The sequence below is a fragment of the Hordeum vulgare genome, chromosome 7H (assembly GCF_904849725.1).
Source record: "Hordeum vulgare subsp. vulgare chromosome 7H, MorexV3_pseudomolecules_assembly, whole genome shotgun sequence".
In the NCBI taxonomy this organism is placed as follows: Eukaryota; Viridiplantae; Streptophyta; class Magnoliopsida; order Poales; family Poaceae; genus Hordeum; species Hordeum vulgare.
In genome coordinates, this window is record NC_058524.1 from 406,933,598 (window position 1) to 407,005,686 (window position 72,089).

A 72,089-nucleotide genomic window follows, 5' to 3' on the forward strand; every position below is an offset into this window, starting at 1 on the left:
AGGGGGGTGCATGGATTGACTGATTTATAGTCGAGCAGTCTCTTGCTTACTATAATTTTCTTAACTGAAACAAACTAGAGAATATTAGGCGATAGGGTGCAGATCTGAAGGAGTGGGTGGGGTAAGCAACTCCTTTGCCATCGGCGAAGACACACTTCCACTCGCCAACTCACCATCGCCGCCTTTGCCATCGATGCCAAGTGAGTCAGGTAGGTAAACCCATCTTCCTGTTATTACCTTCCTCTTGTGTTCAGATAATCATTGTTTCTTTTTCAAGAGAGAAACAAACATGTTCTTAGGTTTGTTGGTGTTAGAGCATATATCTCCATATGTGGTTTTGGTAATTGATGACAATTCCTATGGACTAATGGTTGCCTTAAGTTATATTTATAGGATTTGTCCATAGGCACTTCTTGAAGTCCATCTGTTGGGTTCAAGGAGTTTATATGATGACCAAGGTGGTATTCAAGGTATTATCCAAAGAATGGTCATAGAGACACAAGGTTGATCAAGATCTCAGACAAAGAGTAAATCAAGATGATCGACACACAAAGCGTACAAGATGTACCGAGAGGGATCAAGTGATCCCATGGTATGGTAAGCATTGTCCATTACGTGTTTGTGTACTAACCCATGGTCTTCGTGAGAGTTCTATGTGGGGGTTAGGTGTGTTTCCATGGGCTTGCATCAAAGAGAAGATCTCATACAACCCATGAAGTATGACGTCAAGTTGTGATCGTCATCAAGATTGCGATGTGCAAGTTCAAGTGGATCAGCACGAAGATATCATCCTTGAAGCTTGTTGTCCATTGTGGTGGCAATGGACTTGTGAAGATATGCTCAAGAGTGGCTCACCCATAGTGAGTATGGGGGAGCAATCAACTAGTCTTCATCAAGCCAACGCAATCAAGAAAGGTGGTCCATCTTGAGGAAGCCAAGATCATCATCATCTAGCTCAAGAGGACGAGGTGCAAGGTATAGGTTTGCCCTTGATAGGTTTTCTGGTTAGGATAGATTGTTGTACTATCAAGGGGGGCTCTCAAGTGAGTAGCTTGATCGTATCGTTCGTTGAGAGCTCAAACCATCTGCATCCTTGCATCATACTTCTTGGTTCTTGTTTGGTGTTTCTCTTTGTGAGTTTTAGAGCTTATGGTCATCTTCGTGACAAGCTCGAGTTCATCGAAAACGGAGTCCATATGTATCTACTATGATGTCTTCGATGTTGGAGTTTTTGCTGGTTCTTCATTCATAGAGATCTCACATCTCTATATCATTGGCATTTTCATATCTGTTGGAGTTTTTGCCGGTTCTTCATTCATTCTCTGTTTGGATAGCTCTTGTCGTCCTGAATCCAACAAGCTTGGGTTTGCTCGATTCGGAGCTCGTATGCGAAAGTTATGGCTGTTTCAGTGGCGAGCGGTAGTACCGCTGGACCTAGCGGTAGTACCGCTGGACCTAGCGGTAGTACCGCTAGAGTTGGCGGTAGTACCGCTGGCCCTAACGGTAGTACCGCTAGCTGGCGGTAGTACCGCCCCTAGTCAGCGGTAGTACCGCTCCAGGAGCTTAGTACCACCTGCCTAGCGGTTGTTCGTGGACGGACCTTTTTGCGAAGACTTTCTTGGCGGTGGTAGTGCCTTTGCACTACCAGGGGCCCAGCGGTAGTACCGCTGGGGCCAGCGGTAGTACCACTGCAGCCAGCGGTAGTACCGCTAGCTGGCGGTAGTACCACTGCAGTCAACACGCAATATTACCACACGATGCACAACATGATGCGGAACTCTATCGGAACGGAGCAAACCGGAAACAAACATCAACACAAATAATCACCACACGATGCACAACATGATGCACAACCTAATATGATGCATGATCAGTTCAATGATGCAAGGGATGGCATGGCAATTCACCTCACACAAACACTAGACATTAAGTGAAGCACGATATGCAACGGGTTGCATATCGACAAAACTCCCGATTATTTAACACGCAATATTAAATGTTGTTAACATGGCAAGGGGTGGAGCGATGATCCTACGTGTCATCCTAGACGGTTAACACGAGGGGCTTAGAACGGATGCTACGGCACAAGAGACATGCAACACAAGATATCATATGCCATGAATGCTTTATGCATGCAAGTTACAACATCACGGCAAGAAGGGAAAGAAGCATATGTCGCCACGGCGAGCGAGAGGGAACCATGGCGGCAAATCGGAAACGATGCCACGGCAACGTTCCTATCCCGATAACTCATCGGGGTATCGTGCCAACGTTTAGGAAGCGTGCGGGAACGGTGAATAAAGATGGGGTGATCCCGGTTACCGGGTTCCCATGTGTCGAGGGCACGACAAAAGAGGAACAACGTGCAACGACAACATATGGCGCATACAAACGGTACAACTCATGCATCATAATACTCGGTTCACGACAATGTCTCATCGGTATACCTTTGAAGCGTGCGATTCGAAGCGGATCGGTTCGATGAAGGAGAACAACGGTCGTCGGGGAAGTCGTAGTCGTCGAGGTACTCGGATCTCGTCGACGGTAGTCGTTCGCTCGACGTCGTGGTACACGGTCTTCACATCGGTAGTCGAACACGTTCCGGTGGTCGTCGAGGACGTAGTTGTACACGACGATCTTATCGGCGACCCACGGCAAGCGGGGATGGTGCACGCGGCGACGACAAGCGGCAGCACGAGCAAAGGCGAGCGGAGGCCACGGCTACTAGCGGCAGCAACTAACAGCTAGCAACGGCATCTGACAGCAGCAACTCACAGCAACCGGCAACAGCGGCTACCAACTAGCGACAAGCAAGCAAACGGACAGCAACAATAATGGCAACATGGCACATTTGGCAGCTACAGCAAGGCAAAACGGCAAACGACAGCATCTATAGCAGCAAAACGCAGCAAGCACATCTAAGGGAGCAGAACAGCAAAACATCTGGCACCAGGCACAGCAAGCTAGCTCAGCAGGAGCAACACATTAGCAACAACATCTTCAGGCAACAGCAACACAACATCGGATAGGGCAAGTAGCTAGCAGCAACAGCATTACCACGGCAGGGAAACGGCGGCTGGATGGTGGTGAGCTCGCGAGGGAGAGGGGCGAGGCATGCTGGAGGCGAGGAATGGCCACGGCGGGGTGACGAGGACCGGACGAGGTCGGCACCGCGCAGGAGCTTGCGAGGCGGCGCAGTGCACGGAGCAGCCGGGAGACGGGAGGTCAGGGCGACGGGGACTGAAGAGGTTGGGCCCTAGAGGGCTGCTGGCGGCGGGGAGAGAACCGACGGGGGAGGAGGCCGCCGGGGAGACGCAGGGCACCGGGCGTCGGCGGCGGCGGCACCATGGGCAGGGGCTGGCGAGCACATAGGACAAGGGAGGGGCTGAGCGCGGCGGGGTGCATGGCGGGAGCAGGGCGAGCAGCGCAGCGGAGGGCTGCTCGGCGGCGCCAGAGCTGCGCGCGGGGGAAGCTGGAGGCGCGGGGATCGGGGCCCTGGAGGGGCGAACACGAGACGAGGGGGAGGCTGCGACAACACTCAGGAGGACGAGGGGATCGGCAGGCTCCCTAGGGTTGGGGGGAGCTGCTGGGCCTGGGCCGGCTCGGCTGGGCTCCCTCCCCCTATGTTTTTTTAAAAAAAAAACCTTTTTTTAACTTAGACAAGTTTTAACTAAAGAAGAGGCTTTTAACAAAGAAAAGGAAAAAAAATAAATAATAATAAAATAAAGAAAATGCCTTTGCTGGATTTGACTCCCGTCTTTTTTCTCGGTGTTATCAGATTTCTTTCACTCCCGGGTATATGAAGATGGTCATCTAGCCTTGCCTTCCCTATCCAACCAAAGATTCTCCTGAGTCCAACCTTGCCACCCAAGATCTCTTCTCAGGGTTTTGCCATCAAAACCCTACCTTCCGGATTGCCGGAAGGGAAACCCTAATCCTGTCAGTTTCAAAGGAACCCCAACCTCCTTTGATCTTTTGACTCCCAAACCTTTTCCCAGTGATCATCCCTTATCTTTAAACCCTAGATATGCAAAAATATTGCTAAGTCATTTGCAATATTTTTCATTTATAATTAATTCCTTTTTCTGCCAGTTGAAGGAATTAAATCCAGGAAAATATCTATCCATCTCCAAGGTTCATGAAAACTTGTAAAGATATTCTTTATGATCATATTGAGCTCCCATAAAATATTGGCCATTATTAAATGAAGGAAAATTGCTTTTTCCTATTTAATGCCAATATTGCATTTTGGGCACTTTCTAAAGGAACTACCATTTTGGTAGCCAGGAAAAATCCCAAATAATTTGTGGAGCTTCTCATATCCATATCTTCCCCATTTCCATCAAGATCCCAAGCTCTATAATTCAAAATTTGAGCACAACGTCAATTTGCAAATTCTGTCCAGTTGGACAATTTGCAAAGGAAGTGCTTGATTCCTTGATCTCCTTGGGCTGAAATTTTGCACGGTGATACAATATGATATAATGCAATTGTTCACCAAAAAAATCAGCTTAATTCCTCTATCAATCTTCTCCCAACAATTTTCCCAAGTTTCTTATCATTTGGAAGCTCTGTGAAGGAAGTATCATTTTGGCATTTTCAAATGAGGTGAAATTTTTACACTAGCTTCATATACTCAAATCATCGTCCTCCACCAAATTTAAGCCAGGTCCATGTAGCCATTTGACCCCAGCTTCTCCATATTTATTTCTGTCCACTTTGTCATGGTGTGAAGGAAATGTAGCTAGGATGGCTTATTTGTCCTGAAAATTTGCCAAGGCACTCATCATAGCAAACCATTGCCACACACCAAAAATTAGCTTATTCTATTTATCCAATGTTCCATAAACTATAACAAACAGGTTGCTGTCAAATCCTGTTTGTGCAAATTTCTCTCACCCCACAGTCTTCCAGTTGATTCTAGCCCCATATGCTATCTATTTGAGTAGTGAGGGAGCTGTTGGACACGATTGGACACGCAGGAGAGTGCCAGAGCTTGTAGTGCACCTGGTGACCACGACACGGCCATGCAGAAACAGCGCTCTCGGTGTTGTCCTCGCCGGGTACGTCACTCCGGCCAGCTCCGGCGTGTCTCGACATTTCTAGTGGATCCGCAGCATCCACGTGCCCCCTCTCCAACAGCTTCCCCCTCCTCCTTCTTCCTCCCCACGCCACGTCAGTCGCCGCTGCGGCACTGTCCCGTCCATGAGCATCATCGTCTTCCCCTCTGTGTTGTCTTCTTCCTCCCCGAGCCATCCCATCCTCCTGTGGAGCGTCAGGTCGGCACCGAGCGCGTCCAAGCCAGCTCACCGCGAGCTCCAGTGCGGTGATAAAGATGCCACGGCACCGTGCTGACCCACTCGTCATCGACCGACTATAAATAGCCACGACCCAGAGCCTCCCGAGCACCCACACCTCTCCCTCTCCCTCTCCCTTCGGATTTCCCCTGCATCCTTGCCCGATCGATTCCGTCACCGGATCCCTCTAATCGACCGGAGCCGCCGCCCTCATCCGTGGCATGAAGCCCCACCTCCGACCGTCCCCGTCAGCGCCCGAGACCTCCGCTAGACGCGGCGCTCGCCGACATGCCCATTGATGACCCACAAGTATAGGGGATCAATTGTAGTCCTTTCGATAAGTAAGAGTGTCGAACCCAACGAGGAGCAGAAGGATCTGACAAGTGGTTTTCAGCAAGGAAATATCCGCGAGCACTGAAATTATTGGTAACAAGTGATTGTGTGGTGAGATGATTCGTAGCAAGCAACAAGTAACAAAAGTAGCAACGGTGCAGCAAAGTGGCCCAATCCCTTTTGTAGCAAGGGACAAGCCTCGACAAAGTCTTATAGGAGGAAAAACGCTCCCGAGGACACACGGGAATTTCTGTCATGCTAGTTTTCATCATGTTCATATGATTCGCGTTCGTTACTTTGATAATTTGATATATGGGTGGACCAGCGCTTGGGTACTGCCCTTACTTGGACAAGCATCCCACTTATAATTAACCCCTCTCGCAAGCATCCGCAACTATGAAATAAGAATTAAGACAAAGTATAACCATAACATTAAACTAGTGGATCCAAATCAGCCCCTTACGAAGCAACGCATAAACTAGGGTTTAAGCTTCTGTCACTCTAGCAACCCATCATCTACTTACTACTTCCCAATGCCTCCCTCTAGGCCCAAATAATGGTGAAGTGTTATGTAGTCGACGTTCACATAACACCACTAGAGGAAAAACAACATACAACACATCAAAATTAGCATGACTTATCCCATGTCCTCAAGAACAAAAGTAACTACTCACAAATCATAATCATATTCATGACCAGAGAGGTAATGAGTAGCATCAAGGATCTGAACATAAACTCTTCAACCAAGTAATCCAACTAGCATCAACTACAAAGAGTAATCAACACTACTAGCAACCTTACAAGTACCAATCGGAGTCCAAGACGGAGATTGGTTACAAGTGATGAACTAGGGTTTGGAGATGAGATGGTGCTGATGAAGATGTTGATGGTGACGATTCCCCTCCGATGAGAGGAATGTTGGTGATGACGGTGGCGATGATTTGCCCCTCCGTGAGGGAAGTTTCCCCAGCAGGATCGTCGTGCCGGAGCTCTAGATTGGTTGTGCTCAAGTTCCGCCTCGTGGCGGCGGCGAATCCACGAAAAAGCTCCCCCTAATTTTTTTCCAGTTGAAACCCTTCATATAGCAGAAGGGGGGCAGTGGGCCAGCAGGCTGCCCACAAGCCCCCTTGGCGGGGCATGGGGGGGTGGCCGTGCCAAGCAGGCTAGTTGCCACCTGCTGGTGCCCCTCTGTCGCTTCTTCGGCCCAGTATTTTTTATAAATCCGGAAAAAAAATCCTCGTTTATTTTACGACGTTTGGAGTTGCGCGGAATATGTATCTCAAACTTGCTCCACTTTCAGGCCAGAATTCCAGCTGACGACATTCTCTCTCTTCATGTAAACCTTGCAAAATAAGAGAGAAAAGGCATAAGTATTGTACCGTGAAGTGAAATAACAGCCCAAGAAGCGATAAATATCAACATGAAAACATGATGCAAAATGAACGTATCACCCATCTGTCTGCTCGCCTGCCGGAGAAGGCCACCGGAGTGCCGAAATCACACCGGAGCCGAGCCTCCTGCTGCTGGCATCGGGGGAGAGGAGAGGAAGAAGAAGAGAAGGAGGGAGGAGAGAGAGGACAAGGCAGGCCCCGCAAGTCAGTGACCCAGCCGGCCCAGTGACGTGGATAAGTGGAAGCGTATTCTCAGGAATAAGCTTTCGCTTATGGAAAGCGTATTCTCCCCGCACGCGCGACCAGCTGCGCTGTCAGGGACCCGATGGTGAATATTTCTTTTATAGAAAGGTCCGTGGCAAACAACCGCTTATATCTTTTTGCTCGGGACTCCGATTGACGTGATTCCAACGCCCACGTCTTCGTCTCATCGAGCTCTTCATGTTGGTATCATTTTCATTATGTATTCACGTTTGAAAATGACCATGTTGCCCTTGCCCTCCAATCACCCCTCTCCGAGAGAGAACCGTTCTCGCATATCGTTCCGCGGGCTCTCCGCACCTCTTCCAGGAGTATTCTTCACCCCCAGGCAAGCCGACCATCTAATATATGCCCTCAAGCTTTGCTCTGTGATGTTCTTGCATGTTTAAATTAAATGCTTATGTCCGTATGCATAGTAGTGTGTTGTATGAGATGCTGACGAACCCTTGCTCGCATTTTCTTCAATGACGGCACCACGCCTGAGTCTGAGCTGCTTTCGGCCGTCCGGGGTGGATGCCGACTTTATATTTCTCTTGTCAGCAGCTAGCCCATGTTCTGAGCTGCTTTTCGACTATCGCGGGCAGCTGTTGAATTTCTTTCCGTGGCAGTGACCCTATGCTCTGAGTTGTTCTTTGGCCGTCTTAGGGAACTGCTACATTCTTCTTATCAACACCGCCTCATGCTCTAAGCTGCTTTCCAGCCGTCTTGAGCCGGGGTTGAGTTATTCCGGTAATGTCCCAGATCTGTGTTGTAAAGACTGTTCTGGTGGCTACTTGTTTATTTGTCGGATTTATGTTAGGGTTCCGAAGGTCTAATTTACAGCTAGAACTTGTAAAGTGATAACTTGTCATTTACATCCTGTCTTATTAATGACCCATGGTGATATGGAGATAGGTTGTTGTACCGTTGCTATTTCACACGTAGTTATGATCATGTTAAGTTATCGTTGATAAACAACCATGCTTGACAGATATGTTGTTAAAACTAAACCTAGTCGGTTGATCTAGAGTCACCTGTCCGGGCTTATCCGTGCAAACACATTTGCGAGTATGGGACGACTGTGACTTGGTGTGATCGCGTGCTCTTTCATCGGTACCTCCAAAGAGGGAGGGTTATGCACGCGTGATACCCTGATCAGGTAGGCGGTGATAACCCTGTGAGCCAGTTGAGTTGTTTTGTGCGCACGTCCCCGTTTGAGACAGTTTAGTTTGGCCACGATGGTGGCAGGTGTCATGAGGACACAGGGCCACCCACGGCAGGACTTCGGGGGAGGATGAATGCTAGTGGTACGATGAAAGAGTCATGGGTTAGACAAGTTTCGTTGGAGCAACACTGGTCCACCCGAATGGGATCACGAGGTCAGTGCTCCATGGTGTGGGTAAAGTGTGCAACCTCTGCAGAGTGTCAAATCTATTCGAATAGCCGCATCCACGGTATTGGACAGCCCGTCCAGACCTCAGTAGGTGGTCAACCGTATCAGTGATAATAATGATGGAAGAATTTGTCTTGTGCAGACATAAGATATGACATGTTAGCCATGGGATGGCTATGAGATGAGTGGTGAGATAACCACATGAATTGGATTGGATTTGGATCACATTCAGATTGATCTGAGAATATTCGGAGTATAATTTTTTTGCTTAATATGCTTTACTTTATCGTATTTACTTAGTAGTTATCTTGCCGGATAATCCTAATATATCATGGTATTTAATCGTGCTATATAGGTAAGCTATGGCATGATAATTAATATTGCTCTAATAACAAGTGCATGCGTGAATGTCGTAGATTGCATTGCTTAGTGTATATGTTAGTTTGGTTTGTTTGCGAGTACATTCAAAAGTACTCAGCGGCTTTTAACATGGCCAGGTTCACAATAGGATCCATCGTCCGTCATCAAGGAGCCAGAGCGTTCGCGGGCTAGGAGCGTAACCGAGTCAGATCCCTGTGGATTGGAGCCGCACCAAGACCATACTGCCTTAGATAGATCTTTTCCGCTGTCACCACCCTTGTAGTATACCATGTAAGACTATTATATCCATTAATAGAAATGCATGTGTTCATGATACTTGTTGTAAACGTGCATGCCTGAGTGATTTCCTGGGCTGGTATGCGCGGGACCGTCTGGTTACAGTGGTAATCAGGCGGGGCGGCACACACGTGATCTAGATGGAGCTGACATCTAAGGTTGTGGTCACCATGATGCAATGCACAATGCCTCAACGAGTGCTTTTAATCCTTGATTTCTCAGGATTGTATGTTGCAGTTTGCAAGAGGCTGGTAGCATGAGGGAGTTAAAAGGGAGATGAAACAAATGTCATTGGTGGATACTAAAGAAGAGAAGGAGAGGAGGGATCGAGATGGGAAACGTCGGTGTGGTAGTGGCAACACCATCTATGTGTTGTGTTAAATATTAATCAATGGTCTCATACATATGCACTCTGCCAAGTGGTTTAGCGTTGCAACGAAACACAAGAAAAAAGGTGACTTTGGTTGGTTGTGTACAAATGGAAACCGAAGCAATTAATGGTGTGACACATTTGCATGGAATTGCTGATTTGACAAGCTTGCTGAGTTGGATAGGTTGCATGTTAATAAAATAGAATAGTGGGAGTATAAGTCTTTTTTATAATTTTCATTAAAAAACCACATACACATGTATATAGACATACATTAGTGTGTAGATTTATTCATTTTGCTTCGTATGTAGTTCCCTAATAAAATCTTTTTAAAAACTTATATTTATGAACGGAGGAAGTATATAGGATTACAAGTACCAAAACCTTTTGCTCTTTCCACCAACTCTTTCATAATGCCACTATAGTTACCACCAACATCTTGTTGAATACGAGAGACCATCTATTTGCAATCATAGGCCATGCAAGTGCGAAAATTCGGATTTGAGGACGAGCACCTCGGTGCTCGGCATCCTGTCCACACACACCCGCTAGGGATCCGCGTCGTCATCGTATTGTTTTGGCCTGTCCCCCGTATAGGAGGCAGCTTTCCTTGTATTACGGGTTAGAGTGGAGGGATTCTGGTCCATGTTTTATCGTCATGCAGTAGACCGGTCGATGATACTTGGCACATTCATGGGTTATTCAGTCGACATCCATTGGATTGGCCCATGTTACGTCTTGTTCCAGACTGCGCCAGGAAGTTAGAATGCGCTAGAGTCACCTTACGAGTAGGCGTAAATTATAGGAAAAAATAACAATTAATTAGAGACTTGGTATGATTAGGTTCTGACGCGTGCGTATTTCATTTTTTAATTTTCCAGGTAATAAACGACACAAGGAGGGCATGGACTCACGTTTTTGGCTGTCAGTTTTCCCCGTCAATATTTATTTGTCACAAGTTAGCTATATAACGTTCTCTAAAAGTTTTGTAGTCCCTAACTGAACGTTATCACATAAAAACCCAGATTATATTTAACGCTAATACATGCCTGTCAGAGGACACCACGCCACCAGCAGTAGTACCATGGCACATTAACTTGTACCAGGGAGTACCATCGACGGGTAGTGGACCAGCAGTACACGGCGCGTGATGTTCCAATAGATGTCAGGGTTAGATTCCAACGCAAGCTTGCCGTCGTTAATTGTATAATCAATTGGAATTAATCAGCGATTAGTAGGATAAGATTATAATCCATGCGGTGTTTGGATTTTAATATGAAGTTGTTAATTTGGACATGGAGGGCCCATGAGCTCACTTTTTTTGTGAGCTTTTTCTCGTTAATTGTTCCTGGTGATACAACGTTCTCTAGTACCAGTATTATCTAACTGAGCTTAATCCCCTTAAACCAAGGTCACAGTTAACACTAACACAAGCCGGGGCGAGGCCAGCTAGCGCATGCAGTCCGAAACAAAAGGTCAAATAAACAGTGTTGGTACATGGCAGCGCTGCAAATACAGGGCCAATCACTGTACATGCATGTGAAAAGTAGAAACTTTGTGATAAATTCAGCAGCATGCTCAAGTCAAATCAGAAGTACTTCTTTATTGTTTCTTAGCCCTGGCGGCAGGGAGGGCATTTACCACATCTTCGTCCACCCCCCGCCTGATACATATCGCCTGCTTCGTTCCTCCTACCAGCTCCTCCACGCCCCTGAAGAACACGGACAAGGATGCGCGTGCGGGAGAGCTGCTCAGAGGCTAGCCGAGGGTCTCCCTGAAAGGTATGTTATCAGTTCCCCCAACACTTCGCCACCGTTCCATGCATCGACTGCGTAGATCTAAAATAGGTTTTTAATCGCATCCACGAGATTGATAGAGAAACGTCTGTATGTAAATATTAGGGAAAAACGAGCGTTGGATAATCTTTTTAGCATGGAAGAAGCACCAGTAGTTGTAAATCAAGAAACAATGAACGAAGCATCACCAGACTGTTTTGACAGTGACGGTGACGGTTCAGGAGGATCCCCCGGCCCTCCTGGAACCCCAGCAATAACATCTAGGTTGTCATTGCTGAAAATAGGCGTCGTGATTTCAAAGTTCTCGGATTTCAAGAAGGAGTTGGTCCGAGAAACTGGGTTTGATGGATTTGCTGCATATCAAGTCTTGGCAGAAGATAAATCTAAAGTACAGCGCTTACTTGATGGATAGAGTTGATGTGGAGAACAGTATCATCAATCTAGAAAGTCAGGGGATGCTAGAGCTCACAGACAACCAAGTACATTATGTGTTTGGCATCCCAATCGGTGAGCACACAATTCTTTCCGAAGGTGTGGAGCCATCAGATGCTTGCGTTGAATTTACACGGGTTGCAGCAGGCATTAGCGACAAAGGTACTCATAGTCTGAAGGCATCAGAGGAATACCTTAACCGCGACATCACAGTTGACTCCAGGAAGATAGATAAGGACTGTTTCAAATTTGCTTTTGTAATCTTTGTAGTTGGGCATGCCCTTGCGCCATCTGCCAAACACGACTACATCAAAATTGATTTCTGGTCAGCCTTAAACGATGTTACCAAAATCAAAGAATGGAATTGGTGTCGTTACCTGCTATCTCACCTATTCCAAGCTGTGAGGAAGTTCAAGTCAGATGTATTGAGGCGACCCCCAACCATACACATTGTTGGGTGCCATCTTTTCCTGCACGTACACGAAACCAATTTTTTTTCACAGCATGGCACACGCACAGGTAATTTATGTTGTTAACCCCACCAAACACATGTGCAGGTTCTTGTTCTAGATAGCCTAGATCTCAACGTCAACAGCAAACCGCAGGGCGTCTACCCAAGATTTGCACTTTTTGATTATGATTCCATGAAAAAGATGGTTGACGCCATATCTGTAAACATGGGAGGAGGAGAAATATCTTACCACCGTTCCTCGGTTAGTCCCAGAATCACATTCTCTATAATACCCAATCACACTATTTTTATCTGACGCTCCAAACTCTTTTGTTCAACGCACCAGGTTCGTAGGGAACAAAATGTCAGCAAGGAACTCGTGTGTGTCGACGATCCTGCAAACAATTTTTCTCGGCCTACACCGACACCGAAACGGGCACAGTTTACATCTGCTCCCGCCAAACGAGCAAGCTACATCAAGACTGGTCCACTAGAATTTGCTAATCATATACGCACAAAATACCCGACAATAGTAAGTCCATGCCCCTTTGATGCCCAACCGTAACTCTGTTTAGACGCCTAAAACGTCTCCCATATTTTTTTAATGAAATTACCATTTAATGCAGTCAGGAGAAAAGCTTGGTATGATTCTCAACGAACACAATGCACGAGGATTGGCTCATATTTCAGAAATGAGACAGTCGTTCCAGTCAACAATGTTCAACTTTGTAGACAAGTTAGTATCATGCATTGCTGACAATTGCACATGCTGCAAGGCGTTTGGTAGGAAAGAATGCAGGCTAAAAAACGAAGATGACATCGATGCGGAAAATGCACCAGCTCCTAACAATGAAGGAACTGTTTTTTTGACCCCGATATCCAATAAGATAAACACTAGACTAGAAGGCATTTTTGCTAACGAAGGTCCGTTTTGTTAACGCTTAATCGTTTGTTTTCCAAATTGTCATGCATTGCTATTTCATACACACACAGTCTATTATTTTGTGTGTCTAACTTTAATTGTTATGCGGCAGGTAGTTATTCTGGGAATAGTTCAAATGCCCGCAAGAGGAATTGTGTGATGGGCAGCAGCAATGCAACCGACTCACAAAAGAAGATATGTGTTTCACCAAATGAACCAATCCAAGTTCTAACGCCATCTGGCATCGATATTCTGAACAACTCATCTATATCTGCAAAGGACGGTGCACGCAATCAAGTTGTCGACATTGTATATTCATTTTTTGATGATCTAACTGCATGTATTGCCAGCTACTACGCCGAGCTAAGACCATCATCTAATTACGTCACTTTCGGAACTACAAACGATGTTGTGCCGAGTAAGATACGATTACCAAAATGTAAATTGGCATGTGATCCATGGTCAGTTGGATCAGTACCACTCCCCCCAAGCCAAACTGTTCTGAGAACTATCAAGGATTGGTTCCTAGCAACTTCACGATTAACACTAGAAAGGTAAGCCATATTCTTTTCTTGTATGGTAATCAACTCATCTTTTCGAAACAAACGTTTTCGTGATCAACTCACCTTTCTACCAAAATCTCATATTTTGCTAGTTCGCGGCATCCGCGCTAACTATTTATTACCAATGCATAGACAATGGATTGCCCACCCAAAGCCAAGGCTCATATGTATAGATGGCTTTGAACTGCATCAACAACTAGCCGGTATTGACGAACTCAGACACGAGGTGGGCGCTATCATCTTCACGCGATTCAGCCAAATGGACAAGTTCTACAACCAGGACACAGCAACAATGATATGGAGGAAATTCCTGGAGCCTGATTTCGCTGTAAGATCATTGCATACGTTGTCAACTCATATACAACGACAAAATACTTTTCTTTTCATTGTAAATGTTAAACACTACTATCATTGCAACAGACCGCGGTATTGTCTAACGCTGACCCATTGACCATCCAATCTATTCGGACAAGCTTCACGGACGGAGTGGCTGATTTGAACCCAGCATCAAGCAGGCTTGTAAGTTCTTTATTTTTTGATACATATCAACAACGGAATAAGATCATATTTTGATAAAATTGAATAATATTTCTCGCAGTGGCATATCCCAGCTATTCTACCTGATGGTTGGGCACTTTACTCATTTGACATGCTGAAAAGAAGGACGTAGTACTTGACCCTATAGTAGGACCTTTTGGCTTCAGCAATCGCCAAGTGAACAAGCACACATACGTCTCAGACAAACTTCATAGTGCCCTTTTTAGATGTTTGCAAATTATGTTTGAGAACTGGCATTGCAGCTGCGGAGAATGGACTAGGTCTTTTCCAGTCCCGATGATTGAGAATATGGAAAAGTATGTTTCTATAACCTTAACACCCTAAAGATTATTTTGTTTTAATATAGATTGAAGTTGAATTACAAACCTGCTTCATCGTATTTTGCCACAGATATAATTATGGTGCAGGGACTACATTCCTTGCATGGAATTTCGACGGGGAGAAGTTCCAAATCCCAGTGACGAAAGTTAGTACCTACCATTTTTAACATGGAAGCTAGCTCATGTTTTTGTATGTGTTCGTGTATTAACACTCAAACACTTTGATTTTGAAACTAGGACAATCTGGAGAGACACAAGAACTGGTTGCTTTATGAGGTGATGCGCACGGATGGTAACGAGTCAATGATCCCGTCAGACGCCATTGAAGCCATCAAGGGATCATTCCTAGCTCTATGAAGATCACCATGTCTCAATTCCTTTAACGAACACCAAATATTTGTGTTTTTTATATTTTTTCTCAAATAGACCAAGATGGCGAATGTTTTCATGCGTTCCTTCTTCCTGTATCACATTACTGCACATCACATAATCGAATGGAATCAAGATGGTATTTCCTCCATTTTTGTCCAGTGGTTTGGCACTTACCTTTTTTTTGCAAACAACCAACATACTCAGCAATTATCTTGATACAAATGACTACCAACCAAATCATAAACTAGCTGGATACAACTTGCCACCAACTAACTAAGCTAGTAGATGGGGGACAAACCGAAATGAAATTCCATAGGGGAACACATGTAAAAGTAGCTAAGTGGATTGGAAGCATACTAAAAACCTAACGTGTCGCCGTCAGGTACAAAAGCACAGCAAACACCAGAATGAGCAAAGCAATCCTCATTTGATTTGTACCATTGACAGCTCTCGCAGCTCGTTCAGCAGCCAGGGCACCTTCGTTCATTGCTTCAAGTCTGTCTCTCAGCTCACGAGTCTCATTGGCGATTTCCTCCTCACCGGTCCTTGCAGCACTATGTAGATGTTCGTTCATCCTCTCAAGCATCCATACCTTGTCCCTTAGATCAACTATTAGTTGCTTTAGGAACGGATCCTTTATAGGGTCATCGCGCCATGAAAAATAATCACACCCGCCTCGCTGATCAAAGGGGAAAGAGCAATGTGTTTGGTCTGAAATATAAAAACCAGAAAAGATTCGACAGAATAACGAAGAGCAAGTTTCTGCATTTGCTCACCTTGAAACGCATACAATTGAAGTACCTCCTCCCTGGATTATCATCGCTCCACGATATCCACATGGCTGCTTTTTCTTTGCAGTCACACACATCAGCTGGCTCGTAGTCTAGAGGCCCATGGCGGTACCTCACGGTAGACCTCATGGGGGCCCCAAACCCTCTACGCGAAGAAGATCGAGCTGCTGAGGACGAAGAGCCGGAAGACGCCATTTTGTGTGTACTCTAAGTTGTGGGACGAGGATGAGGCTGGCCAAGGAAAGCTGGGTCGTCTTTATAGACCCCCCATGTCCAATCCCAATACCAGCGGCTACTTGCCAATTCAAAACACGTAGAGACGTTACGCGAAAGCACCATGCAAGCATATTGAAAACGGCTAGGCACATACCAACGGCTAGCACACAAGCTGGTGTAGTGATTAGGATGTCTCGACAATAAGTAATATTACAGCAGAATAATATATGGTTCACAAAAGCACCATAGTCACTGATAGGTTCACAAAAGGATCGCCAACACGGCAAGCTTAACTATTACGCTACTTAACCAAGCCAACGCACATGCGCTTGACCGACACGGGATGGAACTCCTTCATCCGCATGTTAACCTAAATTTCTTCTGCCACCTGGACCATGAAGCCAGCGCGAGGAGCAGTGTTGCACTGGGCCGCCAAAGTTTCGTGCAACATCCTCTTCCTCCTAGACGCCAATCCAGCCTGCAGAACCAAACACAACACATTTGAGGGTTAGCAAAAGATCGCGCAAATGTAATTTTTTTATATGAATACTCATAACCATGTTTTGCAAATTACCCGAGGTATGTCCTCCTCTAGTCTAGTCCCATTGAAGTTGTCAGCGTAGTAAGCAATGTAACCAGGAGATTCACCACTGGAAAATAGAAACGAACAACCTGTTCAAAATATGGAAATAACTTAATCTTAAATCAAGTTTGTACAGTCGGATCTCTGTACCAGGGACACGCAAGATGCATGTTGATGTTGTACTTCACACCCCAATCTGGTATATGCATGGACCAGCCGTCATCTAGCATTTCCCCCCACGTACTTCATACCTTTAAGAATGTAGTCAATAGTTACGCCATGCTTATCTTTGTAATCCTCTTTTGCCATCCCTGTAAAGATGGGGTCAAGCACACTCAAGCGCTTGAGAAGCTTGTCAAACACATACAAACACCAATCCCTATCAAATGCTATTGGAACCATGATCTGCAAATATAACACAAATAAATTAGACATCACGTTTATCCAGTGAACTAACATGTGCATGGTACATACCATCCTGCAAAGCCTGAGTGCATAACCAAGGCTACTTGTTGCATCAAGCTCCTCAACATGGATGGAGCCTCTCTGTTCCACGTGTTCTCCATATGTAGCTGAAATACAATAAAAACACAAAAAAATGTTCACAAGCGCATCAAACCATAACAGACATGCAAATTAATCATGCGTAGTTCCCATTGTTTAACTTACAGGTACATCTGGTGAGAGGAGACCCCTGGAAACTGGCAATCCAACCCTATCAAACATCTTCTTCTCCCTCTCGTTGAACCCACGCACCCAAGCTTCCATGCCGTTGTGGAACATCGCACCACCCAGGCTGAACTGATACTTCAGCTTATGCCCATCCATCACCAAAATTGTTGGGGAAGAACTCTTGTACCAGGTGCTGCCCATAAAACAATGTAAATCATTAGCACAAGAGATACACCGACATAAAAGATCAACACATTTTTTGGCGGCTCATAGAGCTGACCTGCTTAGACTCTTCGCGCAAGAAAGGTAAATGAAGTCCTCGTAAAAGTTTTGGCAGACATGATCGGGGTACATGTCGGCGTGAGACAACTCAAGTTCAAACGGTGAGAAACCATATTCCTCTTCTTGTGCAAAGTACTCCTCAGCAGGGATAACAGCTGCGCGATCACGTGCACATGAATATCAGGATGCAACCCTAAACATCATTTGGAAGTGTAGAGATTGAATAAACTTTAGTACCGAGCGGCGAAGTTGTGTCAACGGATGCAATACATATCCTCTTATTACTTATCGGCGTGCAAGTTGCAATCGAACTAGTAGTTGGACTAACTAACCCCGAAGAGCTCTGCCCAACAATTTGATGCGGTAACGTGTCTAAGAAAATAATAGATTTTTTAGGTACGGTGCCGGAATTTTTTTTCCATGGATGTATGGCACATATATTGCAAAATAGTGAGACTTAATAATTCATACCCTCAGTCATGAGATAAAGAAATGAAGTGTCGATCATAGGCTCATGGTATGCATTTGGAGCGACGGCCTCCACGTTAGGCGCGGGTGGGAGAAGTTCATGCATGGTTTGCTGACGGGTGGGCCTTGGGACACCTGACACACATGCATCGAGTGGAGCAATCAGTACCAAAGTAAAACAACAGCAGGATTATACTGATCGAGCAAACCTGTAGCTATTCCTTTGCACTTCAGATCCACAACCATGCATTTGTCATGCGGTTCGCTACCCAGATTGGCCAGCAGCTCTCCTATATGAAATGTTGGAGGTCATTAAAAATTTGTCCTTACTCTCCCATGCATGGCAACAGTAAAACTACTCAGCAATGTTTGTTTGCGTACCTCCAGGCCGATCATGTGCAGCCGAATAACTCCCTTCCACAATACCTTGTTGCCCTTTAGTAGAAGCATCTGTTAATCCATGACTACAACTAGCACCTGGCTCACAACGAAATTGATGGTAATCAATGAGGAGATAGTTTTTATTATGATGTAACTCATGAGCATTAGGCGTATTACCTGCATCGGCAGAATGTTGAGCACAAACGTCTAGTTCCATCATTGACTTTGCTGCTTCTCTTGAAATTGCCGCCAAATCACGAGCAACTGCACCAAGAGCTATACTTAATTAGGTGCATAATTGCAGATGATCAACAACACAAATACTAGCATGCAAATGTAGCAAACGGTAGCATGCGTGTACACGAAACTAGCAAGGGATGCTATGCCAACCTGCAGATGTAGAAGCACTCGCCCCATGAGTAACATGAACTTTTGGAGCCGCGGACCTAGAATCTTGAAGAGGAACATGGACTTGGGAAGCCACAGCCAGAGAAGCTTGCTTCTTCACTTGCCCAATAAAGAAATCCAAAGCTTCCTCAGCATCCCGTTGCCTTTTTGCTGACGACGCGACTCTAGTTTCTACTGCGATTTTGTCCCTCATGTTGTCCACCACCTTCATCATCTCCACCTCACATCTCTTGTAATGGAACTCCATGGTAGCTTTGAAAGCTTCAAAAACCTAAAAAAAGACAATCAAACTTTTTTTAGTATGCATTTTACTAAATACGCGTTTCAAAGAGAAACATTTTTTCATGAAAATTAATCCATCGCCAAACCTTTGTTGGCAGCAATGGTAAGTTATCCATATCAACCGGGCCAGCTGCGCTGCGTGACCCACTAGCATGCCCCACCATCTGCGCGGCAACTGCTTGTGCACGCGCCGCCTGTGAGCATGACCCAGGTACACTAATCGCTGGTGATCGGGGAACATCGCCTAACTGAAAAACGAACAAGAGTAACAAATGAAATGCATGGACCACAAAACAAGAACGAGAGAAAAACGCAAACAAACCTTGAGCAGCAAAAAGGAACGAACCGGAAGGAATGGTGAAAACAGAAAGAACATTGAATTAAATGCAATGTATGAATAATTCTACCTCCAGGCCACATTCAACCCCTTGCGCGGTGGCATGCTTTCTGATGAGGTCCTTCAGTTTTGTGTCCGAGTAATGCCCAATTCTTGGCAACTGAAGAGTCTCTCTCCCATCCAGGCCATGTTCATGATAGTCCAGCCACATGATCTGCCACAAGCGATGCTATTGACAGAAGTTTACACCACAACAAAAAATATACAAGCATGACAAAACTAACCTGTGGCACTATAAGGCATCCCTCCAGTTTTACATTTGCAGCATCCATTGATAGGTCCTCTCTAAGTTTTCTTGCCGCCACCCTCAACCCCTCAACAACATAGTCACAGAAATCGAACTCTGCGATGTTATCGGGCTCAGCTACAATCGGCAGTAGCTCATTTGCTATCTTAGCTGTCGCACCTCTCGGAACAAGAAAGGTCAAACTAGCTAAAAGTGTTACAGCCGCCTTCATCGCAGACCGCTCATCACCCTGTATAGCATCTTTGCTAGCAGATTGTACTATTTTTTCACCTTATAAACTGGGATGTTGTTTGAACGAGGCATGTCAGTGCCAAGGATAGCATGAACCTTTGCTAGCAAAACCTCACGGTCAGCAAGGCGCTGCCCAGCTCGGATGTCTACTTTCCTACCACCCGGAGGTAGGCCAGTAGCTTTGGCAACCTCTCTAGCATTCAACTCTAGAAAAACACCATCCCCCATGTCCATCATCATGGTATCCGGAACTATCCTAGAAATCAAAGACATGGAGAAGATCCTATTTGTGTTTCCTAACACTCTAATCTTGCAAAGCTCTGACATTCCTACTTCAGCGAATACTTCTCGGACCAGAGGATTCCATTCACCTGCGATGGATTGCAAGGCCATGGAGGTGAAGCTAGTTTGCACAGTCCGAACACTCCTAGTCGTCGCCGATGCGACGGCTACTCCTTGCCTCAATGCCGCCGGCGAGCTCCCCTTTGGACGACCACGCGCCATGCTCGTCTCCGAATGGAATGTTGTTATCTGGAACAAGAGCATCGAAACAAGAAACACTATTAGATGGCAAGCCAGCTTCAATGAGATGCAGTTAACACGAGGAGATTAAGATCACCAACCTTCTCTTTCTTGTTGCTGTTCTTGGTGCAGACCCCCACCTGAACCTGCGGATATTCTTGTTGTTCTTGTGTGGATAAGCATGGGTCGGTCCAGGGCATGCTTTAAATAGAACTGGTGGCCAAGCAGGATGATGGCACATGGGTAGGTGAGACCGGTTATCCTAGTCATTCAATTTTTTTACTTCTTCAATGTATGATTACTCAATGCTTACCCCACCCGTCAATGCAAAGCACCCACCCATGCATGCATGAAAAACCATTTCTCGCATAAAAGAAGTAATTACGACGATGCCAAACCAATATCAGGAGGTTCATCTTAACAGTTAATCCTCTTCCCATTAAGTTCAGATGCACTACAAGTTACATCATTTTTTATCACACAGACGTGAACTTCGTAGATTCCATCACCATATTTATTTTTGCGCAAACTAGAGCTTGGCGCGCTTCGTTGGACGGCTCTCTGCGTCGTCTTCATCGGCTTTGTCATCCACAGCTCCAACGCATGACGCATTATCGCCATCACCCAGAACCAACTCTTCCGCACAGCACACCCCTGCAACCATCGGATCGAAGTCCCCTGTGCCCTCCTCGATGTACACATGCTCTTCACGAGCTGCAATCTGGCCCCACAACAGGATGGTTAGCAATAAGAAAACGATGAGCCTATATTTTTTTGAACCGCATATAAGTTTTAGTACAGAAGCTTATAGTTAACCCGTGTACCATCTCGGCTATCATCCACCGCACACCTTGCTATTGGACCTTGTCCTAGCACACTAGCCTTTAGATAATAGCAGCTTTTTTTAGTTAAACCCAGAAAATAAGCAGAAAATTTTCTTTCAAGGATGTAGTTTAAAAACCTCATCAATGGCGGTAGCTAGCGAAGAAGAATGGGAAGCTTCATGTGGGACCGGCAGTACATTACCACCACCATCAAGCTGCACGCCAAGAAAATTAAGTCTATTAAGATACACGTGGTATATTTTGTCTGCACTACTTACTAACTAGCAAAACTTTCCTATAACTCACTACGAGCGAGCTTGCCACCCAGGTCGAAGCAGACAAAATCGTCAAGCCAGACGGCATGGTGGTGTTGCTGCTGGGCGCCCTGAAATTCGTTTTGGCTGAGGTTTTCAGCCAACCCCGCCACCTCCTTAAATAGAAACAGAAAAAAATTTAGTCTCCCTCCGATTCTATAGTTTTGAATTTCAAATCCCAAACGCTCTCAAAGGTGAAAGTTTGAATCCTCGGTAACAACAACTAGAGAAGGTATTTTTATTCACAATCTGTACCTATACAGAGTACACCGGTGTGTCGCATGCACACCATAGCGTAGTACAGATGTAGTAAATGCATAGCCATTGCATGTACACGCCAACCCGCCCATGTGTTCTCCTCTGCTGTCTGTACACGCCGTAGTTGTAATTAATCAAGGGAAAAAGTCAAATGAGAAGGGGTTGCGGCAGCGGCAGCGGCGCAGGCCACGCCCGCGTGTTCTCCTCTGTGTCTGTGCTCTGTAATAATCGTTGCTTTCCAATCAATCACTCGGTATAGATCCCCGACCCGGCCTCGGTAGAAATCAAGCACGCTTGCCTGTCGCGCGCGCACAGGGGTCGATCTGGTGCATTAATAGGAGATCTTTTCACCAGTGTACCAAGTATCGCTTCGCACAGCGTGCCAACAGTGCCAAGCGCATGGGCTGCACTCCATGGCACACGTATGACCAGTCCACTCACCATTATCGCCATCAACCGGACCAATGTCTGTCTTGTAGCGCAAGCCTCGAACCATCCGACCCATCTACCAAGTGATCCCCTCCCAGAATGCATGCTGTCCACTAATCGGCACCCTGCCACACATCAGCATTTGTATATTTTTCTCCCACAAACCTTGTGCGAAAAATGTTACCCCTACAGGCACACATCAGGCAATGTTTTGTTTTGAAATCGATGCCAAATAAGATTAGTGTATGCTTCAATTCCAGGTCAACAATGCATGCTTTTTTCAACAACGATAAAAACATAGCATGAAACATGTACATATAGCAGTTTCCATAAAATATGAACTTCCTATTTTTCCAATATAAGTACACGCATTCAACGTTATAGGATTTATCGAGGACTCATGTCACAATAGAAGCATAAAAATTCTCAGAACCAATATAAGTACAAAATTCGCAATTACATAAATCATAGCAACGTTATGTTTGCCATCAAATATTCTGGCACACTGCCTTAACACGAAACCAACAGAAATTGTTTGTGCGCACCTGCCATAATTTCTTTTGAGAAAATGCGACGTGCCTAAAGGAAATTCGGCTCGAACGGATCAACAATTTTGCCTCAAGCAGTCTTTCGGTGACCAATCACTCCACATTTTCCACACTTCGGCAACCTCCTGGGGGCTTTGGATATATCACCTCGATCAGGGCAAGTTGTACTTTTGTGACCCTCACCCCGACATATGGTGCAAAATCTAGACCTCTTCAGCTTCTCTTCATATGGAGCCTTCTCTCTGCTTGAAGACGGCCTCCCCGCTGACCGTTTAGACTTTGCGGGAGCAATTCCTGAACAGTTTGATAGTTCCGGCACACGATCAACCATATTGTTGCTATCAACAGCTGTCTCGCGATCTTCAAGTCCCATACCATCCTTATCCTGACTTAGAGGCAGTAGGGTTTTATAAACTTCCTTCATCATCGCCGTGAAAACTTCAAAACATTTCACATTGCTGTCACCGAGCCGTACGCAATCCAAAGCTTGAATGTACATAGTATGATGCCTGTATGTATTGCTAGCAGGAGGCCCACTGTCTCTTTGGTACCGGACAAGTCGCTCAGGCAAGATATCTCGTGCATCCCTCGTCCATCGCTTCAATATATGCTTTGTTGGTATTCTCCTAAGCCGCAACTCAATCATGACCTGTCACAGTTCAAAACGATATTAGTTCCGAGCACAATCACGTCTTCTCATATAAACCGTAAACCTATCTAGTTCCACGTATGTCATGAAACTTACTATTAACGAATGGCAACATACCATGCCAGAGTGCTCAAATGACCCGCATTCACAGATAAAAAATGATTTGTCGTCGTTCACTTTAACTATGAACTCAACTTTGCTCCATCTCGCACGCGTTGCTGCATCAACATGTGTTAGCTTATAAATTGCCATAGGCTGGACTACATCAACTACATAGGCACCAGCCTTGTAGAGAGCTTCCCCAAACTGCTCAAACATAGCCCTCGTGTAAATTTTGCTTGCATGTCTCTCAATTGGCAGGTTAAATCTTAATGATACTCCACTCTGCATACATGTGATATATTTTGTTAGATCTCTTTTACCAAGGGGATAACTAAAGTTGATACCAAATGACCGACCACACTACGCGGTAACGCTAACTATCCAGTGAGGTGCGCTTCTCCTCGAAGCTTTCTTCAGAATCTCTGTCAAATTGTAGTTTTTCATATTGGCGTAGGAATAGATGCATAGGGCAGCCAGGCGGAACATACCCCTTCAGCATGTGATTTGCACTCTCACTCCATTGCGTGCTTGTCATTTTTGCATAGAACACTCCCCTAAAATACGGCTTCGCCCATTTGTGACGCACCTCGCAGATTTGTGTGAGGAATGGATGTTTCTTCAACGAGTACTTCTCCAGCATTGCAGCCCACCCACCTTCAAACTCTTCTTCGTTCACCATGTGATGGACCAACTTGTGAAACTCAGTCTTGAAATCACTATTCCTCCCCCACAATGCGCCCATTGATTCTTTCGCTTTCTTCAACACGTGCCACTTACACCACCTGTGCACTGTATTTGGCAGCTCTGCCTCAATCGCGAATTCCATTGAACGAGCCTGATCTGAAATAGCATCCATTGGCAAGATGTGAGATGTAAGCATTCAAAAAAGAGACATTTTAAAATGACGAGCTTGTGTTAAGATAGACAATCCAACACAAGACATACCAGTAAGTATCGTCTGTGGATGCTTCCCACCAACCATTCTAATGAACTCACGAAAGACCCATCTGAATGTATCCTCTTTCTCATCCCTAAGCATCGCTCCACCAAAAATTATACTCTGGAAATGGTTGTTCACACCAACAAACAATCCAAATGGCATATCGTATAAGTTTGTCCGATATGTTGTGTCAAACGTTATAGCATCTCCAAAACACATGAATTGGTCGATGCTATTACCATTCACCCACATAAGTGTCTTTATCCTGCTCTCCTCGTCAACCTGCACAGTATAATTGAACGCCGGGTCATTTGCCTTTATCTCAGAGAGAATGTCCATTGTTTTCCTGGCATCAGAATCACTATGCTCCTTATTAATCTTGCCACACAGTGTCTTTAACGCCCTCTTGGTGAATGGAACATTTTCGATACACCCAAAAAAACTTCCAACTATATTGAAGACCTTTCCAAGACTAACATTGTTTTGCCTTAGCTCTGTAACCAAATCTTTAGTGTAACGGTCAATGTGTCTGTGAGATTGCCAGTGCATTTTTTCGCCACACGTCATCGAGAGAGGGTGGTTGTGTGACGAGCGATGCTCACATATGTACCACCCATTGTCTTCCGACCTTAATAGCCTGATCATAGCATTGCACCCACACCTGGATGATCTAGTGTTATCTTTCACCGGCTTCCCCTCAAAAATCAGAAAATTATACAAACCAATAAATTCCGTGGTATCCAATGTAACGGAATAACTAGCAAGACGGCAAAACAAAGACTAACCACACAACCGCACACAATCTCTTGCATGCACCTTGACTGGTTAACATTGAGCCGACTTTTTGATAGCCTAATACCAAAACCAACCTCCCATGAATATAAATTATAGAAATTGTAAGCCTCGTCTATGGAGTCGAACGAGGTTCCAATAATAGGGTTGGCAACATTCCCATCGCGCTTGGTTATGTAAGCTCTCACTGATAATTCCAAAGCACTCTTCCTCGCTGCACTCATTTCCCTTTCGACGGGTGCCTTGCCAATCCTAACCCTTGTATATACAATTAAAGAAAAATGTCAGGCAGATAAAACAGACAAAGGAAACATTAGTCGATTTATTGTTATTAAGACCAGCCAAACACAAAAAATCTACATCCAAACAACAAACAACAAAAACACAGGCTACAACGTAGCATTCAACAAAGTCACATAGTTTGAAAAATTTGCAACTACCTTCTCATTTGATATCATCTATGTACGGCTAAATTACATTTACAAGTTCGAATAGGAAAAGCTATCCAATCAAATTTCAATTTTACAAGAGCATTCTATTAGATCAAAAAGCAGAACGGTAGAGCCATCAAACAAAACACACACGTCATATCGAATCCATCGAGCACCAGGCATCAAATTAAAACTACGAATTCAACCCCTCGACTATTGATGTGTTTTCCATAAAATCCTTACAATACCAGGCCACTCATCAAGTCACAACCACATCCGAATTAGTTACTTAAAGCCTTGCAGGCTCAAAATTAATTTGACGTCAAACTAAATCCATACTTCGAATCAAAAATTAGAAAGCTTTTAGTTTGTATATTCATAACCATTGTATATTCTTAAATATTTGACTAGAACTCCAGTGCGACAAAGCATATATGGGAAGTACTTAGAATATGCCACGAGCACACAAAAACTGAGACACAATCAATTGCCCAAAGCATTTCAGTTCGAAGCAAGTAAGAAATCGATTTTTTTGGAATCAAATGAAAAATGAGCGCCATCGAGGACAATACCTCCTAGTCCAGCCGCTGGTTGCTTCCGTGCATCTTGCACTGAATTCGACACTTGTTCCGTCATCCAGGAAGTCCTTCCCATGTATTTCTTCTCCAACAACTATGCTCATAGAAGCTTGAGACTCACCCGGATGAGCAGAACATACTGGACCGGAAGCATTGAGATCAAAGTTGCAGATCCAGGGAAAAACGCATGAGATCTGAGATTTTTTATTAGCCGCAGAGATTTCCCCATTGGGGGGAAAGCACGACGCAGCGGATCCGGCGACAAATGCTAGAGAAATACTCGAAGGATTTGTTACCTGGGCGCTCCATGACGCATCTCTCCCATCGACTGGTCCATTAGGGGAGCGGACGGAGCTGCGCCCCAGGTCGACGAAGAAGAGCTAGTGGGCAGAGCAAATGGGATCCCCTTAGGTTGACGATTAGGTAAGCGCTCCGTCTGCTGGGTACATACACGGTCACAAGTCATGTTTCAAGAGAGGACGTCATGCTCCGAAAACACTTCATGTAAATGAACCAATGTGTCAAACACTTGTACCAAGTAGCTACGCCTACACAATCTAGCTCCTAATGCTAGCCCGGCCTTCCAGGGGACAGCGACTAGACAATTCATGATCCACACGCATGGCTCAACGTATCAGATATAGAGCACCGATGTGCTCGGTCACACAAACTTCGCACTCATGCAAGTGTTGCATTCCAAGATCCTTTGCAAGATTGTCTCTTCCTTCTAACAGTGCACGCCAAATGCTTCTCGCTAGTTTTTTTCTTTTTCTTTTTGAGCGTAATGTCCTTCTCGCTATTTTTTTTTTGAGGGCATGTGCTTCTAGCTAGTTCAGCAGGCCCGTTGGTCCTTCTCTAAGCAAGCCCATTCGGCCCATTTGAGCATCGCAACCCTAACCAAGCGCCAGCCACAGGACACTGGCAGCTATAAATACCCAATCCCTCAGCAAAGAAACCCTAGGTTAAAGCGACGCCGCCGCCGCAAGCCGTCCGCCTCGCTCTTCTCCCGAGCCTGGTCCTCATCCACTCGCCTCTCCCCAACACAGATTTAGCAATCTAGAGTTAGCGCCTCCGTCCATCCCGTAGCTGCTCCGATGGCGATCAAGAGGACCAAGGCCGAGAAGAAGATCGCGTACGACCAGAAGCTCTGCCAGTTGCTCGAGGAGTACACCAAGGTGCTCATCGCCGTCGCCGACAATGTCGGCTCCAAGCAGCTCCAGGAGATCCGCAAGGGTCTCCGCGGTGACTCCATCGTGCTCATGGGCAAGAACACCCTGATCCGCCGCTGCATCAAGGTGCACTCGGAGAAGACTGGCAACAAGGACTTCCTCGAGCTCAGCAACCTCCTCGTCGTAAGCCCGCGGGACCCGTCCCCCCGTTTCTTCTTTTGATTCCGCCGCGAATTTTGTACTGAAATGTATTCTCCAATTTGTAGGGTAACGTTGGCCTCATCTTCACCAAGGGTGACCTCAAGGAAGTTCGCGAGGAGGTCGCCAAGTACAAGGTAAAAATTCAGACCGGATTTGCTATGTCCCCGATTTATTTAATTACTATGTGGTGGATTGCTGGTTTATAGTGCAGTTAATGGAGAGAGATATCCTATGTCTGTGATGAGTAGCATGCACCTCTAGAAATTTAGCCCACCTGACGTGTGATGTATGATTTATTATTCATGTATTTTGTGACACCCTTGCATAGGTTAGAATATTATCCTGATGAATCAGTATCTTACACAAATGCTATTTAAGTTACACAAATGTTAGTGAACCTGTGTGAATGCTTTTATTTGTGCAATCTAGCTGTTTCCTAGCAGCAAGTATATATGATAAAGTTCCATTTTTTTCTCTCAAATTGGCAAGTTTGGATAACGAATGTTATAAAACTGTATAGTTGTTTTGTTCTATCCTAAGGAGATGCTATCTGTTTTTCTAATGCCATCTGTTCACTTTTATGTGATAACTTTGTGCTAAAGTTTAGGACATCCAAGGTTAATTCTGGTCTTGTTTTCTTTTCACAGGTTGGCGCTCCTGCTCGTGTTGGGCTAGTTGCACCTGTTGATGTGGTGGTTCCCCCTGGCAACACTGGTCTGGATCCCTCCCAGACGTCCTTCTTCCAGGTTAGCAATTGCTGATAACACTTTCCACCGGATGCTTTTGTTTCAATAATATTTAATTTAAGTTTTTACCGTGTTGTCTTGTTTAGGTGCTTAACATTCCCACCAAGATTAACAAGGGTACTGTGGAAATTACCATCCCAGTGGAGCTGATCAAGAAGGGTGACAAGGTGGGCTCCTCTGAGTCTGCCCTGCTTGCCAAGCTTGGTATCCGCCCCTTCTCATATGGGCTGGTCATCTGCAATGTCTATGACAGTGGGTCAGTCTTCAGCCCCGAGGTTCTTGACCTCACTGAGGAAGATCTGATGGACAAGTTTGCTTCTGGTGTCTCCATGGTTGCCTCACTGTCCCTGGCGATCTCATACCCCACCATGGCTGCTGCACCGCACATGTTCCTCAATGCATACAAGAATGTTCTTGCGGTCGCTTTGGAGACAGACTACTCGTATGACCATGCTGATAAGATCAAGGAGTACCTCAAGGTAATTCTTGTTCTACAATGTTTTGTTCCCACTATAAAATCTTAATTTGAAACATGCACTAGAATTTGTCTTAAACAATGGCATGAGCTGTCTGTTTAGTTTAGAGTCATTTGTTAGAGCTACTCATCGGCATGTCATCTGTTTTGCTCACCTATTTTGGATCTTAACAAGTGATATGTGTGGGTTGTGTTAGCCTCTTCCTGTCCCCTTAGTGTAATCTTGCCTTGTTAGGTGTGCTTTTAGTATAGTAATCATGGTAATGGTATTATACCTGACATGCCATCTCACATCTGGCACATGTTCCTTAATAATCATGGTCAACTGGATCATTGTTAGCTAAGCTAGTCATGTTCGCATGGTTCTTCCTACTACAGCCCAATCTTGAATCATGCATTTCCATGTCAGTTTCTGACACATTATCTGTTATTCCGCTGTACAGGACCCGAGCAAGTTTGCCGTTGCTGCTCCTGCTGCTGCTGCCTCTGGTGGTGCCGCCGCTGCTGCCCCCAAGGAGGAGGAGAAGAAGGAAGAACCCGAGGAGGAATCAGATGGCGAGATGGGATTCAGTCTGTTTGACGACTAAGCTGTGTTCTGTCCTTCATAAAGCCGTGTCCAGTCGCCAGTTTTGTTTAGTGTTCAACACTAAAGTTTTTCAAGTCCTATTATTACCTCGAACAAGAATTAATTATGCTGTTTGTTAGTGTGTATTCGAATATGTTAATGTTATGTCATGCACTTAGTTACTTCTGGGTTGCTCTGCTTTTTGTGGATTCATGTTGTTAGAGCATCTCCAACAGACGTCCCAAGCTCGGGACGCGTGTGTGGGCAAAGCGGGGGCATGAGCTGTAGTTTTGGTACGTGTTGAGCGTGCCCGTGTCCAGTGTCCTCTTCACCACTCTGCCTTGCTTCGACACTGTTGCACCATCATGGGTCAGGCTGCAGGTGGGAGCGGGACTAGGTGGGCTATCCCACTTATATCATTTTAGTGGACTCCCACTGGATAGGAAATAAATTAATCGGGTTATCCCACATAACCCATTGAAACCCACTTTAGCCAACCAACCCCTTATAGATTTCTTTCGTGGACAGAGGGATCAGACGAGGCGCCGGTCTTGCGGTAGGCGTCCTTCGAGCAGGAGTGCGAGCTCGAGGTCAAAAGGCGTCCTTCTTCATGTCGTCGAGGAGCAGGAGTGCGAGCTCGAGGTCAAAAGGCGTCCTTCTTCATGTCGTCGAGCAGGAGTGCGGGCTCGAGGTTGAAGACGAGCGCCATGTAGAAGCCCTCCAGTGGCTCTGGCGCCGAACCTGGTGGCGGAGAGCCGGAGAGCTTCTTTGGCGGAGAGCCGGAGAGCTCCCAGAAGATGTCGACCTTCCGCCGTCAACGTCGAGGCTCTTGGAGCCCTTCTTCTTGGAGAAGAGCCAGGGCTTGATGTCCGCCTTGCAGAGGCTCAGACCGTCGACGGCGACGCTGAGGCCTTGCCCCATGAGGCTCTTGCTCGAGTGATGCTCATTCAGTATCTGTACCGCTGCAGCTTGTGAAAGCAAGGAGACCCAACTGAGGGTTCAATTTGTTACACTACCCAATTATCAAAATCAAGCCAAATCCCACTCTACCGCGGTACAAACACACGCCATCCATCCCGAGTCTGACAATCAATCTCACACGCACAGCCTGCTAGTTCTTCTCCACTTGCACACATCCAAGATACAACACAACAGGGGTGACAACAGAATGCGAAAACCAAGAATGAATTGCCTGGACACAGCAGCATATACCCCTGGATCCCCGACCAACCCACGGAACCGGACACCATCACGACGGATGCAAACCCACCCGTCCTCGGGGCGTCGTGGTACGCCGGCCGGCGGCCAGGAGAAGCCGTTGTTCTAGGTTGCATCAAAGTGCCACTTCACGCTTGATGGAGATGCAGGTTCAGCGGCACCCAGAGGCAGTCGGAGCTCTGCTCGCCTTTGCCCGCCTCGGTTCTGCCGCCATTGGAGCCACCGTCGTGCTCATCCTTCTTCGTGTTGAGGAAGCGGTCGTGGGTGCCCCTCGCCCGCCGCATCGCGTGCTGGTGCCGGGACTCGTGGAGGTAAGGCTGCGTGCTCGTCCTTCCGTCGCGCGTCGTCGTGCCGTTCCTTGGGGCGGCGGGGGACAAGGCCAAGAGGGCGCTGTCGTGGCCGGGGACAAGGCCAAGAGGGCGCTCTCGAGAAACCGCCGCCGGAAGCTCCCGCCTTCACCGCAGAAGCCGCCGGGAGGGGAGCAAGCTGGAGTGGGGAGAGCAGGACACATCAGAACCATGTCTTGTGTTAAGTGGGATATACTAGGATCCCATTTAACCCATTTAACGTTTGATGGGTTACCCATAATTTCCCACCAATCTGTAGTGGGATCAGGTGGGTTGAGGTGGGATGCCCGCGAGCAGTCCCACCTGCAGCCTGAATCATGGGTGTGGTGCCTCCGTCCTAGTACGAGTTGGCGATGTGGGAGCGGCCTTTCCCATTGCTTGTCATCGACGACGTGGCTTGTCTGGACATTGTTTACTATTGAGATGGATTAGGATGCTATGATGATGTGGTGCCAACGCCTTTTGGAAGACATTGTTCTACGTGCAAAGGAGGGTGGAATGATAGCTTCATTCGAAGGAGGCCGAGGAGTAGTTTAGCCGTCAGCTTTTCTACCGTTTTTATTATCTATGCTATGAAATATGTTGGTTGAAATATGCTATGACTATATTGGTTCAAATATGACTGTTCTTTCAGATGCATGTGTAGTTTTACGCGTCTGTTGTTAGAGCGCATGACGAAGCAACTGCCTTCATTGCGCATGATGAAGCAACCTGCCTCTTTTCGGCACTCATGGGTGGTTGCTGCGTTGGTAAGGGCTCGTTCCGAGTTTTTTTAGGATATCTACAAAGCTCTAGAGTTGGCTCACGTTGGTCAGTGGCTTTGTTAATCAGTTTAAGGATGTGCTAGAGTTGTTGTATTGTGTGCATTAGAGCATCTCTAGTAGTACCTTCAAACCTTTGTAAATAACTGTTTTTTTATAGTTTACAAGCGAAAAAACGCGTAGATTAGAACCCCTCAACCCTTAAATCCTCAAAAAAATTTGAGAATATAACCATGGGCAAACCGTTCCATCGTCGCGTGAAAGGGACTTTTCCCCGTGGCCGCCATTCCGACCGCTTCGAGCCGCCGCCGCGCCCCGCCCCCCGACCACCCGCCGCCTCCCGCAGCCAGAGGCAGGTCGGCCCCAGGCCTCCTCGAGCTCTCCTCGCCGCCGCGCCAGAGGCAAGGCGGGCCAGAGGCAGCCGCGCCAGAGACGAGGCGGGTCAGAGGCAGCCGCGCCGCCCCGAGCTCTCCTGTTTTTGTCCCTGTTTTTTGTTATAAGGGTTGGGTTTGAGGATTCTAGCATTTGCCCCTGTTTTTCAATCCTTAAAAGTGTTCAAAAAATATAAATTCTCAACCCTTAAAACTGGTTTGAGGGTTGAAGGTTTAAGGATACTACTAGAGATGCTCTTAGAGTTCAAGTCGTGGTTGCTTCTTACCGAGTTGTGGTGAAAGCTTTACCTGAATTCCCTAGACTTTACCCTCAGCCTTTTATATTTTTTTTAAGCTTGCCTTCTATAAACTTCTTATAAAACTGAGGCACACAATTGCATGTTCTCCAAACAAAAAACACTCACTTCGTCCTAAATTTTTTATCTTAGATTTGTTTAGATATTAACATATCTAGTCGCGTTTTAATATTTTGATACATCCATTTTTATACAAATCTAAGACAAATTTTTTAAAACAGAGGAAGTAGAATTTAACAGGTAAGGGTCAAACCTGGCTTATATAGAAAAGCGGAAGGTTTAAACTAATACTCGTCACAGAGCCAACATGAGAAACAAAATTAGAGTCCAACCAAATGAGAGCAGGTGACTGCCAACCGAAGTACCAATGCTTGTCCAAATAAGTGACTAATACCACATTTAAGCACGGTAGCACAAGATATAACGTTTTCAAGTCATATTGAGGAGCAAACGGGGTAGAATAGAACACTACTCTTAATATTCTGCAAATCAGTAGTACTCCCTCCGTTTTTAAATATAGATCTTTTTAAAATTTTTATTAGGGAACTACATATAAAATAAAATGAGTGAATTTAAATATGTCTATATATATCTGTATTTAGTTTCCTATTGAAACCTTCAAAAAAGTCTTATACTCTCTCCGTCCTAAAATTCTTGTCTTAAGTTTGTTTAGAGCATCTCCAACGGCAGCGCAAAAAATCCGCGCCCAATAACTTTTTTAGCGCGTCACTGTAGCAGTTTTGAAGCGCGGGACCGGAGCATCTCGAATAGACGCGCGCTAGTGCGGCGCCCAATCCAGTCCGATCCAGCGGTTCCATCTGCAGCCGCTCAGAGTTTGATGCGCGCACAAGCCGGCGCACCAAATATGCTGCGCGCGATAGCGTTTTTAAGCGCGCGCCCAGAAGTTTTTAGCGCGCGCAGCGTTTTGCAGCTTCTGCTGGAGCAGTCCGGCGCCCAAAAAACGAATCTTTTAACGCGCGGAGCAGTTTTTGGGCGCCTGTTGGAGATGCTCTTAGATAAGATCTCTACTCACTATCCTCATTGAGCCGCATAATAATCCCTCTTCAGGCTCACGACCTATGGCTACAACACTTTTAAGTTCAGGCTCTTCCCGACACATTTTTCTCAACTGCCTGTCCCTGCTTTGGTCTTGTGGGGTGTCGGCAAGAAGAACATCTTCTGGGCAAATAGCACGCAGACCCTCAACACTTACAATAGCAAGATTATAACACGAGTCATACGCTAGCAATGCCCCACTGACACGCTGCTTTGGTGGGAGAAACACCTCAATCTGCAACGATGAAGTCAGCTCAGTCAACCATTATATGTACCTTAAAAACCAAGATGAATGGGAAGAACCAACCTTCATTTTCTCATCAATTGCACTGGCATCATGAGTTCTAACCAAGCTGGCTGAAGTTAGAATGACCATGCGCGAAGGCACAACAACACTACCATAGTGTCGGCCTACCCTGCATTTTATAAGCAAGCATGTACACGCAAACAATCTCCTGCCACCTACACATCATAGCCTTGATCATTATCTGGTCAAGATCAAATACTGGGATGAAAAAAATAATGAGCATATAACTGTAAATTGACCATTGAGTGAAGCAAGTGGGACCACACTCCGGGATATAGATTTAATAATGTTTGAATCAAGTCTCCCCCAGGGATTTGGCCCCTCGCCGCAAAATGAGAGATTAAAAAAGTACCCTCTCCAAGCAAACAAGTAGCCAAAACAATCTTCAAATGTATGAAGTAATTCTCCATTCACTGGTAAAGGAACAAGTATAGAGGTCAGTACTACAACAGCTGCCTGAAAAATTGCACAAGGGAGAAGTCATCTATACCACAAGCACCGACATACATTCAAGCATAAGTGGTGGTGGCTTGGGATAGCCCATGGCGTGTAGCCACTTTAGCTTTCTCATAAATCCGAAGGAAACAAATACCATGTACATTAGTGCTCGGATTTTATGTATGATAGCATTCACATGATATTCTGAGCACAATGATGAAACTGTTACATATAGAACAACAGCTTGCATGATAATTCACACCTGAAGGGACTATCACCTTGGCACCTGCAGGAGGCGAATAGTCCTGGTAGCAAATTTCATTTGTTCCACTTGAGCTCCTTAAAATTTATGAGAGAGTGAAGGAATCAGCACACCCTCACCCTTATAAGTCGTGTTATATCTTAGGCCTAACCGGAGAGCAACATCGACTTATGACAGGCCTTGGACCCTCTCCCCCTAAAAGACTAGGCTGTTAGGAAGGGACACCCTCACCCTTATAAATCGTGTTATGTCTCCTCCCACAACCGACGTGGGACTAAACCCAACAATTTAAGAAGCAAAACAATGGAACTTGTGCAACAGAGTAATCTGACTAGCATCAATCATAATAAGCTATTTAAAATTAGAAAATAAAAGAGAAATACAAAAAATGATCAATAATCATGACTAGAGAAGGATGAGGAATTATATTGTAATAAAGCATGATTTATAGGTATGAAGTGGTCATGCCACACTCACCTACACCATACGGGCTAGTGTCATCTGTCTCTTCCTATCTAGAATCATCGCCTTCTTCCACATCCTCCTGCCCAGAATCATAGCCTCCTTGGAAGTCCTCCTGCCCAGAATCATCGCCTCCTTCCACATCTTCCTGCCAAGAATCATCGCCTCCATCCACATCTCTAGGACTGCAATAGAAGAGAGTAGAGTTGTTATGATAAATAGATGCATGCATTAGTACTATATAGTCCAAAAGAAATGGTCCAACGCTCATGGCAATGTATGAGCCAAATTGTACACAAGTATTACAAGGGTCAAGCTTATAAATATTAAACAAAAGACACAAGAGGATTGAACAGGCCTAAAATTCATACACATAGAGAGTTCCTTTGTCCAAATTTTATTCAAATGAAACAGTTTAATAACTCCTTGTCCGGAGAATATACTATCTTCAGTGCTTCACCATTGAAGACAGAACACTGAATTAGGATATGTGGCATGGTTACAAGTGTCCGCCAGGTAAGACATCAAAAACTAAACTGTTGTCAATCAACAGATTACTACGCAAGAATTCCTCAAGCTCGCAATGTCCGTATCCACAAATGGCTCGAGTTATATGAGGGGAGTAGGTCAGGAGAAGAGGTTTGCAAAAAATATACTCCCTCCGTCACGGTTTAGAAGGCACGCTTGAAAATCTGTGGGACCAAGGTAGTCATGGATTGGTTGTGAGATGTAGCAGGTGTAGATGATAATGCGCCTAATCAACTGAGAAAATACTAGTACTAATGCGTGAACAACAAATTGGGAGGGCGCATGCATGACTAGTACTAGTACTAATTAATAAAAGTAATTGCTTTCGTGCCTTAAACCTTGTCTATTTTGAAAACGCACGCAAGTTTAACTGTGCCTTCTAAACCGTGACGGAGGGAGTGTTAAGGAAAAATGAGGGTGGATATAGCTCATAAATACTGGAAGCATAGAGAAGACGTACGTTAGAGCAACTCCAATGGGACGACCCATTTCGTCCGTCGCCGTCCGTTTGGATCGGCCCGGATAAAAATGATGGCCCAACGCACCGACCCATTGCCAAGACGCGTCCGCTTTGCGTCCGCGCCGACCATTTCCGGCCAAATTTGGGACCGAAATGCGTCGACGCGGATGCGCGCGCCCCCTCGGTGTCCGCCCCCAACCACCGCGGTCAACATAATTTATGACGACCGCCATCCTCGGGCCCACGCGTCAGCGACCGCGGCCGACCTTTTTTAATCCGAGCGTGCGGTGGCTTCCGCCATTTGCTTCGAGAACCCTCCCCCGTCCCCATCTCGCCACCTCCTCGGCGACCAAGCGACCGAAACCCTAGCCCACCATGGTCGACGGCTTCCCAAACAATGGCAAGGCCCCGCTCTTCCCCCGTGCCATCTCCCAGCCGTCGTCTTCCCACCGGCCTCGCCAGCACGTGAGCGTCCCGGTGCACCAAGCGTGGTGGCAGTGGGAGCACCGCGTGCCACTCCCTTACCCCGACGTCACGCTGCCGCACGACTGGCATCTGGATCCGGAGAGGATTCCGGTGCCGGCCATGCCACGGTCAGCGCGGGTGCATGTGGAGGAGGTGACCAAGCGACGACGTCTGCTGATGGCGGAGCAGCAACGAGACACCACGTACACGGACGACTCCACCAACTGGGAGGTGTGGTTCACGGTGGAGCATGAGGAGCAGCGTCGCCGTGGCGTGCGCCAAGTGCAGCGAGGAGGCCCTCCGCCGCCCCCGCCTGTCGTCAGCGACGAGGACCAGGAGGCTGAGGCGGCCTACCAGGCGGCGCTCGCTGGTGTCCTCCGCGACAACGAGGAAGAAGCGCGGCGCATGGCCGAAGAGGAGGCGGCGTACCACCAGCAGCTCGTGGAGGCCATGGCACTGTCGGCCGCCGGCGACTGCGTCGTGTCACCTCCGCCGGAGCCAGAGCCCGAGCCTGTGGTGCCGCTGGAGGTCTACCAGTGGACCGACGTCGTCCTCGAGCTTGTCAGCGTGCCACCCATCTGGCTGGGCGCGACACCGCAGCAGGAGCAGGCCTACCTCGAGCACTGGATGTCGGTGCACCTGCGGGCGGAGCGCGCCGAAGGCCTGTGACTCATGGAGCTGGAGAAGGAGGAGGAGGAGGAGCAACGAGAGGCGGCGGAGGAGGAGCGTGCCCGTGCTGCTGTCGGGACCCCGATCCTAAGCCATAGGAATCCAGCCTCTAACACATCGCATCCCTTTGCGGTCTCACGCACGGTAACCCCACGACTGCAGCCTTACCTTAGCCGAGACCGTTTGCGTCTTTTGACTCACGTATGCAATTGTGTCGCTAGCATTCCAATGTCAAAGAACCCGGATCGACAAGTCTAGTCATAAACCAAAGTGGCAGTACCGCACAGGAACATGCATACATGACCCAACAAAGCAGGTGTCGGTCACCAGCGAATGTAGACGAATCGTAGCAAGCTACAAGGACTCCATTACATCGCGTGACATTTCCCCAAAGGGGACAGACACAACAGCTAAGAAGGACACATGCCGGTCAACCAAAGTGTCCGGAGCAGTAGCAAGCTACCATGGCTCGTTGGATCACAAAGGGGCATTTTCCTGTAAGGAGTGCTACTAAAGTTCACGGCTAGGTAATCGAACCCCATACATATCAAGTATGACACACATACGCATGGCATACCGATATGTATAGATACATCGATGGCATCACAATATAACCATAAACATACAAGCTTTATTTAAGAGGCTCGGAAGAGCCACACACATAATATTACACAGTAAGGGTCTCACGACCCATAATAGCAATCATTCAGTTACAAGCTAGCTGAAGTGTTTAAAACTGTCTGAGTACAGACAGGTGCAACTAGAAGGCACATGGCCTGACTATACTACAGACCCAAACTAGGGCCAGATCGTAGCTGGGACACCAGCTACTCGTCGTCGTCGATGTCTATGAAGAACCCTCCATTAGGGTCATTAGCAACCTCTGCAACATTTATTAAGCAAACATGAGTACGGAGGTACTCAACAAGACTTTAGGATAACTAACCACACTAGTACCTAGTCCAGGTTTATCGCCTATCTGAGAGTAACCCGTACGGAGTCCGGCCGAGGTTTCCGCCACGGCCTCAAACGATGTGCGCAGGGTTCCCAAGCCCACCATCCGGGTGCCACTTGGTACAGCGTGCCACTGCCTACCGCATCACAGCCCACCTCTCAGGTCAGCACCATGCACGGCCTCCAGCATGACTATAAACACGAGAAACTACTTGCAAATCCTGGACCGAGTAGTAAGCGATTAATAAGTCGAGAGGGTCAATTAAGTATCCCAACGTGTGGTAGTATCTAGTCTTGGATTACATACACGGAACTCAGTTCCTAAGGACGGTTCCAATGAAACAACCCGCCATGTACTCCTACACAGCCTTTCACCGGTACCTTTACCAAATCAGGTTCAACACACAACCTTTGCTTACCGAACACATTCTCACAATTCTGTTCATCTCCCAGATGACAGACCATACACAACTCTAAGCATAGCATGCATAGCAGGATAAGGCACATCATGGCTCAAGCAACTACCAGGTATGCTAGGTTGCAAGGTTCAGCTATTTACTGTGACAAGGATAGGTCATGCAAAGGAAGTGAGTTCAACTAACGTGGCAAAAGCATTTGAAGCATTTGATCCTAATGCAATAAGTAAGTGCAAGAGCAAGAACATGGGATTTATCGGGATGATCAAAATGGTTGCTTGCCTTGTTGCTCAGAGGAGTGACAATATCCGTCGGACGGATATTCGGTGGAATCCGGGGGAGCGGAGCCTACCGAAAGGAATGACAACAACCAATATCAAACATATACAATCAAGATGATGCATGAGCATGGCATGAGAATGCAAGATGGTAAATTATTATAGCTAACATGTATTAGGTTTGAAGTTGATTTGAATCAAGTTCAAATACCACTTCAAACGATGTATTCTCGGATACCATTTTAATTGATTCGACGTGATGCTCAGATCGACTTGATGTTAACATGCATGGGATGACATGTTAGGTTGCTGGTTTGTAGTTAGTGTTGGGGAACGTCGCATGGGAAACAAAAATTTTCCTACGCGCACGAAGACCTATCATGGTGATGTCCATCTACGAGAGGGGATGAGTGATCTATGTACCCTTGTAGATCGTACAGCAGAAGCGATTAGAGATTGCGGTTGATGTAGTGGAACGTCCTCACGTCCCTCGATCCGCCCCGCGAACAATCCCGCGATCAGTCCCACGATCTAGTACCGAACGGACGGCACCTCCGTGTTCAACACACGTACAGCTCGACGATGATCTCGGCCTTCTTGATCCAGCAAGAGAGACGGAGAGGTAGAAGAGTTCTCCGGCAGCGTGACGGCGCTCCGGAGGTTGGTGATGATCTTGTCTCAGCAGGGCTCCGCCCGAGTTCCGCAGAAACGCGATCTAGAGGAAAAACTATGGAGGTATGTGGTCGGGCAGCCGTGAGAAAGTCGTCTCAAATCTGCCCTAAAAGCCCCATATATATAGGAGGAGGGAGGGGGACCTTGCCTTGGGGTCCAAGGGATCCCCAAGGGGTCGGCCGAGCCAGGGGGGAGGACTCTCCCCCCCCAAACCGAGTCCTACTTGGTTTGGTGGGAGGGAGTCCTTCCCCCTTCCCACTTCTTCCTTTTTTTTTTCCTTTCCTTTGATTTTTTCTCTCTTGGCGCATAAGGGATTGGTGGGCTGTCCCACCAGCCCACTAAGGGCTGGTGTGACCCCCCCAAATGCCTATGGGCTTCCCCGGAGTGGGTTGCCCCCCTCCGGTGAACTCCCGGAACCCATTCGTCATTCCCGGTACATTCCCGGTAACTCCGAAAACCTTCCGGTAATCAAATGAGGTCATCCTATATATCAATCTTCGTTTCCGGACCATTCTGGAAACCCTCGTGACGTCCGTGATCTCATCCGGGACTCCGAACAACATTCGGTAACCAACCATATAACTCAAATACGCATAAAACAACGTCGAGCCTTAAGTGTGCAGACCCTGCGGGTTCGAGAACTATGTAGACATGACCCGAGAGACTCCTCGGCCAATATCCAATAGCGGGACCTGGATGCCCATATTGGATCCTACATATTCTACGATGATCTTATCATTTGAACCTCAGTGCCAAGGATTCGTATAATCCCGTATGTCATTCCCTTTGTCCTTCGGTATGTTACTCGCCCGAGATTCGATCGTCAGTATCCCTATACCTATTTCAATCTCGTTTACCGGCAAGTCTCTTTACTCGTTCCGTAATACAAGATCCCGCAACTTACACTAAGTTACATTGCTTGCAAGGCTTGTGTGTGATGTTGTATTACCGAGTGGGCCCCGAGATACCTCCCCGTCATACGGAGTGACAAATCCCAGTCTTGATCCACACTAACTCAACTAACACCTTCGGAGATACCTGTAGAGCATCTTTATAGTCACCCAGTTACGTTGCGACGTTTGATACACACAAAGCATTCCTCCGGTGTCAGTGAGTTATATGATCTCATGGTCATAGGAATAAATACTTGACACGCAGAAAACAGTAGCAACAAAATGACACGATCAACATGCTACGTCTATTAGTTTGGGTCTAGTCCATCACATGATTCTCCTAATGATGTGATCCCGTTATCAAGCGACAACACTTGCCTATGGCCAGGAAACCTTGACCATCTTTGATCAACGAGCTAGTCAACTAGAGGCTTACTAGGGACAGTGTTTTGTCTATGTATCCACACAAGTATTGTGTTTCCAATCAATACAATTATAGCATGGGCAATAAACGATTATCATGAACTAAGAAATATAATAATAACTAATTTATTATTGCCTCTAGGGCATATTTCCAACAGTCTCCCACTTGCACTAGAGTCAATAATCTAGTTCACATCACCATGTGATTCCAACGAATCCAACACCCATATAGTTATGGGGTCTGATCACGTCTTGCTCGTGAGAGAGGTTTTAGTCAACGGTTCTGAAACTTTCAGATCCGTGCTTTCTTTACAAATCTTTATGTCATCTTATAGATGCTGCTAATACGTGCTATTCGGAAATGCTCCAAATATCTACTCTACTATATGAATCCGTTTCACTACTCATAGTTATTCGGATTAGTGTCAAAGCTTGCATCGATGTAACCCTTTACGACGAACTCTTTAACCACCTCCATAATCGAGAAAAATTCCTTAGTCCATTTGTTACTAAGGATAAATTTTGACCGCTGCTAGTGATTCAATCATGGATCACTCTCTGTACCTCTCAACAGACTTTGAGTCAAGGCACACATCAGGTGCGGTACACAGCATGGCATACTTTAGATTCTACGCCTAAGGCATAGAAGACGACCTTTGTCTATTCTCTTTATTCTGCCGTGGTCGGGTTTTGAGTCTTACTCAAATTCACACCTTACAACGCAACCAAGAACTCCTTCTTTGCTGACCTATTTTGAACTCCTTTCAAAAACTTGTCAAGGCATGCATCTTGTTGAAACTTCCGTTAAGCGCTTTTCGATCTATCTCCATAGATCTTTGATGCTCAACATTCAAGTAGCGTAATCCAGGTACTCTTTTGAAAACTTCTTTCAAAACAACCTTGTATGCTTTACAGAAATTCTACATTACTTCTGATCCACAATATGTCAACCACATATACCTATCAGAAATTCTATAGTGCTCCCACTCACTTCTTTGGAAATACAAGTTTCTCATAAACCTTGTACACACCCAAAATCTTTGATCATCTCATCAAAGTGTATATTCCAACTCCGAGATGCTTGCACCAGTCCATTGAAGGATCACTGGAGCTTGCATACTTGCTAGTATCTTTAGGATCGACAAAACCTTCTCGTTGTATCACATACAATGTTTGCTCAAGGAAACCGTCGAGAAAACAATGTTTTGACATCCTACGTGCAATATTTCATAAATAATGCATCAACAACTAACATAATTCTAACAGACCTTTAGCATCGCTATGAGTGAGAAAGTCTCATCATAGTCAACTGTTTGATCTTGTCGAAAAACATCTTTGCGACAAGTCGAGATTTTCTTAATAGTGACTTATCACCATCATCGTCTGTCTTCTTTTAAAGATCCATCTTTACTCAATAGTCTTATGACCATCAAGTAGTTCTTTCAAAGTCTGCACTTTGTTTTCATACATGGATCCTCTCTCGGATTTCATGGCTTCCAGCCATTTGTCAGAATCTGGGCCCACCATCGCTTTCGCCATAACTCGTAGGTTCACTGTTGCTCAACAACATGACCTCCAAGACAGGGTTACCGTACTACTCTGCAGCAGTACGCGACCTTGTCGACCTACGAGGTTTGTAGTAACTTGATTCGAAGCTCAATGATCACCATCATCAGCTTCCACTTCAATTGGTGTAGGCGCCACAGGAACAACTTCCTATGCCCTGCTACACACTGGTTGAAGTGATGGTTCAATAACCTCATCAAGTTCTACTACCCTCCCACTCAATTCTTTCGACAGAAACCTTTCCTCGAGAAAGGATCCGTTTCTAGAAACAAACACTTTGCTTTCGGATCTGAGATAGGAGATGTACCCAACTGTTTTGGATATCCTATGAAGATGCATTTATCCGCTTTGGGTTCGAGCTTATCAGACTGAAACTTTTTCACATAAGTGTCGAAGCCCCAAACTTTCAAGAAACGACAGTTTAGATTTCTCTAAACCTCAGTCTATACTGTGTCATCTCAACGGAAATACGCGGTGCCCTATTTAAAGTGAATGCGGTTGTCTCTAATGCATAACCCATAAACGATAGTGGTATTTCGACAAGAGACATCACAGCATGCACCATACTAAATAGTGCGTGGCTATGACGTTCAGACACATCATCACACTATGATGTTCCAGGTGGCATGAACTCTGAAACAATTTCCACATTGTCTTAACTGTGTACCAAAAACTTGTAACTCAGATATTCATTTCTATGATCATATCGTAGACAGTTTATCCTCTTGTTACGACGAACTTCACTCTGAAACAGAATTGAACTTTTCAATATTTCAGACTTGTGATTCATTAAGTAAATACTCTAGTATCTACTCAAATCGTCAGTGAAGTAAGAACATAATGATATCCACTGCGTGCCTCAGCACTCATTGGACTGCATACATCAAAATGTATCACTTCCAACAAGTTACTATCTTATTTCATCTCAATGAAAACAAGGCCTTGCTCATGTGGTATGATTTGCATGTCACTAGTGATTCGAAATCAGGTGAGTACAAAGATCCATCAGCATGGAGCCTCTTCATGCAATTTATACTAACATGACTCAAGCGGCAGTGCCACAAGTAAGTGGTACTATCATTATTAACTCGTATCTTTTGGCACCAATGTGTAACACTACAATCGAGATTCAATAAACCATTGAAGGTGATTATTCAAGCAAATAGAGTAACCTTTATTTTCTTTGAATGAATAATCGTATTGCAATAAACACGATCCAATCACGTTCACGCTTAACGCAAACACCAAATAACAATTATTTAGGTTCAACACCAATCCCGATGGTAGAGGGAGCGTGCGACGTTTGATTATATCAACCTTGGAAACACTTCCAACACGTATCGTCACCTCGCCTTTAGCTAGTCTCCGTTTATGCCGTAGCTTTCATTTCGCGTTACTAATCACTTAGCAACCGAACCGGTATCCAATACCCTCGTGCTACTAGGAGTACTAGTAAAGTACACATCAACATTATGTATATCACATATATACTTCTCTCGACTTTTGCCAGCCTTCTTATCCACCAAGTATCTAGAGTTGCTCCGCCTCAGTGACTGTTCCCCTTATTACAGAAGCACTTAGTCTCGGGTTTGGGTTTAATCTTGGGTCTCTTCATTAGTGCAGCAACTGTTTTGCCGTTTCACGAAGTATCCCTTCTAGCCCTTGTCTTTCTTGAAACTTAGTGGTTTTACTAACCATCAACTATTGATGCTCCTTCTTGATTTCTACTTTCGCAGTGTCAAACATCGCGAATCACTCAAAAGATCATAGTATCTATCCTTGATATGTTATAGTTCATCACGAAGCTCTCATAGCTTGGTGGCAGTGACTTTGGAGAACCATCACTATCTCATCTGGAAGATAAACTCCCACTTGATTCAAGCGATTGTCGTACTCAGACAATCTGAGCACACGCTCAACGATTGAGCTTTTCTCCTTTACTTTGTGGACAAAGAATCTTGTTTGGAGGTCTCGTACCTCTTAACAAGGGCACAAGCATGAGATCACAATTTCATTTCTTCGGAACATCACTTATGTTCCGTGACGTTTTACAACGTTTTCGGCGCCTTGCTTCTAAGCCATCAAGTATCTTGCACTGAACTATCGTGTAGTCATCAGTAACGTGTATGTCGGATGTTCATAGCATCCACAGACGACGCTCGAGGTGCAGCACACCGAGTGGTGCATTAAGGACATAAGCCTTCTGCGTAGCAACGAGGACAATCCTCGGTTTTACAGACTCAGTCTGCAAATGTTGCTACTATCAATTTTCAACTAAATTTTCTCTAGGAACATATAAAAACAGTAGAGCTATAGCGCAAGCTACATCGTAATTCGCAAAGACCATTAGACTATATTCATGACAATTAGTTCAATTAATCATATTACTTAAGAACTCCCACTCAAAAAAGTACATCTCTCTAGTCATTTGAGTGGTACATGATCCAAATCCGCTATCTCAAGTCCGATCATCACGTGAGTCGAGAATAGTTTCAGTGGTAAGCATCCCTATGCTAATCATATCAACTATACGATTCATGCTCGACCTTTCGGTCTCATGTGTTCCGAGGCCATGTCTGCACATGCTAGGCTCGTCAAGCTTAACCCGAGTGTTCCGCGTGTGCAACTGTTTTGCACCCGTTGTATGTGAACGTTGAGTCTATCACACCCGATCATCACGTGGTGTCTCGAAACGAAGAACTGTCGCAACGGTGCACAGTCGGGGAGAACACAATTTCGTCTGGAAATTTCAGTGAGAGATCACCTCATAATGCTACCGTCGTTCTAAGCAAAATAAGGTGCATAAAAGGATTAACATCACATGCAATTCATAAGTGACATGATATGGCCATCATCACGTGCTTCTTGATCTCCATCACCAAAGCACCGGCACGATCTTCTTGTCACCGGCGCCACACCATGATCATCCATCAACGTGTTGCCATCGGGGTTGTCGTGCTACTTATGCTATTACTACCAAAGCTACATCCTAGCAAAATAGTAAACGCATCTGCAAGCACATATGTTAGTATAAAGACAACCCTATGGCTCCTGCCGGTTGCCGTACCATCGACGTGCAAGTCGATATTTCTATTACAACATGATCATCTCATACATCCAATATATCACATCACATCATTGGCCATATCACATCACAATCATACCCTGCAAAAACAAGTTAGACGTCCTCTAATTTTGTTGTTGCATGTTTTACGTGGTGACCAAGGGTATCTAGTAGGATCGCATCTTACTTACGCAAACACCACAACGGAGATATATGAGTTGCTATTTAACCTCATCCAAGGACCTCCTCGGTCAAATCCGATTCAACTAAAGTTGGAGAAACCGTCACTTGCCAGTCATCTTTGAGCAAAGGGGGTTACTCGTAACGATGAAACCAGTCTCTCGTAAGCGTACGAGTAATGTCGGTCCAAGCCGCTTCAATCCAACAATACCGCGGAATCAAGAAAAGACTAAGGAGGGCAGCAAAACGCACACCGCCCACAAAACCTTTTGTGTTCTACTCGAGAAGACATCTACGCATGAACCTAGCTCATGATGCCACTGTTGGGGAACGTCGCATGGGAAACAAAAATTTTCCTACGCGCACGAAGACCTATCATGGTGATGTCCATCTACGAGAGGGGATGAGTGATCTACGTACCCTTGTAGATCGTACAGCAGAAGCGATTAGAGATCGCGGTTGATGTAGTGGAACGTCCTCACGTCCCTCGATCCGCCCCGCGAACAATCCCGCGATCAGTCCCACGATCTAGTACCGAACGGACGACACCTCCGCGTTCAGCACACGTACAGCTCGACGATGATCTCGGCCTTCTTGATCCAGCAAGAGAGACGGAGAGGTAGAAGAGTTCTCCGGCAGCGTGACGGCGCTCCGGAGGTTGGTGATGATCTTGTCTCAGCAGGGCTCCGCCCGAGTTCCGCAGAAACGCGATCTAGAGGAAAAACTATGGAGGTATGTGGTCGGGCAGCCGTGAGAAAGTCGTCTCAAATCTGCCCTAAAAGCCCCATATATATAGGAGGAGGGAGGGGGACCTTGCCTTGGGGTCCAAGGGATCCCCAAGGGGTCGGCCGAGCCAGGGGGGAGGACTCTCCCCCCCCCAAACCGAGTCCTACTTGGTTTGGTGGGAGGGAGTCCTTCCCCCTTCCCACTTCTTCCTTTTTTTTTCCTTTCCTTTGATTTTTTCTCTCTTGGCGCATAGGGGATTGGTGGGCTGTCCCACCAGCCCACTAAGGGCTGGTGTGACCCCCCCAAATGCCTATGGGCTTCCCCGGAGTGGGTTGCCCCCTCCGGTGAACTCCCGGAACCCATTCGTCATTCCCGGTACATTCCCGGTAACTCCGAAAACCTTCTGGTAATCAAATGAGGTCATCCTATATATCAATCTTCGTTTCCGGACCATTCTGGAAACCCTCGTGACGTCCGTGATCTCATCCGGGACTCCGAACAACATTCGGTAACCAACCATATAACTCAAATACGCATAAAACAACGTCGAGCCTTAAGTGTGCAGACCCTGCGGGTTCGAGAACTATGTAGACATGACCCGAGAGACTCCTCGGCCAATATCCAATAGCGGGACCTGGATGCCCATATTGGATCCTACATATTCTACGAAGATCTTATCGTTTGAACCTCAGTGCCAAGGATTCGTATAATCCCGTATGTCATTCCCTTTGTCCTTCGGTATGTTACTCGCCCGAGATTCGATCGTCAGTATCCGTATACCTATTTCAATCTCGTTTACCGGCAAGTCCCTTTACTCGTTCCGTAATACAAGATCCCACAACTTACACTAAGTTACATTGCTTGCAAGGCTTGTGTGTGATGTTGTATTACCGAGTGGGCCCCGAGATACCTCCCCGTCATACGGAGTGACAAATCCCAGTCTTGATCCATACTAACTCAACTAACACCTTCGGAGATACCTGTAGAGCATCTTTATAGTCACCCAGTTACGTTGCGACGTTTGATACACACAAAGCATTCCTCCGGTGTCAGTGAGTTATATGATCTCATGGTCATAGGAATAAATACTTGACACGCAGAAAACAGTAGCAACAAAATGACACGATCAACATGCTACGTCTATTAGTTTGGGTCTAGTCCATCACATGATTCTCCTAATGATGTGATCCCGTTATCAAGCGACAACACTTGCCTATGGCCAGGAAACCTTGACCATCTTTGATCAACGAGCTAGTCAACTAGAGGCTTACTAGGGACAGTGTTTTGTCTATGTATCCACACAAGTATTGTGTTTCCAATCAATACAATTATAGCATGGGCAATAAACGATTATCATGAACTAAGAAATATAATAATAACTAATTTATTATTGCCTCTAGGGCATATTTCCAACAGTTAGGACAGTGTTTGATCATGTCCTTTATAGTGAAATTTAAATATTTTCCAAATTCCATCTACAAAGTAGTTATAAGAATTAACTTATTCATTAATCTACATGTTTGGGTTCTCTAACATTTTAAAACATGTTTTAAAATGACATATTCATATTCCTTGAATTTTTCTGATACTTTTTCATATATAAATTATTTTCATTGGAGTTACAAATTAATTTCTATGAATTTTAGAAGTTTTAAATATTTCTGGAATTATTTTTATACTGGAAAACCCCTTTATTGCGTCAGCCGGACATCAGCAGGTCAACTGACCTGTTCAGGTCAAACCTGACACGGGGGCCCCACTGGTCAGCGTCTCAGGGGCTAATCCCGCACTGACCAGCCCCTAAGTGGGTTTGACTTGGCCTTGGGCCCACTGTGAGTGAGTGTTTAGGCTTTAAACTTCTGGGTTAGGCTGGCCACGTCGGCCCCCACCGGAATATGGCCGGCGGCGACCACGGGCGCGACGGAGGGCTCGCCGGAGAGAGCTAAACGGCGCTACGGCCGTCAGTTTTCGCGCAGAATAGCGCTACGGGCAGCTGGTGAAACGCTGCATCTAAAGGGAGTGGAGCTGGACCCGGTGGTCACTGGAATCCACGCCGGTGATGAGGTCAGCGGCGGTTGCGGCTCGGGCATTGACGGGAGTGCCGATGCAGGGGACTAGCGAGCTGGGAGAGAGGCCCTACGCCATCTACAGAGCTCGAGGAGCTCATTCCTGAGCTCGGCCTCGCGAGCTGAGTACCACCACGACGGCAATGACATGGCCGGCGACGAGGTCTTTCGGGCTCCGGCGGCTAACGTGGTTAACGGAGGGGAAAAACCTCGGGAAGAGGGGGAACAGGAAGAGGAGCTCACTGCGGATCTTGTGAGGCTGCCGGCAGGGTCGGGGAGGACCGGGAGACGACGGATCGACGGCGACCGGAGCTTCGGGGGGAGAGAGATCCGAGAGGGGGAAAGGGGATCGAGCTTAGGGGAGAGGATAGAGCCGCGGGGAGGAGGATAAGAAGGCGCAGGCTTCGTGCTGGCGCTCCTGGAGGCCTCCAGCAGTGGGCAGGCAGGCAGGAGGTGGCCGGGCTCGGCCGCCGTGCTCATCTTCTCCCCTGCCTACTGGCAGAAGGAGGAAGATGATCGGGGAGCCCCTGGTGGGCTGGGCCGGCGACAAGTAAGGTTTTTCCTCTTTCTTTCTTTCTCTTTTCTTTTCTGTTTTGTTTTCTGTTTTGACAACTATTTGTTTGCTATTTATTTCAGCTCCCATAATAGTTTGTAAAAACTATTTTGAACACACCAAAATATTAGTTGGAATGTATCCAATCATTCCTAAAGTTTTCAACATTTTTGAAAATTTAAAGTTTGTGATTTCAAATTTTAAACTTGGAACGAGTAGCTTTTTGCATTTATTTAAAATACCAAGAGTATAAAATAAATAGTTTCCTTTATTGCTTATTTGTTTCCAAGAATTATCAGAAAAGTTGAACTTTTCTTGAGGCCATTTTGGGTTCATTGATTTTAACTAGTTTGAATTTTCCTTTATTTTGAGAAGTGGCTAGGGTTTTAGAATTTTCCTTCACCACTTGCTTTGTTCTTGTTGAAAATTTTCTAGATGCAATGCAAAGAAAACATGAGCACAAAGCTAACTTGATTAAGGTGTCAGGGATGTGACAACTCACCCCCACTCAAAAGAATCTCGTCCCGATATTTAGAAGTCGTCGGGAATAACGCAGGATACTCAAGTCGGAGACGATCCTCTCTTTCCCAAGTTGCCTCGTTTTCAGAATGATTTGACCATTGAACTTTATGAAACTTGAGGTTTCGACGTCGAGTGGTACGCTCAGCTTGATCAAGAATACGCACGGGGTATTCTCGGTATGAAAGGTTATATTGGAGATCAAGCGTTTCGTGGTCCACTTCACGGATAGGATCCGAAAAGCAACGCGTGAGTTGCGAGACGTGGAAGACATCATGAACCTTGGAAAGATGCGGAGGAAGTTCCAACTGGTAGGCAACTTCTCCTCGTTTGGCAAGAATGCGAAAAGGACCAATGTAACGAGGAGGCAACTTGCCCTTGATACCGAATCGATGGGTACCCTTCAAAGGTGTAACCCGAAGGTAAGCCTTCTCGTCAACTTCAAAGGTCACAGCCTTATGATGACGATCATATTGGCTCTTTTGACGAGACTAGGCTGTTTTCAACTTTTCACGAATAATGCGAACCTGCTCTTCTGCATCCTGGATCATATCCGGGCCAAAGAGTTGCCTCTCTCCGGTTTCTGACCAATTAAGAGGTGTTCGACATCTTCGTCCATAGAGAACTTCAAAAGGAGCTTTGCCCAAGCTTGATTGATAACTATTGTTATAAGCGAATTCGGCGAATGGAAGGTACTTCTCCCAATTCATACCGAATGATATAACACAAGTTCGGAGCATATCTTCTAGAATTTGATTCACTCTTTCTACTTGACCACTTGATTGGGGATGGAAAGCAGTGCTAAAAGACAAGTGAGTCCCCATGGCATTCTGAAAACTTTCCCAGAAGCGAGAAGTAAAGATACTCCCACGGTCCGAGTTAATCTACAGGGGAACACCATGAAGAGACACTATTCGAGAGATATATAACTCTGCTAGCTGGCTAGCTGTTATACTCTCACGAACGGGAAGAAAATGAGCCACTTTGGAAAGACGGTCAATGACCACAAAGATAGCATTATTTTCTTTCTTGGTCTTGGGAAATACGGTAATGAAATCCATACTAACTTTATCCCATTTCCATTCAGGAACAGCTAGAGGTTGAAGGGTGCCAGCGACCTTTGATGTTCTGCCTTAACTCGACGACAAACGTCGCAGTTAGCAACGAACTCAGCAATTTCTCTCTTCATCCTAGTCCACCAGAACCTCTGGCGTAGGTCCTGATACATCTTAGTACTACCGGGATGAATGGTGAGAGGAGAATCATGAGCCTCCTTAAGGATCAATTGCCGCAGACGTTTGCTCTTAGGAACCACTAAACGGTTCTGAAAGAACACAACACCTTTCTCATTGATGGAGAAATCCCTAGCGTTACCGCTAGTAATATTCTCCTTGATCCGGTATATACCCTTATCATAAGCCTGCACGGCTATGATTTGATCCCTAAGAGTAGGCTTCGCCACCAGGGTAGAAAGAAATCCATGAGGAACAATATGAAGATTCAACTTCCGAAAGTCCTCATAGAGATGTGGTTGACCTTGTTGTAGCATCAAACTGTTACAATAAGATTTACGACTTAGTGCATCGGCCATAACATTGGCCTTCCTCGGGGTGTAAGTTATCCCTAAGTCGTAATCCGAGATCAACTCAACCCACCGTCTTTGCCTGAGATTCAAATCCGGCTGGGTGAAGATATATTTCAGACTTTGGTGATCAGTGAATATTTCGCAACGATTACCCAAAAGGTAATGTTGCCAGGTTTTTAGTGCATGGACCACAGCTTCAAGCTCAAGGTCATGTGTGGGATAATTATCCTCATGTGGACGCAACTGTCGAGATGCGTATGCGATCACATGACGATCTTGCATGAGAATGCAACCTAATCCTTGTCGCAAGGCGTCGCAATAGATAACAAAGTCCTTAGAAAAATCTGGTGGTAGCAACACAGGTGCGGAAGTCAGGCGTCTTTTCAGTTCCTGAAAAATATGCTCACACTGTGGTGTCCACTCGAACTTTTTATCCTTCTTGAGGAGTTCAGTTAGAGGCTTTGCAACCTTGGAGAAATTCTCGACAAAGCGGCGACAATAGCTCGCTAGACCAAGAAAACTCCTAACTTGCTTAACCGATTCAGGTTGAGTCCAATCAAGGACAACTTGAACTCTCTCGGGATTGACAGCAATACCCTTACCAGAGATTACGTGACCTAGATAGGTCACTTCTGGTAACCAAAATTCACATTTTGAGAACTTGGCATAAAGGCGATGCTCTCGAAGTTTCATCAATACCAGCCTTAGATGCTCGGCATGTTCTTGTTTGTTCTTCTATTAGATGAGAATATCATCAAGGTATACCACGACGAATTTATCCAAATACTCCATGAAGATTGAATTCATCAAACGAGAGAAGGTGGCTGGGGCACTCGTTAAACCGAAGGACATGACGGTGTACTCGTATTGGCCATATCGAGTAACAAAAGCCGTTTTTGGAATGTCCCCGTTCTTGATCTTGATTTGATAGTATCCCAACCTCAAATCCATTTTGGAGGAGACCGAGGACCCAGCGAGCTGATCGTACAGGTCGTTGATCCTGGGGAGCGGATACTTGTTCTTTATGGTGACCAGATTAACTGGTCGGTAATCTACAACCATCCGATCCGTTCCGTCTTTCTTCTTGACGAAGAGGACGGGGCAAGCCCAAGGAGAAGAGCTAGGACGAATGAAACCTTTATTCAAGGCCTCATCTAGTTGCTTCTTAAGTTCGGCTAGCTCCAGGGGTGCCATCTTATATGGTCTTCTGGCTATTGGGACAGTTCCCGGAATAAGATCTATCACAAACTCTACATCTCTGTCAGGTGGAATTCCTGGCAGTTCCTCTGGAAAGACATCCGGAAAGTCACGGACTACCGGAATGTCTTCAAGTTCCGGAAGAGGGTTGGCATTTGGCAACTCGAGTAGAGACATTTACTATCTCACCCGAGGGATGGGTAAGCTGGACATTTCTAGAATGAGTATCAATCTTGGCATAGTGAGCTGACATCTAGTCCATACCCAAGATGATATTAATATCCGAAGATTTCAAGGCTATCAATGAGGCTAGAAAAACTAGCCTGTCTACTAGAATTTCATTGTCATAGGTTATCCTAGAGGTTTGCCATTTACTACCAGGAGTTTGGACAACCAATGGAATTGGCATATCACAAAAAAACATGTTATGCAACTGTGCATAACTTTCTGAAATGAAGGAATGAGAAGACCCAGTGTCAAAGAGAACAGACGCTGGGTGATGATTAACAAGAAGCGTACCCAGTATGACGTCGGGATCCTCTGCAGCTTCTTCTGCTGACACATAGTTCACACGGCCACGTGCAGGAGTTGGCTTCACATAGTAAGCTTTGCCCGACTTGCCTTGCCCGACGGACTTTCCGGGTTGCTTGGCACCCACATTTTGAGGACACTCACGGGAATAGTGCCCTGGTTCTCCACACTTGTAGCATATCACTTGGTTGGCACGTGGTGCAGCATTGCTAGCTGGACCACCATAGGTTTTTGCTAGAGGGTTAGTTTGATTCGTCTGAGGCGCCACGTAGGATGGCCTCGGAGTGTATCTTGGCGGCAGAGAACTGTTCGGAACCCACAGCCTGCGTTTTGGGAACGCGGAACCAGAAGACGAGCCAAAGTCATGGGAGTGCTTTCTTGTGGCTTCAAAGTCAGTATGACCAGTCTCGGCACTGATCGCCTTGTTGACCAGGGCTTGAAAGCTTGCACACTCGTGGAGGCGCAGATCACGACGAAGCTCAGTGCTCAGACCCTTACGGAATCTTGCTTGCTTCTTGGCGTCAGTAGACACCTCCTCTGTTGCATAGCGGGCGAGGTTACCGAACTCGCGGCTATAGGCATCCACGGTCAACTTGCCCTGAGTGAAGGCACATAACTCCTCTCTCTTTCTGTCCATCAGGCCCTCTGGAATATGGTGCAGACGAAAGGCTGCACTGAAGTCTGCCCATGTGGCTGCTGGTTCAGCGGGACGCATAGCTTGAAAGTTCTCCCACCACAGATTGGCGGGTCCTTCCAGGAAATACGCCGCAAAGGTCACCTTGTCGGCCTCAGAAACATTCGCAGAGCGAATCTTGCGTGAGATGCTGCACAGCCAGTCATCAGCGTCGAGGGGATCGACGGAATGATGAAACTTTGGAGGATTCAGCTTCACAAAGTCGTTGAGGGACACTGCAGCATTCCTAGGCTGACGAGTCGTATTCTGCTCAATACGCTCTAAGAGTCGGTTGGTCTCCCTTTTGTTTCTCTCTCCCTCTAGCATAACTTCCGCCAGAGAGGGCGGGTGAGGCAGGTCTTCCTGCGACGCTTGACTACCGTCGCCTTGCTCATGAGCAGGGGCACGGTTCAACCTGGTGAACACCATCCTGACAAACAAACTCACAGCTTAGACCAATATCATATCAATACTAGCTATGGATTAAGAATGTACTGAACACACGGAATGCGGAAATGAATATCCGAACAGCATGGTAACAAGCAACTGCTATATATACACCATGGTTCATACACACCCTTACATAGTTCAGTACAACCTTAACCGAAGAGCAAACTACTGAAATTATGAAACTACTCCTCAGAGGCTTACAAGCTTCCTATACATTATTTATCTAGGCCTCCGGAATTCATTTCACATCACATGCATACTTCACAAGTCACGCAGGACTGTGAACGTACGGCTACTACCATACTATCCTTCCGCTCACAGCTCAGGCATCCACATAGAACATCTCATAGAGATTACCTCCATGACCTGGAAGCTCAACCTGCGGATCAGGAAACACTCTAGCCTGAGATCCCTGGGATCCATAAGGACACGGATGTGGCCTTGGTCCCCTGACTGGTGGTAAGAGGGGTCCCTGAAGAGGTGTGACTCCTCCTATAGCTGGCCAGTCAACGTGGGCCGGAAGATGGGTCCTAACAGGGTTCAGCATCTCCATCTCTCCATACCCTGTCTGGACTACCGGTGCCAGCTGCGTCAAAGCTGTCCACAGACGGGCACGGGTAGCGTAAAGCTCCATGCGGAGAGCACGAGCATCCCTGTCTCTGTTCTCTAGCATCTCAACAGTGGACTGCAGTAGTGGATCCTCCATAGAAGAATCAAAATAGACTCCGCTGAGGTATCCCTCTTCACCAGGTTGAGAGGCCGGAACATAGCAGAACTCTGAATTCTGCAGCAGTGCATGTCTCGCTCTCATAATGGCCAGCATTGAATAGGCAGCATCTTGTACTGCCATGTCAACAGTGACTCCCAACCCATAGGACCAATGGATTGGCTCCTCAGCTCCAGGGTAGTCTGGAAATGCCCTAACAGCACAGATATACTAGCTCTGGTTGAAGTCTCGGTACTATTCCTCCACTGTGTACTCAGGGTACCAGCGGTAACCGCACACCGACATCACCCTGACCAGCATGGCCGTATGACCCGGTACATCAATGCACCTGGTCAGACGTACCACCTGGCGAGAAGGACGGCCAGGCATCTGTAAATAGAGAGTAATGCAAAAGCATCACAGCTCCGAATGAAAAATTGGGCAGCATAACGACTGTAAATGCTCAAAAACAAATTTTGAGACAACCCAAAAATGGAATAGCTAACCACTCAACTATCAAGTTCAACTCTCTGATCATCAAACTTACTTCCTTGTTCCTAGGAATTAAAGAAACCCAAATATCTCTTGACCCGTAGTCCTATAATCTACCGATCAGAAACACGAGCCTAGAATAAGATGAGTAACCTAGTCCTTAATTCCCGCAGATAAGACGAGGATGACCAGAATAGAATAACTTGAGAAGAGAACAAGAGTCTTACGTTCCCTTCCACAAACAATTCCCTTATATATAACTAAAGCAATTCTAGACTCAACTTCGACCAGTTTGGCTTAGTAGTCCTACAGTTAGTCAGGCTCTGAAACCAATGTTGTCGGGACCCCGATACTAAGCCATAGGAATCCAGCCTGTAACACATCGCATCCCTTTGCGGTCTCACGCACGGTTAACCCCACGGCTGCAGCCTTACCTTAGCCGGGACCGTTTGCGTCTTTTGACTCACGTATGCAATTGTGTCGCTAGCATTCCAATGTCAAAGAACCCGGATCGACAAGTCTAGTCATAAACCAAAGTGGCAGTACTGCACAGGAACATGCATACATGACCCAACAAAGCAGGTGTCGGTCACCAACGAATGTAGATGAGTCGTAGCAAGCTACAAGGACTCCATTACATCGCGTGACATTTCCCCAAAGGGGACAGACACAACAGCTAAGAAGGACACATGCCGGTCAACCAAAGTGTCCGGAGCAGTAGCAAGCTACCATGGCTCGTTGGATCACAAAGGGGCATTTCCCTGTAAGGAGTGCTACTAAAGTTCACGGCTAGGTAATCGAACCCCATACATATCAAGTATGACACACATACGCATGGCATACCGATATGTATAGATACATCGATGGCATCACAACATAACCATAAACATACAAGCTTTATTTAAGAGGCTCGGAAGAGCCACACACATAATATTACACAGTAAGGGTCCCACGACCCATAATAGCAGTCATTCAGTTACAAGCCAACGGAAGTGTTTAAAACTGTCTGAGTACAGACAGGTGCAACTAGAAGGCACATGGCCTGACTATACTACAGACCCAACCTAGGGTCATTAGCAACCTCTGCAACATTTATTAAGCAAACATGAGTACGGAGGTACTCAACAAGACTTTAGGATAACTAACTACTCATGCAATGTATCAATAAGGTATGGTGGGGTTTCATGCGGAAAGCCAGCATTTGACTTGTGGCTAGACAACTTGCATTTTTAAATAATTTTGACAACTTGATTTCTTGCACACGAGTCCACTAACACCACAACAATACACCATCGTGGAATCATTCCGTCTCCATACGGAAATGCCGTCCGCGACACTCACGCTTATCTTGACAATTTTATGAGTAGCCATCTAAGTTATCTATGAACAACATATGTCTCCAAGTAGTCCATATCCGCGGACGCGGCTATTCGAATAGATCATAACCCTGTAGGGGTGTACTTCGTCACACACGCTCTCGCCACTTATGGCCATGTGCACGTCATGCACTTCGGCTACCTTCAAGCGGAAGCCCAGCGAGGGAGTCGGCCACGACCGTTAACCACACTAGTACCGAGTCCAGGTTTATCGCCTATCTGAGCGTAACCCGTACGGAAGTCCGGCGAGGTTTCCGCCACGGCCTCAAACGATGTGCGTAGGGTTCCCAAGCCCACCATGCGGGTGCCACTTGGTACACCGTGCCACTGCCTACCGCATCACAGCACACCTCTCATGTCAGCACCATGCACGGCCTCCAGCATGACTATAAACACCAGAAACTACTTGCAACTCCTGGACCGAGTACTAAGCGATTAATAAGTCAAGAGGGTCAATTAAGTATCCCAACATGTGGTAGTATCTAGTCTTGGATTACATACACGGAACTCAGTTCCTAAGGACGGTTCCAATGAAACAACCAGCCATGTACTCCTACATAGCCTTTCACCGGTACCTTTACCAAATCAGGTTCAACACACAACCTTTGCTTACCGAACACATTCTCACAATTCTGTTCATCTCCCAGATGACAGACCATACACAACTCTAAGCATAGCATGCATAGCAGGATAAGGCACATCATGGCTCAAGCAACTACCAGGTATGCTAGGTTGCAAGGTTCAGCTATTTACTGTGACAAGGATAGGTCATGCAAAGGAAGTGGGTTCAACTAACGTGGCAAAAGCATTTGAAGCATTTGATCCTAATGCAATAAGTAAGTGTAGGATCAAGAAAATGGGATTTATCGGGATGATCAAAATGGTTGCTTGCCTTGTTGCTCAGAGGAGTGACAATATCCGTCAGACGGATATTCGGTGGAATCCGGGGGAGCGGAGCCTACCGAAAGGAATGACAACAACCAATATCAAACATATGCAATCAAGATGATGCATGAGAATGCAAGATGGTAAATTATTACAGCTAACATGTATTAGGTTTGAAGTTGATTTGAATCAAGTTCAAATACCACTTCAAACGAGGTATTCTCGGATACCATTTTAATTGATTCGACCTGATGCTCAGATCGACTTGATGTTAACATGCATGTGATGACTTGTTAGGTTGCTGGTTTGTAGTTAGGAAAGTGTTTGATCATGTCCTTCATAGTGAAATTTAAATATTTTCCAAATTCCATCTACAAAGTAGTTATAAGAATTAACTTATTCATTAATCTACATGTTTGGGTTCTGTAACATTTTCAAACATGTTTGAAAATGACATATTCAGATTACTTGAATTTTTCTGATACTTTTTCATATATAAATTATTTTCATTGGAGTGACAGATTAATTTCTATGAATTTTAGAAGTTTTAAACATTTCTGGAATTATTTTTATACTGGAAAACCCCTTTATTGCGTCAGCCTGACATCAGCAGGTCAACTCACCTGTTCAGGTCAAACCTGACACGGGGGCCCCACTGGTCAGCGTCTCAGGGGCTAATCCCGCGCTGACCAGCCCCTAAGTGGGTTTGACTTGGCCTTGGGCCCACTGTCAGTGAGTGTTTAGGCTTTAAACTTGTGGGTTAGGCTGGCCACGTCACCCCCACCGGAATATGGCCGGCGGCGACCACGGGCGCGGCGGAGGGCTCGCCGGAGAGAGCTAAACGGCGCTACGACCGTCGGTTTTGGGCGCAGAATAGCGCTCGGGCAGCTGGTGAAACGCCACATCTAAAGGGAGTGGAGCTGGACCCGGTGGTCACTGGAATCCACGCCGGTGACGAGGTCAGCGGCGGCTGCGGCTTGGGCATCAACGGGAGTGCCGATGCAGGGGACTAGCGAGCTGGGAGAGAGGCCTTACGCCATCTACAGAGCTCGAGGAGCTCATTCCTGAGCTCGGCCTCGCGAGCTGAGTACCACAACGATGGCAATGACATGGCCGGCGACGAGGTCCTTTGGGCTCCGGCGGCTAACGTGGTTAACGGAGGGGAAAAACCTCGGGAAGAGGGGGAACAGGAAGAGGAGCTCACTGCGGATCTTGTGAGGCTGCCGGCAGGGTCGGGGAGGACCGGGAGACGACGAATCCACGGCGACCGGAGCTTCACGGGGAGAGAGATCCGAGAGGGGGAAAGGGGATCGAGCTTAGGGGAGAAGATAGAGCCGCGGGGAGGAGGATAAGAAGGCGCAGGCGTCGTGCTGGCGCTCCTGGAGGCCTCCAGCAGCGGGCATGCAGGCAGGAGGTGGCCGGGCTCGGCCGCCGTGATCATCTTCTCCCCTGCCTACTGGCAGGAGGAGGAAGATGACCGGGGAGCCCCTGGTGGGCTGGGCCGGCGACAGGTAAGGTTTTTCCTCTTTCTTTCTCTTTTCTTTTCTGTTTTGTTTTCTGTTTTGACAACTATTTGTTTGCTATTTATTTCAGCTCCCAAAATAGTTTGTAAAAACTATTTTGAGCACACCAAAATATTAGTTGGAATGTATCCAATCATTTCTAAAACTTTCAACATTTTTGAAAATTTAAAGTTTCTGATTTCAAATTTTAAACTTGGAACCAGTAGCTTTTTGCATTTATTTAAAATGCCAAGAGTATAAAATAAATGGTTTCCTTTATTGCTTATTTGTTTCCAAGAATTATCAGAAAAGTTGAACTTTTCTTGAGGCCATTTTGGGTTCATTGATTTTAACTAGTTTGAATTTTCCTTTATTTTGAGAAGTGGCTAGGGTTTTAGAATTTTCCTTCACCACTTGCTTTGTTCTTGTTGAAAATTTCCTAGATGCAATGCAAAGAAAACATGAGCACAAAGCTAACTTGATTAAGGTGTCAGGGATGTGACAGCTGCTGCGCTGCCGCCGCCACCAGCACAACCCGCGCCGGCGGGATAGACGACGAAGGCGCAGGCAGCTGCGCTGTGGAACTCGACATTCCCTTGGGCCGGTCCTGCGCCAACGCTGGTCGACCTCACCGGCCCCGACGACGACGACGACACCGCCTAGGGCTGCATGGACGTAGTTTTAGTTTTTTTTATTTTTATTTAGGGATTTTTGTTTCTGTGCCCCTGGTTCGTTAGTTCTACTCATTCATCCCCACGCTCTTAACTTTTGCTCACTTTTCCCCACTCCCTTGCCCGAAACCCTCAAAACTGGTCACATCGGACGTTGCCGTTGGGTCAAAGGCTTGACCGTTAACTCTGACTTGTGGGGCCGCATAGGGCGGAGTCCACATTTTGACCGTTACGTGGTAACCAGTGGGGCCACGAAAGTGTCACTCACTATAACCTGAATCAGATCCAGTCGCTTCCGCGCCGCCCCCTCCGCCGCCGTCGTGCCGCCTCTGCCGCACTCTTGCCGCCTCCGCCACAGTCATGTCGGCTCCGCCGCATCTACCCTCTCTCCCCATCTAGGATTAGGAAGCGATGTCGGGGGGGGGGGGCACCCCGTCCGGTCCATCGACCGTGGAGATGATTGGGTCGAATTAGAGGCTGATAATTCATGGATTCCACGTGGGTAAGCATCGTTTTCCTCTCAAATTGATTAGGAGATCCGTAAATTAGGCTGCATTTGACCACCATTGGCGTGAATCAGCGCAATTTTTCTGAAATTTTAGGCCTAACTGCGCCCTTTATCTTATTTCAATCGAATAGGGTTGATCCTGCACTTGCTTTTCGGCTGGCGGTTAGAATGGAAACTAGCGAGCTGCGTGGAACTAAACCGTGTGCGATTTCTAGATTTTTCTATCCTAAAGTGGTAGAAACCACCGTTTCGTTTAGAGATTTCCGCGAGGCACTCTGTTGTGAGTATCCGTGGAGCCCTGCCGATGCTGTTGAATTGAGATATTTCGACAGTACCGAGCAGAGATTTCTCCCATTAACTTGTGATGAGCATCTGCGATTGCTATTTAGTTTGAATGCTGACATTCGTTTCGGTAAAATCCATATCTGTGTGCTTCAGGCACGCAAACAACGTATCCTGAAGGGTGTTCAGACATCATCTGTCTCTGCTAATAGCGAGCGTCCTCGCACTCCTTGTAGGTCGAGACCAAGTAAACCTAGTGGTTATGAAAGCCACAACATGTCGGCTGCCGCTAATTCTGCCACTTCTCCTCTCCCTTCTGCAACTGATGTAGAAGTAGATGTAGAGCCTGACGAGGAAGTGCCTCGACATGATGATGAGGATGAGATTCTATTCCCTGAACTGGTAGATAGAGTCAGTCAACAGGCAGTGGAAGGTGAATATGAAGAGGAGCCTAGCAGCCATGCTAGATTTGATGACACTGATGATGAAGAGAGGGAGGAGAACATCGACTCCTTAGTTTTACAAGAATATGATGGTGAGGACATGCCAACAATTGAGTGGAACAGGGAGAATCCCGACCTTACTCCAGGAACCGTATTCGAATCGATGGTTGACTGTCGTAATGCAGTGACTACATATTGCATTCTCACTGAAAACTCTTATGAGGTTGATAGGAGTGAGCCAGGAAGATTCACTGTTCATTGCCCTTATGATAGGTGTAGGTGGAGGTTGCATGCATCCACTATGCGAAAGAGCAAATTGATTTAGGTATTACAACTGAATATTGTTATCAGATTATTTATCCATTCTATATTCAGATCATGTGTACTATTTCTTTATTGTATTTGACATCATGTTTCATTTTGTTTCAGATAAAAAGCAACCCACACGGGCACACTTGCCCACCTGGAGGGGGAGGGGGAAAGGACAAATCTAAGTTTGCAAAGACTAGGTGGGTGGCAGATGCAATCTTGGATTGGGTGAGGCAAACACCAACAATTGGTCCAACAACACTCCATGGGAAGCTATTTGAGAAGTACAAGATTAATGTACAATACATGAAGATTTTCTGTGCTAAGGAAATAGCTCTTGATAGGATTAATGGTCTATGGAATGAGAGTTTTCAGTTGCTTTACACCTTCAAAGCTGAAGTGGAGACGGCTAGTCCAGGGAGTGTTGTTGAGATTGGCAAGCATACAATTAAGTACAAATTAAAAGGGAAGACAATGGAGAAGGAGTGCTTCAGGAGGGCTTTTGTTTGTTTCAAGGCTTGCTGGAGGGGTTTCTGAATGGTTGTAGGCCCTATTTGGCTGTCGATTCGACTGCTTTGAATGGAAGATGGAGAGGCCAGCTAGCAGCAACTTCTGCAGTTGATGGACACAACTGGCTATTCCCAGTTGCATTTGGTGTGTTGGAGGTAGAGAGTGAGGAGAGTTGGGTCTGGTTTCTGCAGCAGTTGCGCAACATTATAGGTACACCCTCAGGTTTAGTTATACACACAGATGCTTGCAAGGGTTTAGAAACTGCAGTAGAAATTGTATTCCCTGAGTGGAACATAGGGAATGTATGCGACACCTAGCGCAGAATTTTAAAAAGGAACTCAAAGGCAAAGTTTATGATGAGAATCTATGGCCAGCATCATAAACATGCAGCTTGAGGAAGCATGATCACCATTTGAGAGTGTTGTATGCTCATAATCCTTTGGTGAAGGAGTACATGGATGAACATCATGGAAAGCTGTGGTCAAGAAGCAAATTCAATGAAATCTGCAAAGTAGACTACGTGACCAATAACCTCGCTCAGTGTTTCAATGCAAAGTTCAAGTCAGTGAAAGGGATTTTGTTGTGGCAAGCATTTGATAAGATTAGGCAGATGATCATGGTAAAGATGACTCTTCGTAAAAGAATTGCAGAAACACAATATGTTGGCCATCTTATGCTCCCATCTGTGATTAAGGCATTGCATGCCAAGGCAAGAGGACTAAGAATGAAATGCATTCGACCATCGACATACGAGGCTGAGGTGACATACACTAACAGTAAAAATAGGGAATGGAGATATCCAGTGAACCTTGCAACCAATGAATGCAGCTGTAGGCAATGGCAATGAAGCCGTGCATACATGCCCTACATCTCATGACTGTTATTGGAGGTGAAGATGGTGAAGTTGATCAATATTGATCTGGATATTTCTCTGTTGCCAAATTTAGGGCTGCTTATGCTGAAAATGTGCCTGCACTCTTGGGAAAAGACCAATGGAACATAGTAGACCCAGGGTTCAAACTTCATTCTCCTGTACTGACTAGACCACGAGGAAGACCAAGGAAAAACAGGATAAGAGCTGGTGAAGAGGGTCGTGTAAAAAAACAGAGCAAGTGCAAAAGATGTGGTATCTTAGGGCATATTGCTAGGCGTTGTAACAACCCAATTGATGTATCATTCGGAGAAGAGGAACAATGGGCAGCAGCAAATGCACAGTAGCATGCAACAAGTTTAGAGAATGAAGCAACTTGGTATGTGTGCTTTTTTGCATTCTCTTTTTTATCGATGGCTAAGCTTATTTTTGTTTGACCCAGCTCTAGGATAATTAGAGGCACAAGACAGAAAAGACCTAGAGAGGAAGAAACTTCGGTTGAACCATCGTCTGATGCGGAATTTGAAACCATGGCTTACGAAGGTTTTGAAGCTATAAGAGAGGAGGAAGTTATTTTGTCTGAAGTTCCTTGAAAGATTAGTGAGCCCACAGATGACCGTCAACTGGTCATCACTTGTTCGATCAGTCAAAGCTCAACAAAACCGCCACCACCAGAAGTGAAGATCAGAAGCAACAAGACAAAGCTTTCAAAAGCACAAAATATCCCAACCAGGGAAACTAGAAGCAAGACGGTTAACCCATCCTGGAACACAAGGAGCAAGACAAATATTTGAATTTGAACTTGAATGCAAGTCATAAACTTTGAACTTGAAAGATTTGTAATAAGGATTCTGTCGTCAATTTGAAGTACTGTGAAAACTTGTAAGGTGTAATAATTCTATATGTAAACTTTGAATTTGAACTACTGAGGCAAACTTTCAATTTTAGGCAAACTTTGAATTTGAACCAACACTTCAGTCCATTCCCCTGTGCTGTGAGTTGCACAGTTTGCTGAACTATTATAAATGTTAGGTGATCAATCCGATCTCTTTTGCGTCTACAAAACTTGTAGTCATGATAAATGTGATCCAAATGAGCTCCCAAGCTAGGGTAAACAACCCCATTTGTAGTCAAGTTTTTTTGGACCTACTCCAAATGAGCCAAATATTTTTTATTAACACCAAACCAATCTATATAGTGTAGATTCGAAGAATCACTATTTATTGAATTAATCTTTCTATTTGTACATTTTTTCAAAAAAATATACTTAAATAGAAAAACCATTAAAAACACGTTTACAATATGAAAATGGAAAACTAAGTTCAGATCCTTCTTATTCACTTTGAAATCAAGCTTTGGTGATTTTTTTGATTTTTTTTTAAATTTTCAAAAACTGAAGGGAAACCCTACCTCCTCTCCTTGGTCTCTATGAAACGTTGTACATGATAGCTCATATGTGTGAAGGTTTTTTAATGAAAATGTCCATAGACAAAGTTTATGATTTTTGGTTGGTAACATATCACACAAGACAACATTGTGCGCACGATTTATATTTTTCTGATTTTTTTAATTAATGGTGCTCATTTTACCTCGATCGTGCTAGCTAGGTTTTCCCCCTAAATGTACGAATACCAAGTTTAGTATTTTTCCTCGTTAGTGTGTCCTATAAAACGACGAACGTCGAATGTTTCATATTTTTCAATTTTTTTAAATTATTTATGCTCAGTCAAAGCCTTTGAAACCCCGTTGACCAGCTCAAAACCTCTCTAAACCCCGCGGGGTTTCGCCTAACCCTAGCTCTGAACGTCAGCCGTCCGATCATACCCCAGCGCCAAGCGACAACCCTCAGATGTGGTCTTCTAGAAGTAATTCCGAGGGCAGGCTGCGAGCATGCTCCGCGCCGTTGGATCACATGGACGGATCCACATCGTTGGATCGTGGGGCGATCCGCGAGACTTGTTGGTTGTGCCTCCCCTTTCTTCGGGTACCCCCTTTATTCTGGTGCTTATTCTGCAGCGACGAGAGGAGCCACTCCTCCTCTGCTTCTTATTCTCCAGCGACGAGAGGAGCCACTCCTCTGCTTCTTCTTCTCCGGCGACTTTGGGCGATATGTCGAGCTCCACTTCAGCCTCCCGCCCGTCGTGGACCCAGTATGGTCCACTTCCCATGAAGCGATGTCCTGACTGCCCACGCAGCACGCCACTGATACGGTTGACTTTGAAGGAGGTCAAGAATGGCAACTATGGGCGCGAGTTCGTGAAATGCGAGAGCAAGCCAGAGGGGTAGGTTAGATCTCATGATTTTTCTCTGATTTCTTTTTCTATTTGCTTTTAATTCTTTTTTGATCTGGGATTTAGGGTTCATGTTTTCGTTTCAGATCGTGAAGAAATTCACACATTTTGAATGGGTGGATGACTACGTTAAGCGGATTCAATTGAATGGGGCCCCAACCCGGGAGCTCAATTTGCCGTCAGCAGCAACGAATTTGGTCTCTGAAAGTGCTGCTCTGACAGTTGGGGATGCAGATCTGAAGGGGGAAATAAAGAAGATGAACAAGAACTTGAAGCAGATGATTCAATTGAACAAGCAGGCGAATCTGATAGTTTTAGGATTTTATCCCTTTTATTTTTGTGTAGTTGCTCTAGGATTTGCTTACCTGCTGGTCATCACTCGTTAGAGATGTTATTAGTGTGGTGTCATGTGCTCTAGGATTTGGTTAAATTTGTGGATCATATGCTCTACGATTTGCTTAAATTTGTGGATCATGTGCTCTATGCTCTATTTTCTTAATTTGTGGATCATGTCAGTTTCGGGTACCCGTCAGTTTCGTCAGTTTTGTACACTTCAGTTTCTTCAGTTTCGTGAGACAACACCAACCGCAGAAGAAAAAACCCGTAGTTTTAGGGCCCAAATTGAAACTAAGCTCTGGTTGGGCCGTCTCATTGCGTTGAGTGTCGAAGGCCCACGCGCTGGATTTTTTCCCCTTGATTATTACCATGGTAAATCAAATTATTGCCATGCCGAACAAAAATAGTGCACCATGGTAAATCCATTGACCGATATCTCATGTAGCAAGCATACATCATAACATAAAAAGTAGCAACCATATCATACTTCTTACATAAAACATAGGGTACCCTATACCATAGCATAGTCCACAAACTATTCAAAAATTAGCTTGTTTTTGTTCATACAATATACGAAATAGGAGGCCCGAGGCTCAATAGTAGGGGCTTTTGGGCAAATCGAAAGGCTGTAAAAAGGGACAGATCTATAGTAACCCAAAACGAATAACTAAACGGATGCACGAGTAGGGTTTTACGCACCACGCGGCCCGAACCTAGGTAAAAAGATCTTGCCGGCCCCTGACTGTTGGTTCTGCTCTTGCCGCGACGCCTCTCCCCGCCAACCAGCAAAAAGGGGATCCTTGAGGCCCCCAAAGGTGTCGATCCTTCACTGACATCCTTGGCGTGCCAGGTAGGGGGACCGTCGGAAGCAGTTCTGCGACAGTGCCACCCCGATCCGACGAGCCGCTCGTCGGCTCCACGGATCCCAGTTCACCGCAGCATCTTCCCTGACTGGGAGGAAGCGGTGGTTGCTCTGCGCGTGCAAGAGCTCATAGTGCCTCCATAGGTGCTATGAGAGCGCGGGTGGAAGGAGCGGAAGCCCCGAGCTTCGCATCGCCCGGCCGACACACCTCCTTGGAACGCCGCGCTGCTGTCGAGGGCGTGATAGGGGGCTTCGGCCAGGCCTCCGACGCTTACTCCGACCGACGCACCTCTCCGGAGCGCTGCATGGTCGTCGAGGACGCGTCTGAGGCCCCGAACCGCCCCTTCACGTGCCCTCCGGCTCGCATTTCTCCTTGGAGCGCTGTGATGCCAGAATGATGCGCTCGGGGGCTCCGCGAGCAAAACTCTTGCAAAAGAGATAAGAAAGCGTTACGCCCCAGCGTGCCTCTTTCCTCGAGAGTGGCCAAAGGCCACCGGCGAAAACCTCGTCGGCAAGAAGGCCGCTGGAGGCAATGTCAGCTTGCCGGGGGTATGGATACCCCCCGGCAGCACCTTCAGACGCTGCAGCTAGGAATGCCGCGACGCGCGAGATAAGTACAGAATCAAACTCATTAGCAGACTCTTGGTAGATTAGTTGTATCCTTTTGAAGTATTGACTTTTGTATGAGAACCCCGCACGCAGATGGACCTTGCTAGGATCAGTGCACCCCGACTCTGTTTCGAGCCTGTTCAATGACTTGAGTGGCCACAGAGCGCCCTTATCTCGTTTCGAACTCGCTCAACATTTCGGACGGCTACGTAGCACATTATTTTGCCTCGAGCCGTGCTCGACGATTCAAATGGTTGCATTGAGTGCGACAAGGAGTCTTGCCGGTGATGACCTCCTCTATTGAGTTTTCCGAGGATCCGCTCCTCTAAGGGCTAGCGGCGGGATAAGTCAAGCCGGCAAGCTTCCGGAAAGTGCAAGGAAATAATCATACAAAATGAGAGTCGAATAAAGGATGTAACTATTCATTCATTTGTCTGGATACATTTGATACCACTTACAAAGCATCGTTGTCCTAACCTAAAGACTGTGTCTTTTGACGAGGAACGACCTATGCGAAGGAAGTGAAGTTCAAAAAGGCAAAAAACAGGACGACCTCCGACGCAACCCAGGCTCGTTCCTCGTGGACCAGCACTGCGCGGAGGAGAACGGGGGCGGAAGACAGGACGACCCGAGGGGATGGAGAAGCCAGAACCCACCATCGCACCGCCTCAAAGACGAGGCATCGATGCGGGCTCCGGGCGCGCCACCCCGCCGGGAGGGTGAGAGGCGTGAGCGGGCCTCGGCAGCAGGGCTGGCGGTCAGTCGGAACCCGGGGAATCTTACTCCGACCTGACCCCCCCGGGATCCTGACCTGCCAAGGGCACCACTGCCGCCGCTGTCCTCCTCATCACTTTCGCTCGAGGAAGGACACTCGGCGCCACTCGAGCTCTCTTCGCAGCAGCCGAGACGCACAACTGAGTGCCCGTAAAACTTGACGGATAACATATCTTCATCTGTTAACTTGAAACGGAGGGTATGCCCATCCTCGAGGCTATGGGCGCGGGCGAAAGCTTTCTAGCCCTGCCTGAGCAGCATGGAGTGGCCCTTCAGGTAGTCCACGCGTGCCTGCATAGCACCGTGGGAGCAGCTGTGCACCCGCAACCACAAGACAGGGGGCCTAGCGGCCTCCATCACCCTAGTGAAAGGGCGGGGAGATGTAGATGGCCCGACAGAACGCCGTGCAGCCCCACGACGAACTCCAGCGGCGTCCCGTCCGAGTGCCCGCCAAGACCACGAGAAGGCGGAGACGCTGGAGTAGCACTCCGCCTCCCTCGGCCACGACCCCGGCGTCCTTGGCCCCTGAGCCTCTCCCACCACGGTCGACGGGGCTGCCGCTGGCTCCGGCCCCTGAAGCCGTGGCATGATCCGAACGGGACCCCCTTGTCGCCCTGGCGGCCAACGGAGGCCGGTCCTATCCCATAACCATGGTTAGGGGCGGGTGCCACCGACAAAGCTGAAAGAAACAAGAGAAGGCAAGGCGATAGGCGCTGAAGGCTTCGAGAGTGAGATGGATGGGCAAAACCTCAGCGCAAACACCCTAATTTATAGGGCAAAGCTCGGAGGCCCACCCTCCTCGCTCCAGAAGCCACCGCCCCTCTCGCCCAATCGCCTTCAAGTCACGAGCGGAACAGGGAACTGCCCTGCTGCACCAATGCATGCAGGGGCGGGCCCATCCACACCCACGGCTTTAAGGCCATGATCGCCACTTGCCCGACCGCCGCTATCCATGTCCTACACGTGGCAGAGGCATTCTCACGGGGTAAAGAGGCCACTGCGTGCATGCCGCACACCCTGCCACTTCACGCGTTCAATGCGCGACATGGGGAAAGAAAGCCTGTAATCCGATAAGCCCGGTGCCTACGAGTCCGCGCACCGCTTTGGGCCTGGCCCAACAACGCCTCGCATGTGTGTGTGGCCCAGGCCCGGGGGCTCCTATCGGTGCACTAAAGACTCGGGTGTCCAGTGCCCCAGACTTGTGCGCGGACACCGACATCCCCTCCGCAGCGACAAGGTGCGTCACTGGGGCTTAGGGCGAAAGAGAGACTCAGAAACCACCAAGTGCAGATTGCAAGCCCCAGCAAGCACTCGCTTGTTGGGAAGGATGAAGAGACCCCGACAGGAGTTCCCTGCCAGAGAGATAGACAATGCCACGGCGAGACCCTCCCGCCGAGGAAGAAAGACTAAGCCTCGGCAAGCCACCCTTGCTGAGAAGGCTGACGAGGCCTCGGCATGCCGTCACCTCCCTGCCGAGAGGAACAGGAAGAGCCCCGGCGAGGTAACCCTGCCGGGAAGAAAGAGAAAGGCCCAAGGAGAGGCGAGGGCCCAGGGCGCCCTCGCGAGCTGCGAACGCCTCCATCGACGAGAACGCCACCGACGATGCATGCGCCATGCGTCTGCCTGCACGCCAGCGCAACGCCCTAGAGTTGCCACATGTGGGTATGTGTCCAACCCCCCCTGACGAGGCCAGGGAAGTCTGTCGAAGCATTTATTGCACTTCTGATAAGGCAGTAACACTGTAACTGTCGGTCGACACTGTTTCACCCATGAACCCACCGTTCACCCATCGAGCCACTGTGGTGACCAGTTTGCCTATAAAAGGAGGCCCGAGGCTCACTAGTAGGGGATTTTGGGAAAATCGAAAGGCTGTAGAAAGGGACAGATCTACAATAACCCAAAATGAATAACTAAAAGCATGCAGGAGTAGGGTTTTACGCACCACACAGCCCGAACTTGGGTAAAAAGATCTTGCCAGGCCCTGACTGTTGGTTCTTCTCTTGCCTCGATCCCTCTCCCTGCCAAACCAGCAAAAAGGGGACCGTTGAGGTCCCCAAAGGTGTCGATCCTTCACCGACATAGGGTGACACATTAGACGATTCATCATATTCATAATATTCCATCGGGCCACAAAGTGACAAGGAAATCATCATTGTATCTCTAGGATTTGACAATCAGAGTACCTCAGGCTGCAGGTGGGAGCGGATCTAAGTGAGACTAGGTGGGCTGTCCCACTTAAATTATTTTAGTGGGCTTTCATTGGGTAGGAAATTAATTAATCGGGCTATCCCACTTAATCCATTGGAATCCACTTCAGCCCACCAACCCCTTTTCATAGATTTCTTTCATGGATAGAGGGATCAGACAAAGTGCCATGGGACAGTCGAAGGCGCGCAACACCGTAGTCGCGGATCGACACACGCCGCCTGTGCACCCCCGCCTATTCCTCCTCGCACCTGGACCTTCCCTGCCCCGAAGCTTCTCCCTCCCCGACCCTGGCCGGACGCAATAGCCAGGTCGCCGCTAGAGTCAACCGCGGCGATACCCAAACATGACCTCTCTTTCTCTCCACCATGAACTTTGGTTCATTTTTGTAAGATTGGGATTGATTGATACATGTAAATACTTTGGACTTTAGTACATATTTCTTGCTCTGGATTGCAGTTGCTAAACTTGGCCTTGATCTTGGTTCGACGACTCTTGGGGCCACGGGGCAGTATCGGTTCGGCGGTCGGAGCGGGGCGTCCGTGCTTTTCAAAATCCTCGGGTAGTTCTCCATCGCAATCCTGTGGGTGATGCTGCTCTTCTCAGACGTGGTGTGGAGCTGGCCATGACTCTCACACATGGAGCCGGCCAGCATCACTCGATATTGAGAGCAAGGAGTCGTTCATGACACTCGTCTGCACCAGCGTGTTGCTCACCGGCTCCAGCACCGCGATGAGGTTCATCGCGGGCGTCATGCTGCACCTGCTGCTGTGCCTTAGGCCCGCGGAGAGCTCGTCACACCGCTAAGGGCCAGCCGGAACTACAGGACACATTAGAACCATGTCCTCCATTAAGTGGGATATAATGGGATCCCACTTAACCCATTTAACATTTGGTGGGTTACCTATAATTTCCAACCAATTTGTAGTGGGATCACGTGGGTTGAGGTGGGATGCCCGCGAGCAGTCCCACGTGTAGCCTGAAGAGTACCTGAAATCACCTTCATTTGGATTCAACAGAATCCCGGACTGGTGCCTCCAAGTATGTAACATGAATTGACGCCCAACAGCTACTACCGGAGTAGCAGAAGGCAGATATTTGTCCTCGCGATATAGATGTAGAGGAATTACATGTGCACGTGATAATAAGGATGTCACGATGGCAATATCATCATCGTATAGTTCCATAAACCCATCGATTGGTCCCATTCCAGCGAAAGGGAGGCCCACTTCAATCTACTCCCTCCGTTCCTAAATATTTTATTCGTTCCAAAATTCTTGTTTTAGGTTTGTCTAAAAAGAAATATATCTAAATACTAAAACGTGACTTGATACACTCATATCTACATAAATTTAAGACAAGAATTTTGGGACAGAGGAATATAAGTTTTTTTAGAGTTTCCACTAGGAAATTACATACGAATGTATATAGACATGCATTAGATTATATATTCATTTATTTTGCTCCGTATGTAGTTTCTTAGTGAAATCTCTAAAATGACTTATATTTAGAAACGAAGGGAGTATAATAATAAAAAAGCAGTACGTCAGGAAAGAATGACCCCACTAAACTTGAGCAAATGGAAGCACAATAATTAGCAGCACCAACCCTTAACTCATCCTTTGTGTTTCTCATGTTATTGAAGACGACAACAAGACGTTCGGAAGTCAGAAATCTTGTTGATCCATTTGTTGACTCCTCTATTTTTACAACTATGCCTGAACACTCAAATATCCGCTCCTCTCTTGAAAAAGATCATCGTTTTCTTTATTAGATGTGTACAGTCCCTTTTTATGTATTCCCATTGTATAAGGGGTTTCTTGCCTTTTACCACATGTATATGTACTGGCCCTTGGTCCCCCTGTAATGATAGTTGCTCATTCCTAACATGGTATCAGTCTATTAGATGCTTAGGTTCTCCTCTCGCACGCTGCAACTCCGTGCTCTCTCCCTCCCCCGCCGCCGCCACTGCTAGCTGCCTCTAGCTGCTCCAGCCACTCCGCTCCCTTTCGTTCGACCGCTTCGGCCGTTCTCTCCTCATCGGGCTACCCCGTGTCTCGTCCCTAGTCGCCTCTTTTCCTGGCCGCTCCCGTGGTTGCCGCCGCCCCGACTGCCTTCGTTGCGGCCGGCCGCCTCACGCCTGGCCACACCCGGCCCCGCCGCCGCTGGCTACTCCTCACTCGGCCTTGCACGATTGTGCTGTCATTGGTGCTGCCTCCGTACGGTGCTACGTGACGCAGCCTCGTGCGGCTGCCGCCACCCCCTCCTCGCCCGACCGCCGCCAGCACCTCCCTGTCGGGCCGCTGCTCTTCCAGTCGCTGTTGCTGCCTCCCTTGACTAACTGAAGCAGCAGCCGCAGCTGCCGCCGCTGCATTATCCAGCAGCCAGTTCAAACCTTATCTAGATTTGGGTTCATAAAAAAAGAAAAAAAAAGAAATCAGAGAGCTCATCATT

The 72,089-nt window shown here is 46.7% G+C and overlaps 1 protein-coding gene, 1 long non-coding RNA gene and 1 pseudogene across 2 annotated transcripts; 2 read left to right on the forward strand and 1 right to left on the reverse strand.

Annotated features, from left to right (window-relative positions):
• The first annotated feature begins 14,679 nt into the window (after positions 1-14,679).
• On the forward strand, positions 14,680-14,987 carry LOC123412649. Its single transcript, XR_006613562.1, has 3 exons — positions 14,680-14,699; positions 14,794-14,869; positions 14,961-14,987. It is a non-coding gene; the product is annotated as an uncharacterized LOC123412649 (long non-coding RNA).
• A 12,406-nt stretch (positions 14,988-27,393) lies between these two features.
• Positions 27,394-29,778, forward strand: LOC123412650 (60S acidic ribosomal protein P0). The gene is made up of 5 exons (XM_045105596.1): positions 27,394-27,792; positions 27,876-27,944; positions 28,458-28,556; positions 28,643-29,035; positions 29,475-29,778. The coding sequence occupies exons 1-5, from the start codon at positions 27,535-27,537 to the stop codon at positions 29,616-29,618; spliced, it is 963 nt and encodes a 320-aa protein (XP_044961531.1). The 5' UTR covers positions 27,394-27,534; the 3' UTR covers positions 29,619-29,778.
• A 347-nt stretch (positions 29,779-30,125) lies between these two features.
• LOC123412651 lies at positions 30,126-30,876 on the reverse strand (annotated as a pseudogene).
• Between the last annotated feature and the right edge of the window lie 41,213 nt (positions 30,877-72,089).

Excerpts from the sequence above, each read along its gene's own strand:
- LOC123412650 (XM_045105596.1), top strand. The coding sequence starts at position 27,535 with ATGGCGATCAAGAGGACCAAGGCCGAGAAGAAGATCGCGTACGACCAG. Across the intron at positions 27,945-28,457 it reads AGGAGGTCGCCAAGTACAAG|GTTGGCGCTCCTGCTCGTGT; the intron begins GTAAAAATTCAG and ends TTCTTTTCACAG. Across the intron at positions 28,557-28,642 it reads CCCAGACGTCCTTCTTCCAG|GTGCTTAACATTCCCACCAA; the intron begins GTTAGCAATTGC and ends TGTCTTGTTTAG.